The sequence below is a fragment of the Dipteris shenzhenensis genome, chromosome 33, assembly GCF_047967505.1.
Source record: "Dipteris shenzhenensis isolate YYH24624 ecotype China chromosome 33, Dip_SZ_1.0, whole genome shotgun sequence".
Taxonomy (NCBI): domain Eukaryota; kingdom Viridiplantae; phylum Streptophyta; class Polypodiopsida; order Gleicheniales; family Dipteridaceae; genus Dipteris; species Dipteris shenzhenensis.
The window spans coordinates 1460075-1532163 of NC_141628.1; the positions used below are offsets into that span (position 1 = coordinate 1460075).

General features: G+C 41.9%; 1 protein-coding gene across 1 annotated transcript; it reads right to left on the minus strand.

The window, feature by feature from the left end:
* Positions 1–30868: 30868 nt before the first annotated feature.
* On the minus strand, positions 30869–53585 carry LOC147879523 (uncharacterized). Its single transcript, XM_087371982.1, has 3 exons — positions 52379–53585; positions 43778–43911; positions 30869–32030 (listed from the first exon to the last, which is right to left on the minus strand). Exons 1-3 carry the CDS (start codon positions 53290–53292, stop codon positions 31090–31092), a joined length of 1989 nt encoding a protein of 662 aa, XP_087228108.1. The 5' UTR covers positions 53293–53585; the 3' UTR covers positions 30869–31089.
* Positions 53586–72089: the final 18504 nt, after the last annotated feature.

Consider the following 72089-nt stretch of genomic DNA (forward strand, 5'->3'; position numbering starts at 1 on the left):
GCGAGCCGGCCAACAATTAGGACTGTAGCCTAGACTGGCGCTGTGGCTCTGACGATTCCTCGTTGGCATTGATTGTAACGGGGCAGTGGAGACTCGAGAGGTCGCTTGGTTCAAAGGGAAGCGCGACGCGTCGCTGCGATGCTGCTGGTGGGTGGCAGAGACGAATCACCAAGAGAACGAAGGCTCTCAAGGGACCCGCGAGCCCAATTTTCTCAGCGCAGAAAAAGAGCACTATGGCACATCACACCCCCAACCGACCGTCCAAAAGCCTGCTGAAGAGCGGGTCAGTGGTCAGGCATCAAAGAGAGCGAGACGGTAGGACTCTTGGATGATGAACGAACTCCCGATGGCGATGGCCAGGGTGAACGCTGGAAGGCCAAAAGGCAGCAAGGGGATGACGATACTCCAGAGAGCTATGGCGGAAAGCGAGGGAGTGCGATTGTTGCAGTTCGGTTGAAATGTCCTTTGCAGCTTGAATGGGAAATGGCTATGGCGGAAGGGAAGGGAAGATATTGGCTATGGAGGAATTTGCAAGGAACTCATCATCTTCAAAGGCTGCAGCTCAGATCCTCTTCCCATGGCTTCTCTGCTTACTCTGTTCTCTGTTTTGTGACCATCATCTTCCTCTGATCATCTGAGGAAAATGATCTTTCGAAGCTCCTCTGCTCACTCTCTTCTCTGTTTAGTGACAGAGGAAGATGATCACAGACCTTGCTAATAATAGCAATACATGCATGAGGATGATCAGAGGAAGATGATCACATACATTGGTAGATGCATGAGGCAAATATGATCAGAGAAAGATGATCACATCCCTTGCTATATCAGCATGAGGAAGGTGATCAGAGGAAAAATAATCAACATAGAAATAAATGGGTACGCAATCAGCATGAGGAAGATGATCAGGGGAAATTCATTGCTATACCAGCAACAGATGCATGAGGAAGAGGATCAGAGGAAATTCATTGCTATACAAGCAACAGATGCATGAGGAAGATGACCAAAAGCAAATGATCTCTTGATTTTATTCCTCTGATCATGATGATCAAAAGACAGCAGGATCTCTTAACTGATAATTTGAGGAAGATGATAAAAAGATAACAAGGTCTATGAGAAGGTGATCAGAGGTAGATATCTTGATCACACACACCTTGCTATCTCCTACAAGCACTCTATTTATTCCATCTCTGGGGGAATCTATTGGCTCTGTTGAATGTTCTGCTGCAGCTCTTGCTCTTCCTACATTCTCACCTCTTCTCTTCTACTTCTCTTATCTTTTCCTGCTCTTCTTCTTCGTCTTCTTCCTGCTTAGCCTCCATTGGAACAAGAAATCTCTCCAGCAGATCACATCCAACTCTGCAACAAGAAATCTCTCCAGGAGATCACATCCATCTCTGCTACAAACACCCCTCTACATCTCACTAGCTATACCATATCTCAGCTACAACAATCATGGCTCCAGACTGGCTCCTGTAATCCTCTCCCTCCTTCCCCCAAACTTCTCTTTTCTTTTTCTTCGTAAACTTCTTTTCTCACAATCCAAACCCTCATCCTCTCGCTTCCTTCCCATCACCTCCTCCCTAGATTGGCCTCTTTCCTATAATCCAAACCAGCATTTTTCTTTCTCTGCAAGGCCCCCACCAACACCCGACAACACAGAAACAACTCCTTTTCCAACACCAACACACAAAGTACTCCGTCCTCATTATTTTATGGGTGCTCAACGGCCCTCTTTTATTCTTTTATTCGTATTCTTTACTAGCCTTTGAGCGATCTCCTCGCCAACCTCTGCCTCTCTCTCTCTCTTCACGATTAAGGGGATTGTATATGATTCTTGTGGATTTCCACTCTGCTATTTGCTTTTGGTTGACTCGTTCGTAAACACGCCTTGAACATCAATTTGTTTCCATCGAATACGATCATGATTGCAATTAACATGTCATCAATTATGTCACTTAGGGATCAAGAAAATCATTTGTTAAGGCAAATATTCCAAGTTGAGATCTGCCTAGGAGTGGATCTATGTATTTGTCATCATCTTCGTTTTGGAAGAAAACAAGGTCGTCCTTAATCTAAGAGGAGTTGAAAATGTGTTTTTCGCCTCTCAATAAACCTCTACAAAAGATGCTCTTACGTTGAAATTCCTTGTAGATAAATGTAGAATATATTTATTGAGTCATAATGACATAAAATAATAATTCCTGGTAACATGTAGAATATACATGTTTAGTCATAATGACATAAAATAACCAACCTTAAAAATGACTTTGCGTACAATGCATTAAAGTGATAGTTTCTAATCGCTCTACTCTAGCTTCTACAACTTTAAAAATTCTATCTCACAACTAAAGCTACAAAAATTTAAAAAATGTTCACATGCATCAAAATAAGAATTTGATTTCCTAAGAATCAATCAAATGTGAAAGACAAAGAGGTTCGTTGTACTTCAAGGTTTGAAAGAAAAATGTATATTATTAATTCTTAAGAACTCAAAACTTATGCTCTCTCTCTCTCTCTCTCTCTCTCTCTCTCTCTCTCTCTCTCTCTCTCTCTCTCTCTCTCTCTCTCTCTGTGTGCACGCATGCATCCATGCATGCGTGTGTAAATGAGAGATGATAAAGAAACGAGCTTTCAAACAATCAAAGGATTTTTCAAAAGAGGTGTGACTAAGACTAACTAGAATTATTCTGGATGTTACCAGTATTATTACATTCAACAATCCATGGCATCTGACCACTCCTCTAAGAAATAAGTCAATAACATTTTGAGCTTTAGTTATTTCCTTTCAAACAATTAAATGACACATTTCATTAAACATGTCAACACTACCATAATGTTGTCATTCCATTTCAAAGTTCTTGGCAATCCTAATAAAAAAAGTCCATGCTCACATCTTTCCATGGATTTGTGGCATTTGTATAGTTTGATATAGTCCTACATTGGACTTCTTTTCTTTACCTTCTTGGCATTATATACATCTCTCCACAAATTTAATGGATTGGGAAGTTATTGTGGGGCAAAGGTATTTGCTTTCTATAAATTGCAAGGTCGTTATCCCTTCGAAACTGACTTGTCGTTCTTTAATTTAGTGATGACTCTGAATAATCCATATCTTCATTCATCTATCTTGGAATGCACAGATCTTTCCCTTTGAACAAGAACCAGTCTTGAACTTGTAATACTTCTATGAGTATGAAGTGTAAAAGAAAAAAGGAAAACCTCTCCGTAGCATTCCATTCCTTCAACGTCTTTTAACATTCACAGGGCAAAGTCTGTGCCCACTCATATCATGACAAGCATCAAAATTAATGGTCTTTTTAACCTTTGAGAGGGAATCAAGAACCCCCTTTACCACCTTGGAAGATGGGGGAGTAGGTTGCAAGAAGGAAATAAACCTTCAAGGTCAATACCTAGACATAGCAGGCCATGCAATCTTTCCCCATCAGGTGAGGCTCCTAAATAAGATTGCTCCGGTACTTTCTCTGAATACAATACATAAGCCATCTTACATAAGCTCTACGGAGGAATCAACAGCAAAGAGGTGGCATTAAAATCATTCTCCACTTTCAAGAACCTAAACAACGCTTCCTCTTGAAGTTTTGGATAGCTAGTTTTGGCAAGCCTAGCAAAGAGGTGGCATTAAAAATCATTCTCCATGTCCGACTAGACAAATGCTTCCCCTTGAAGCACATGGTGGCCAAAAGAGGAACTTCCTTAGCTTTTGGAGTGCGAGGAGGAGGTGAAAGGATTGAAATCAAAAAAGAATTGCAACCAAGCAATGCCACCATCATGGTCCCAGTGATCAAGGAAAGGACATAAGGAGTAATCATGGAAGCATTAGAAAACAAGTTAACGCGCAAAGGACTTGTCCATAGTCATAATGCTTGAAAATCAACTCAACAATAAAAAGAAACTATGATTTGAAATAGGTCCAATTTAGATTGTTTGACTGAAAGATATTGCAGACAAATCGACATCAATTGGCTATAGCAAAAAAGAATGAAAGACTAGTTTAGATTGTAGTGAATAGTCTTGGAAAAGATTATGAGCAATTTGTAATAGCCATGGTCGTAAGAGATGCTCCATGGATCTTTGAAATCATGTTTGACACTCTTATGGACGAGAAGTTCCCACTAGAATGATTCATGAGTAGGTATTCTTTGCTAGAGGCATATGTTTCCAAAGAGAAAGAGGTAGAGGCAAAATCAACTACAAGCCACAATGACAGAATAAGTATTCTCATCTTCATCAAATCAATACCCTTCTAATAAGAGGGGAACATGGAATCCTAAAGGTAGAGGTAAATTCTATAGAGGAGGTTATCAATCTAACACTCCAAAAAGAACTGTAGGTACTATATTTATTTTGACATTCTAGGTCATTGAGAGCCGAATGTAGGAAAAAAACAAAGGGATATTGCTAATGGATATATAAATCAACAATAATACCATCACGAAGGTAAGAGAAAGTTTGCCAATGAAGAAAATCAAGTTTGACCTAAGACAACAAAGTTTAACATCAAGTTCTTATCCCCCAATATTCAAAGTGAGAAAGTCTATGATGAATGTATTTGGTGGTTTGACTCAGGTGCAAGCCATTGTATGTCTCATGAAGAAGAATGGTTTTCTAAAATTCATCAAAATAACAATACAAAGAAAATGTAAATGTCATCATGGGTGATAATACCCCACACATGATTGAAGAAATAAAAAATATCCCACTTCAAGCATTGCACAAACATTGGAAATGCTTTCTTTACTCCAATATGGTTCAAAATCTCTTATCCTAAAATTGGAAGAGATGTGGAGCTAGATTTCAGTAAGTCTAGTTACACAATCCAAGAACTATACAACCCTAACAAAATTATTGATTAGAAAAATGTCCAAAATGTCTTCATCCATGCCTGATCAAGTGCGCATTCAGAGAGTTTTGACAGCTTCTCGTTATAATCATGATCCTTACTTAAGTACACATGGATCAAGAGATTTGGACACCTTAATTTTAAACTGTTGGTTTACTCAATCTAGTAATCCTGGTTCAATGCCTTCCATAGATATACTTTAAAGAAGATATCTGTGAATCATTTTGCACACATTCAACCTCAATTTTATCACTGAGCAAAGCTTTATATTTCAACACCTTCACTAATGACTTTAATGTACTTTCTAGCTTGCTTTCCACCAAACCTTTGAGCTTCATAAATACATTGAGTGCATCTAGATTTTTCTTGAGAAAGTAGATCCATGTCGTTCTAAACTAGATCCTCCAATGTGACAATCGAAGCGACAAATAAAATGAGTTCAATTAATTCTATAGACATCATGGCACAGGTGTGTGGTTGACATATGGGCCAATGCATGATTGGGTGTAGTCGATTATGAAACTATTTTTGGGGCATTTTTGGGTTCTGCTATGATGCAATGGTGGACAAGATTTCAAATTTGGGGCAAGTTGGCACTCTCACCAATTTTTTTGGCTAATTGATTGCCACATTAACATAATGATCAGACACAACCTATCAAAATTTACTGGCATAATCATTCTGAACATTGTGCAAAGCTCAACACATAATGATCATCCATACAGCCATTTTGAACAAGGTGCAAAGTTGTCAGACACATGCCACTTCATGCCTTTAGTCGATGGGGGCCTTTACTCCACGGGCATATAGCCATTCTAAGTGTAGAGCTCAACATGCACAACTCCATCTTTACTAGATAGGAACACAAAAATACACGCCTTTACTGTGGACTAGTGGAGAAATAGTAGATGAGCAGTGGAGAAATAGAGTTATGTATGGCGGCTAGGGGAGCCAATGAGAAGTGGGAAATAGCCGATGGAGAAATAGCATTAGTGGAGAATTAGAGTTCAAGATGGCAAACAAGAGATCTATGAGCAGTGGAGAAATAGTGTTAGATGCATGAAGATGAGTGTGGTCTTTTATGCCTACATTTAAGTATTACTATCCAGTTGAACATGTGGCATTTGATTAATTGGCACATCCAAAAAATCATCAGTGTCCTTCAAACATCTAGTTGGCCTTCAACTAAATTGCATGCCATATCCCAGTGGCATGTCCAAGCAATCATGAGTTGCATTTAATCAATCAATCACATCATCCATGCACCCAATGCATGCTACCTAGGTGGATTCATTCACAATGCCAAAGTAAGTGTCGGTGACTGGTCTTACAATTCTATGGAGGCTCAAACACAAATGACGTGGCAAGACTTAAAGCAGTCGAACATGTTCTTCATTAGATGATGCCTCTTAAATAGGCAATTGTACGTAATCTTATTCATTCTTCTTAGATACATCCATCCAATCATTGTCTTTCACAATCATCTCAATCCAATCACATTATTCTTCTCATCTATCACTCTTCTACCCCTCTCATACTTTCTAGCATCATATGTTCCAACACCCTCCCCCTTGATGTTAGACCAGTGATTACCAAATACTTGTGTCATTAGAGGTGTAGGATGAACTTACAATGATAATTCCCCCCCTTAGTCCCCACCATTTGTACTTATTAAAGTGACTAGTGAAGTCTTCCCTTCAATGAAATTTGAGCTTATACAAACCATATTAACAAATTCACTGTTGAGTGCCATGCATCTGTCCTAAACAGCTTATTCAATTCTTCCCAAGCAAGCTTTGCATGTAGGATTCCATCAATATGGTGAATACATTCATCTCTAAGTGAAGCAATTATGTACCCAACTTCCTTTTCATTATCTCCCACTCATCTTTGAAGGATTCCTTTGTATCTCATCCCTTAATCAATCCCCATAGATTTTTTCTCATGAGTAGATACATGAATGTGGATTGCCATGTATGGAATTTGACACCCGTGAATTTATCAACTACGTCAGCCGAGGCCATGGAGATGTCTTACCAAGCTTATTGCTTCTTAGCATTGTCTAATTCCTTACAAAAAAAATCTTTGCAACCATAAAAGTGCATATTATTGCTTTAAAAAACGAGAAACCCCTATTGTTTTGCATAATGATAATACCATGTTCTTGGATTTACTTTTGTATCCTTGTGATTGACCTTGATTTTCTTGTAATTGGTTAATTCACAAGAATAGGGCATTATGGTGCTTTCTAAACACAATTTTTTTAAGTTTCAAGAGGGCACAAAAGTTGAAAACCAAGCTTCCACATGTCATAAAACTGGAAGGAAGGGAAGCCTTATGAAGAAACACCAAAGAAGCACACAAACTATTGACAGCAGTAGGTCACCTTCGCAAAATGTTGTTGCAAAGACTATTGACAGCATTAAGAACCCGTAAGATACCATGGATGATTGTCGTCCTTGCACACTCCCCCTTGCATCCACCAATGCATGCTAGCTACTTACTCTGTGAGCTTGTGGTTGTAGGCCCCAACATCCCCCTTGCACACTTCTTGTATGCAAGCCGTGGTGCATTTTACATTGTTAAATTGATGCCACCCTTGCACAATCCCTTGCACTCAGCCATCTTACTCCCTATCACACTCACTTGTTGTTATACTCCCTTGCACTCAGCCATCTTGCGATTTCCATCCCTTACTACAAATTTTATCCCCTCTCAGAATGGATCCGTTTGGGCACAACTAGTTTCTTCGGCTTGCCATCCATCCCCTCCAATCTTGAAATCATGAGACATAGTCCCATTCCAACTTTAGATTCCCAATCTAGGTTCTCTTGTCAACTTCACCAAGATGATGAAAGAAGTGAACGTGAAGGAGGGATATATTGTATGTCCATAATGACAAAAATTATATCAATGCAAGCCTAATTGAAAAGGCACTTAACATCCTTGGAGGCATTTTGCAAGCTTGTTACTTGGTGAAGGAATGGAAGAAAAAGGACCTCTTAGATTTATTCCCTAACTCTCAGATTACTAAGATGGTGGATTCAAGGCTTCAAGCCGTCAAATGTCCAACTGTTTTGAAGGAGACGAGGGATTCCCTTCCTAACACAAGAGAAACCATGAAGTTTTGGCATGTTCAAGCAGCAGTAGAGCAATTGAACGGACATCCACTCTCTTTCTCCAGGGTGGGCTCCAAGAGCATGCTAAACAACTTGAAGAATGTAAAGGATGGTAAATCCTTGAAATTAACATTCAAGACTACTAGAGTGGAGTGCATCTGATGGGCACTTGCCTCAAAATAGTATTTTACCAATCCAAGAAGGAGATGAGAAGTTACAGATGGAAGGCACCCATGCAACATCGACAGCACAATAGGAGAAGATCCTCAGGGATGATGCAGAGGCTAAGGTAGGCAAAAGCGAAGGCAGTGCAGGCACAACATCAAGCTCAGGCCGCTGAGGACCAAGCAAGAGAAGATAAAAAAATGACCGAGTTGGAAACTGAAAGAAGAGAATTTGTAGAGAGGAAGCTCAAGCACCTACATCAGCACCCCATTAGTAGCTTGAACACACTAGAACGGATGAGAACCAAGTAGAGGCCGATCCAACAAAAATGAAAGAATAGCTTTACCAATGGATCTGCAACATGTAAAAGGCATTGAACATTGAGAAATACTATCTTATAGCTCAGCTAAGAAGGGACAATTCACACATTGTGGCAATGATGTAGGGCCTGCAAGAGGGATTTAAAGCCAAGAAAGATGCAGCTCGAAAAGAGAGTAGGAAGGATGTAGATTAGGCAGAGAGCAGCCAAGCTGGAGCTCACATCAAGAATGAGAATGTGTAATATTGGAAAGAGAAGGCTCAATATTAGGTAAATAAGCACAATGCCCTACAATTAATTTACATTGAGCATACCGTGGCTCTTGAAATTTTTAAGAGGTAGTTCTCAAGCCTTTCTGATAGCCAAAGTACTGTGGTAGTTTTGAGAGAGGCCTATGATGAAGCTGCTAAAGAATATTAAGAGGTTTCAATTGTAGCTGGTATGATCAGATAGAGCTATTACCATTACAGAGAACCAAGTGGAGGACTTGAAGGAGAATGTCTATACTCTCAAGATGAGGCAAGAAGGAATTAAGAAACAACTTTCTCATGTACAACGTGAGACTTTGATATTGAAAGCTGCAATAGTTAAATCATAGGAATATCCTCTTCTGATGTGGCAGGGTTGTACGTGCACAATCTATCATGGGCACATTATAGATGAGTGCCAGATCCAATGGCCCCACTATGGCCAGCATATTCATGTGTTTTGCTTTGGGTTGTTTGTGCATGCAACCTTCGTATGCAAAGATTGTCGTATGCCAATCATGCTCAAGACATGGAGAGACCAACAGTGCTTACCTACTACAAATATCTATCTAGAGAAAGAAGAGGTGGCACGTGCATTGGTCACAAAAGGAAAGGCTCCCTTTGATGAAAGGAACATACAACCCCCTAATGAAAGGAAGAAGAAGCTCTTGTTTGATGCAGTGAAGATAGGTCCTTGATGAAAGGAAGCCAATGATGAAGGAAGGAACCCATTAGCGAACGACGAAGAAGAAACCCTTGTTTGATGAAGGGAAGATACATCCCCCCTGATGAAGGCAAGAAGATTCCCATGGAAGAGAGGGTTGGTCCTATGGAAGAGGCTCCATAGGTACAAAGGCTGGCTGAAGAATGGTGTGGACCTATTCTAGAGTAAATTCATTTGGTAGGTCCTAAGCTGGTCTTGGAGGCATTTTCAATGACCCAATGTGTGTGCTTATGGAGGGTTGTGTAGATGGGGATGAGGTGGTATGGTTTGGGAAATTTAGGTAGGTATTGAGTGGGTAAGAAGGTGGGCAGTTAATATTTGTGGAGAGGTGTGGCAAGTATAAGGTATCGAGATGGGCAATGGAGTTGAAAATGGCTATAGCTACATCATCTTCTTCATCGCTAAGGAGTTTGGGATATGCGACATGCTCGGTGTCAAAATGGCTAAAACCTTCATCGAGCATGTGCTACATGGCTTCCAATGTTCTATACTGTCAAGCTCAATTTCCTCTATCTGCTAAGTCTTAGCACTTTGAGTTGGTGGTACAACTGGATATATTTCTCCAACTATTCTTTGAGAGTGTGGTGGAGGGCTTTAATTTGTTCTCTAGGGTTGTCTGGGTCTTCTCTACATCTATTCAGTACTACTTCAGGGCCTACTTGGCTTCAGCACTTTGAATGGCAAGCATGTATGCTCGTGCCATTTTCGCTGATAGCTCTTTATCGAGAGCTTCGTTTCGCTCCATGAGGGATGTGGCCAACACCCAATCCTTTCATGCTCTCTCTTCTAGGGTTTCTCCCACTACTTAGAGGCTAAGTACCATGCCCCACTCTAGGTCAAATTCCTGTGTGAACTAATGAATCCTTTGTTTTCTTGGGCTTGTGCCGTGGCTTCCTTTGATAGGGTGTCTTGGTGGAGCTTGGAGATATTATGTGACATCTGAATGCCTTGGACAAAGAATTCCATAAAGTGTTCCTCCATCAGTGTGACTTGGGCTAGAGCGTGTTGCTTCCTACCTGTTTACATCCTATGGGTGAGCAGTGCAAGGGCTTCACATAGTGCCCCAGGGCCTCTTGAACTTTTATACAATTTGTGGAGGAGGAAATTGTTGATTTTGTCATTGGATTCTTGCCCTTGAAGGATGAAAACAAAAATTCTAGTTGCCTTGAGAGATTCGAAACCTGCGGGCTAAGTACTTGGTCCAGCAGGGTCATTAAAGATAACAAAGATGTCATTATATAGCTTATCTTTGAATGACTCGAACTGTCCTAGCTTGTGTTGTTGTTGCCATTGTTGCTCGTATGGGAGGATTACCAAAAAGCGAGCGGAGAAAAACAAGTGACCCCAATTAGTGAGCAAGATTAAATAAGATGTGAGCAAGCAAGCCCTTCATCTGCTATTTGAACAAAGACTACTCATATTGAAGATTCACATATCATGCCTCTCATGTAGGCAGAGGTACTTCTTCCATTCGTCTCATTAAATACATTGTTCAGATTGCACATCTCTTTCCTTCTCATATATTCACATTACAGTCATTTTGGATAAACAAGCACAAGATCTTTCCAAAATGAAGGAGCATACTATACATCCCCTTCCTCCCCTTATAGTCACATTAAAATCATTATGGAGAGTCAATGACAAAGAAAAAGATACAATATATGATTCAAAATATGTAAATATGCTCATAATTTTGACATACATATCATGTCTCCCCTACTTGCAGAAGAAGGTCTTCCATACATATGATCCAAAAACATGGAATAAAAAATACCTATGTCATAGAAATGAAGAGCAAAAAAGCACATTACATCCAGTGCATCCTCTAACCCATGCAATACTCATATTATAGGAGGCTCACATATCTTGTGTCCCATGTCTAAAAAGTATATCCATACATCCATTATAGAAACCTGCAAGTACTTCCATCTCTATACTCCGTGTAATGAGAAAAGCACAATAGAGTATCTCTCACAACTTCTACTAGATTGAAGATGGGTATCTTTTTCCACCAAGAGCTTGGAACAACTCAATCTGTAAGAGCCAACTGGTGCATAAATTTTGTGTGAAATCAAGACATCTATAATCTTGGAACTCTAAAATTGTGACAAAGTATGTCAGTCCCTTGGAAATTGAACCAATTGTATGAATGTGGAGCACATGTACCTCATATGGAACAATAATGCTCTCTCTTACAACCTCCCCATTCTCTTTAAGTGCCTTTTGTATCCTTTCTTTGAATTGTTACTCAATTTAATTCTCCATGGCACTACCTTTCCATCATGACCTGATGGCTGCACATGGCTTGGTGTATGGATTTGTTGCATACAAGATGGGCATCCCATGATACCAACATGATCATCGACCTCAAATACAAACCCTGCTCTTACTAGGCTCTCCCTCTCATCCACAGTGATTGATGTCTCACTTGCAACCTTCCAAACACCTGGCGAGTTTCCTGGAACACCTTGAATGGAATTATCCACCTTCCATGTATGAGTCATAGTACTATTGCAAAACCAAACAAACTGCTCTATCACTCCATTAGAATGTTGGCTTCTTCCCTTGAAGCATGGGGCTAGCACACCATAGCTTGCACTTCTACCAAGCACATTAATTAATGCCGGGTCAATGCCCCACATCGTCTGAGACTTTTTGTTAAGTAACCAAAGCATGTGACCACACTATGTGCTTAAGTTCTTCTGATTTCCCAATTGGCATCATGAATGTCTGTCTCTCTACAAACTACTTGGTCTACAAGATTTAAATTCAAGGTGTTGTCTTTTTCCCACCACTCTTCTTGTTGTGACTGTGATGTATTATGAGTGATGACTATCAAGCTCATGGACCACTGCTAAACATGTTGAGCTCCTCTTCTTTATCATACTTACTGCTTTTGACATTGATCTATTCATCTCTGGAGAGTGCATCCCAGCCTCTTCAATTACAATGTGTCAAATCAACAAGCTTATTTTTATCCCCTTACTAGATCCACCACCATCATATATCCTCTGGCGCAGCACTTCCAAATTTGGACCTACAAACCTAAGTGTTTTCCACACATAAACGCATTAGAGTGGGAACTTTGAAGCACACTCATTGCAAGATCCCCAACAAAATCTTCATACAATGTCTTGCATACCCATGTGCTACTCTCATACTTGAATGTTTTGTTTTCAAGAGATTTATAGTACTAGGAACAAATCCTGAATTTTCATGTTGTTGCAAAAACATTCCCCCCCACTAGTTGAATCTAACATCCCACCAAGTCAACCATGTGTGAAGTGTTGGCAACTCATCCTCTTTCACATGGATTTAAGACCAAAACGTATCAATCTTTGCTTGCATTAGTCTATAGAAGCAATTGTTTTTGCCTCCTTCCATTTTTTGCATAGAACTTTATGCTCCTCTTGAAATTGAGACTTAATGCATCTTTTGGTTTGTTCAATCATGCTCATCTCCCAATGAAAACCACAAGTCCTTTCTGTAACCTCCATTACATTTTGAGGTCCATCATTGTAAATGGTGTGGATAGCAAGCCAATTAGCTTCTGCTACATCATCAATGAATCCTTAAAATTCAAGTGGTGCAAATCCATTCTTCTTCATTTGAGTATTCAAAATCTTCCAAAATTGTACTTGTGCATGGGTATCTTCCACCTTGAAGTCATAAAGCTATTGTTAGGAGTTCCCTTATGTAAGGGTCATACACATGAGCACCCATTATTGACCATCCCTTTACTCGATGGACACAATCAAAATGCACCCATTGTGAACCTAAGCTCCCACCTGGCTACATGCAATTCACAAGATCAACCCTAATCCTAGACCCATGGTTCACATTTTGAAAATATGTGGTTGATGTTAATCTTGCAACTGTCTAGGAAATAAGACACTCTGCACATATGGAATCTGCATCTCCTTTTCAAATCTAGTATTGAATCCATTCCACCATCTCCTCCTCTTGCACCACATCTTGCACTCTGAACTATTTATTGAAGCCTTCTCCTTTGCGTCATTGGTGATTGTATCCAAAACTTCCTAAAATTGTTCATCATCCATTGTTTCCATGGCAACACCCTCGTTTGTAAGCAACATATCCATCATCAGATCGTGTGTCACTGTGACCTCTACATTTTTGGAAGATGCATTTGTATTTAGCCTAGCTCGCATTGAAACCATATCATTTGCTTGCAATTCCTTTGCATGACTATTCCCTTTCTCAAGATTCCCTTTCTCAACAGGATGATCATGGAACCAAGCATGTATTGCACACCTTGTCATCTTCACGTAGGCAATAATATATAATAGTGTTACACTGATAAATACACTCTAGCATCTCCGAACAATGCCTGCAAAAAATTGGTCTCAAGGTTGGGTCTATTGAACTAGGCACAGTAGGCCTCCTGAGATTTCCCTTCCATTGTGTCATTCAACACACCTGCTCATCGATTGAGATTAGGATAGTCCACATTACAACATCTTAAGTATCCTAAGCATCTACTCATCCTACCAACACCATTGAAAAAGTCCTAAGAACATGTAGAATATTTTATCCATACATGGCCATTTGCATTCTGCTCCATTCTTCACATTGGAGATCCATTCGGCAAGGGGGGGAGCTCAAAGGAAACATAACCATCATAAGTCTATGGAAGTTTACTAACCCTCTCAACTCAAACTGCAAAAGATAGTGCCACATGAAGAGAACTATTCAAAGGCATCTTCCCAATAAGTGAAATAACACTGTTCATTTCAGCATTCTGGAAGTCACTTTGATTAACTCTACTTCATTCAGCTAAGGAACCCAAGGGGTAAAGAGAGGAAAATCATTATTGTGGAAGGGTATTCGTTCTCTTCAAAGCTTACACTCTGAGATGCGGTTATAATGATATCATTGCATAAGCAACTCATCTTGATTCTGTTATGTGTCCTCTTTGGTATAAGCTTAGTAAAATGTATGAAAGTAGGTGCCAAATTATTCATTCAGGTGGAGGGTGCACCGTCCACTAGAGGGAAGGGAATGAGCATTTGGGACACCTTCGTGCAATTCTCAAGCTTGTTTGCCCTCGTGATATTGCCCTGTAGATACTCCCCGCATTCTACTAAAGATATTCTGGGAGCAATTCTGAAATCCAATCCTATTGCAAATAAGCCTTTCAGAATTGCTTCATCTGGTGCAGCAACAATAGCTGTGTAGAGCACCCACACATCGACACATCCTGCATCAACTAAAAGATTGCCTTGTAGATGCTTCCTGCATTCTTGCATTAGATCTCTCCCTACCTTCGCCCTCCCTTCGCCGTGGTGCATGTCGTGCCAGAGAACGTGAATTGATCGTACTTCATGGGGTGTAACAAATTTCAAGTGCTAAAAAACACCAGTTTTGGAATATTTCTTGCATTGGAAGGGATCAAAAAAGTAGGACAGGGTAAGAAGAAATGTATTTGTTGTGAATTTTGGGTACTAACACTGATCTTGCAAAAATTCTGCATAGAAAAGACAGCTCCTCTTTCTATCTTGAGATCCACCTGGCGTCCATCTTTGGTAGTACATTTGCAAGCCCGAAATCCATCCCTACGTCCAGATCCTTGGAATTTATGTTTGACATTGAAATTGAGACCTGTCTCCCTTGATGTAAATACAATGAGAACTGCTCAAATAGTCTAAGAGCTCTTCTATCTCCTTTTAGTCGTTGTTCATGCATATTTTCACGAGTTAATGTGTATTGATTACCTTGTATAGAGTTTAATAATGGATTTCTCTAATAGCAATGATGATCATTAACACAATTGTGAAAATTCAAAGAAAAGAAACTGTGCACTGACGTCCATCTTGGGTGAATAGATAACATGAGGGACACATTATTGAAAAAGCCAATCAAAAGTGTTCAAAGCATTGCCAAAGGACTCTAAGGTAGCATTGATGTTCCAAATCGTATAAGAAAGATGAATGGGAGGTACTTGTAGAAGTAAGATCGAGTGATTAAAACAAATTTAAAACACGAATTGAAGGATTTGGGACTTGAAGTAATGTCATGTCTAACAAAATTCAAAATCTGTAATTTCTTGCTCTATAAATGGAAAGCCACCGTGTAGAGAAAGGATGGGTTAGCTAATTAGCTTGTAAAGATGAAGAATGGCGCTCCCTTAAGATACATCTTGATGCAATTGTAGTGAACATGGGCAATCAAGTGGAGGTAAGAATTTAATCTGATTCAAACGTCATCTCTTTTGTTAATTTATCCGTAAGGGTGGATGGTTGTTGTCACAAGGTCTTGCAGGGTCCTCTATTCTAAGTATTAATAAACACTCGGTCTCCGTAGTTACTTAGTTCCTCAACTTTTTGTTTGATTCTCATTCTCATAAATGGGGAGGGGTAGAGAATTGTGAGTATGCATGCATAACAACGTGAAAATGGTGGAATTGAGTCTCACATGAGGATTGACCTCAGGTCTTGCACTTTAATCTATATTTATTGATTACATGCACTCAACCATCGCTTGCCATGTGCTTCCCACTAGTCTTTTTCTCTCTTAAGGAGAGGTTGGGGGAGGATGATTGGAGCAATTTCAATCGTTGGATTTGATTAAGAATTTTGAGCCATTGGATGATTTTTTCAACCGTTTTTTATCATCTCGCACCCGATCATTTCTCCCTTCTTCCTGCACATGCCCATGAACATACGCTAATTAGAAGGCATGGTAAAATGTCCATCCTAGCATGGGCCATTTTTCTCAATCCACTGGTTCAAGGACCTCTCTGTTGCTATGGCTTTATGGTTGTTGAATACTCTTGTGAATCTCTTTGTTCCGCTTACTAGACAATAGGATGACCAACCCAAAACCGCTCTTCGGAGGCCGTGACTGCCTCCTTTCTCCCCAACTCCACAACCATAAACCACCTTTAACAAGTCATTCCTCCTTTCTTTGCGGGTGTTGTGGGAGCGGTTTATTTAGGTTTATTCGGGCTTCATGTTTGTGGCTTCAGAGGGTAATGGTTTTGGAGAGAGTTTTAATGAGGCAATGAGGGGTTGAGGACATTCTCTGGATCAGTGTGGGCCTAGTGATGAATAACACATATAAGGCTAACTTTTTTGGTCGTATAAGCGTACACGCAGTGCTTAAATTTGCTGTGCAGATTGAGCTTCATTAGACTTTTGGGCTTCATATGACTCCCAAGAATTTCAGCAGCACAGCATTCATGAAGCTCAAGTGTATCTCCAAGACTTTAACATATGATATACATACATATAGTTAGTAGTTAGAATTTATCTACTATACTAGTAATATGTATCCCAAATAATGTGTCTCCCTGCTCTAGAATCTCGAGGGCCTGGCATCAGTCTCGGAGTCCATGCAAAAGTCATCTTCAGCTTAAAATGGGATTTATACTTAGTGTCATCTTCATTTTGAAGCTTACATTTTTTTCAAAGACTTCACGGAATTTTTCATGAAGCCTAGAGGTGTGCAGCAAATTTAAGCATTGCATACAAGCGTGTTTGAACTTTGACCATGGACTTCATGGATTCCAACGTGATTAATTTTGTGATTAATTTTATTCAGAAAACAAGCTTTATTCTTAAAGGCTACCTTGACGATGGAGACGAGTCTCAATGACTACAAAATGTCTTTCGGTTACGATCGCTGGGTCACCTCCAACATTTTCTTTTCGGATGTTTTCTACCTCTTCGACTTTGCCACTACTGTTGCGACGGCTAAAAGCTATCACACTTATGTGGCGTTTTACAAAGGATGGGGAACATTTTTTGCCATTCTATTGATAATGATTACGAGTCATATTTTGAACGCCGTTATCTTCTAGTTCACACTTCCACCAGAGGAGCAGCCGCTCCTCCAAGCATACTTCTTTCCTTTGATACAGCTCTGTAGACTCGCCAAGTTCAGGAAGTATATCCATATCCTTCTACTGTAGTCGTCGATTAGTGTCATGAAGTAGTAGGAACCACCCAAAGCTTCCGTCAAATGAGATCATTTGCAAATAAGACTGTTGCAGAAGGTGAAGTATTGGGATTTGAACAAGTGGAGCAATGGTCATTTGCATAGATGAGGATTCTAAAAGTCACTGATGATGGTATGGTTGATAACATAACATCCTTGTGTGATCCCTACTATGAGGTAGGCAAGAATATGAGATGGAGCATGCAATTTTTAAACATGAGAAAGAGGCACGTGGTTTTCAATGATAAAGACAAGGTATACTAGAAGAGGGGAAAAGAAGAGAAGGAAGAGGGGAAAAAGAAGAGGGAAAAAGAGCATAAGCTTAAGAGAAGGAAGAGGGGAAAAGAGCATAAGCATAAGAGAAAAAGAAAGAAAGCATATGCTTATGCTTATGCACGAGCATATGAGCATAAGAGAAAAAGAGAGAAAGCATACGCTTGTGCTTATGCATAAGCATGCAAATTCTTATTAGTTTTGTAGTTCTAGAGTCACATAGGAGTTTCATTACAGCCATGTATATATGTACCCTGACCCCAATACGTTGTTCTGCGTTACGTGAACTTGCCACGGGTAAATTGCAATCAAATTTTGCAGTTCTCACAAAGGAGTTTCATTGAAATTAGAGTCGAATCCGATCTTCTATGTTTACAGGATCGCCTCATTGGAGTCGAGCACAAAACCCACTTATAATATTGTGGCTACTGCCTTGGAAGTCGGGCCTCAACTCATGCTCCAAACTTTTATTCTGTTTAGTCCATAGGCTTCAACCGCCTAGTCGTTTATACATCAATATTGGCATCCCTCCTTAGTGCTGCATACAATGAAGCCACGGCGGTGACATTAGTGAGTAAGAAGAAAGCATTGTTGTTGGCAAGAATTGGATTCTCTCTCCCAGGAGGTACGACCATATAACTTTTTTGGATCGAATATCGTAACGAACGTATCTATACGAGAGGAGGGCACGTCACAGAACGAGACGGAGAGTGATCAAGAACTCGAAAGGAAGAGGAAAATGACCCAAAACAACCTCGCCCCAAACGTCATATTGATCGGCTATTTAGCCAGTGAATTACAACGAGAATGTTAGTTAGGATGAACCAAGAACAGAGGTACGTCAGCTGGTGGCGACTTGTACCAGACACGTGGCAAACATGTGGCCACCTATGTGGCAGCTAGGATCGTCACGTCATCCCGGGAATGAAAGGGCTTTATTCGAGAAATGTGGGCTGTCGTCTTTGTCCGGCGATGGTCCTGTGAGCACCGAAGCAGCCCATAAATTATACTACCAACAGATCTGAGGACCTGTCCATTTTGCTAGTAATTTCTCTGACAATCCCTTCTTTCTGGTTGGGTAATTTACCATTACCAGATCTCCAATAATGAAAGAGGTTGGTCGATGTCGACGATCATACAAGCGTTTTTGTTTCCCTTGAGCTCTGCAAAGGTACTCGGCCGTGTTTTGACGGAGGAAGGATAGTGATTCTTGCATATATTCGGCCCACTAACGTACTTCAGCATGTTTGATGTTTTCTGCTTGAATGAATCCGATTTCCGACGGAAATTTAGGTGGTCGACAATAAAGTGCTTCGAATGGACTATTGCGCGTAGATTCCTGAATTGCTGTGTTGTATGCTGCGACAATGTAGGGGAGAGAAACATCCCAATTACTGTGGCATGGATCAACGTGCATATACCTAGATGAATCCAGGAACATTCCCAAACTCATCCTCTAAAAACACAACAAAGTGCAGTTTCAATCTCATGATAGTCACTCACAAGGTTGAAAACCATAAACTCTATCATGCATAGTAGGGACTAGCTACTATGACATCTCCACTTGACGTCATCAGCGCCCAACAGTGGGTGTAGACCATAGTATAAAAATATGCTCTCACGCATACAAATCCACACACCCACACATACTTGAGCATCCATTTATACAAAGTCTTCGTACTGAGTTTCTGGCACTCATGAGGTGAAGGGCAGACTCAGCCATGATGAAGGTAGCACTAAAGGAGAAGGCTAATCAAAAGCTAATTAAAACGTACATGGCCATCATGAGTTTAATTGTGCGGTTGAGTCGTTCTATGAGTCCATTGCAGTCGGGATGGTATGAGCTTGCAAATTGTTGTAGGACATTTAACCAATCAGCCAAAATGCGCACAACTTCGGATTTAAAATTCTTGCCTTGATCAGAGAGAATTTGTCATGGGCATCCATGAGGTAGAATCAAGTGTTGTAGTAGAAACTCTGCAACTTCTCCTGCAGACGCGGTCTTCAAAGGTTGCGCAATTGCCCATCGTGTCAAATAATCTGTCAGGACTATCACATATTTGTTGCCACTGGTTGATGTAGGAAACGGGCCCATCAAGTCGTATGCAACCAATTCAAAAGGGCGAGACACTGAAATAGATTTCATGTTCCCTGAGGGCTTCAAAGTAGGCGATTTGAAGGACTGGCAAACATTACATGATTGCAAGTAATGATGGAGACTATTGCGCAATCTTGGCCAGAAGAATTTTGTCTGAATTTTGCTTAACACATTGAGGAATCCGAGATGTCCTCCAAAGATCCCATCATGAAATGCATGCAAATACAGATGGCGGCATTGCCTGGGAACAAAAATTCGTGGTTGGAACGGGGCCTTGTTATAATAGAGCAGACCGTCGATTAGTTGGAAATGCAATGGGGGCCTGGTAGTCTGAAGTTTTTGAATTATTTCGACTACTTCGGGATCCTATGCCTGAATAAGTTTCAATTCTTCTATTGTTGGCAATTGAACTGACTGTTGCTGAAAGGGGAGTGGAGTGCGAGAAGCTACGGGAAAACATGTGTTTGCTGGCGTTGAACTGTCGATTGCGGAACAAATATGTGACCTGGAAAGGGCATCCGCCACCTGACTGAGTTTTCCTGGCCTGTACGCAATTGTGAATTGGTAGTCTTGCAACAATAGAACCCACCGCGCCATCTTGCCTTGCAATTGTCGTCGTTTTTTCATTAGACCTGTCAAAGCTGCATGATCGGTTTGCACGTGGAATTCTGCTCCATGAACATACGGATGTAATTTATGAATGGCCCAAACTACCGCAAGGCATTCGAGCTCTGTTGCTGCATAATTTCTTTCCTGGGGTATTACTGATCTGCTCGAGTAGATGATGGGTCGTAAATTTCCTTGGTCATCGTGTTGTAATAGAACAGCTCCTAACCCATCTGAAGATGCATCCGTGCGGATGACAAAAGTCTTTGCAAGATCTGGATGCCGTAGCAGCGCGTCCTCTTTCCAAACATCTTTGATTTTGAGAAAAGAATCCTGACAAGTACTATCCCAATTAAACTGAACATTTTTTTGCATAAGATTTCTTAATGGCGTAGATAAATAAGACAGCTCTGGCATGAATCTAGAGCTTAAACCCAGCCATCCCGAGAAACCGTTGAAGTTGCTTCACACTTGTTGGAGCCGGGAATTTTTGCAATGCTTTCACTTTGGCTGGATTTAGGCGGATGCCATTGTTTGCAATGATAAAACCAAGGTATTTCAGTTTTGTTTGTGCCCACTTGCATTTGCTTGGGTTTAATTTGAGATTGAACTATTGGAACTGTCGCAAGACCTGCATTATCAAATCCTTGTGCTCTTCCCAAGTAGATGAGTGTATTAAGACATCATCCAGATAAACAAGGATTTTACCTTGTACTATTAAATCATGCAAAACAAAATTCATAATGCGTTGAAATGTTCCGGGAGCATTATTTAGACCAAACGGCATGACATTGAATTGAAAAAGCCCGAACGGTGTCCGAAATGCAGTCTTAGGACGGTCCTCAGGTTTGACCGGAATTTGCCAATATCCTACTTTCAAATCCAGTGTAGTAAAGAATTTTGAATGTGCCAGGGAATCTAATCTAGGGAGTGGATATTCACCGCGTGTAGTGACTTTGTTAAGGGGTCGATAGTCAATGCAGAATCGGTATGTGCCATCCACTTTCTTCACCAAATGTGGCTCGCAAACCCAAGGACTCTTTGAGTGTCGAATAACATTATTGCGTAGCAACTCTTCTACATGTTGCCGGAGCATTTGTGTCTCTTTGAGTGATCGTCGGCGCTGAGGAGTAGATATAGGACGACTATTCCCTGTAGGAATTTCATGGAATATTTTTGTTGATGTAGTCGTCGGTTGAGGACCTGCAAATGCATTTGTAAATTCAGCTAGGATTTTCTTTACTTCCGCATGTCGATAAATGTCTTCATGAACAGTGGATGAAATCAAATGAGACGACTGTATTTGAGAATGTAACCAAGGAACTCGGATACCTCCTTTTAATCTCAAACATTGATTTTTGAAATCGATTATTGCTTCTTGGCTTAGGAGCCAATCACAACCAAGCGTAAGTGGAAATTTTTGATTCGGCAGACTGGTAGTTGGAATAAGAAAATAAGATTTTTCGATTTGAATTTCAAGAGTGGCGCCTGTGGACGAGGGAAGTGGTCAGGGAACTTCCTGAGTCGACTAGCAGCATGAGTGGCGTCTGATGGAACACGGCTTCTATGACAAATGCAATCGGAGGTGTACGTGGAACCCCTGAAGATGATCCCCCGATCACGGCTTCAGATCGTCTTTTCCTGACACGTAAGAATTGCTTGATGAGTAGTTGACATTTTGAGCATTCTGCATGGGTTGAACCAACCGGCAATACTTGCGTACGTACCAAAATTTGTTATAATTAAAACACCTAGGTCTACCATTCGAATCACGATCGAGGAGTCGAGCCTTATCTGTAGGCGGTTGAAATTTGTACTGTCGAAACTGATTTCGTTGGAAGTGCTGAGCGTTTTGAACATGATCTATATCCATCGGTGTTGGCAGCGACGGAACTGGCAGTAACGACGGAACTGGCAGTAACGGTGGAAGTGGTGGTACCTTTGTGTCAATCTTTGCTTTAGAGAATTCGATGCGTTGAGCGAGATCAAAAGAGCTTCATTGAGGGTTTTTGGACCTTGATCTTGTGTGCGTTGAGCAAGACAGAATCAAGTCGTGGCCACAGGAAAAATAGTTTTAGATCATCGATCATATTGGGATCAATTCGCATCAACAAATGAGTTAATTTAACTCCAAACTGTGAGACACTCTCTGTGGGCGATTGTTTCAAAGTCTGCAATTGTGTAAGAGCATCCTTGACCATATCAGAGTTTCCAAAGGCCGTCATTAATGCATGCAACACATATGGCCATGAATGCTTGATTCCATCATCTAATTGATGATACCACGACGCTGCAAGACCTTGGAATGAAGGTTTAATCTCCTCTATCCTATTCGTGTCTGACCAATGATGGTATTCTGCCAAATTAGAAAAATGGTCGAGCCACAAGTAAACATCTTCATCCGCAGCACCCGAAAATGGTTTGGGTTGAACCTTCCTATCATGGCCTGGCTGTGTCGCTTATCTTGCAGAAAGGTGCGCTGTCAAATTCGCGACTTGCATATTGGACTGTACTAACTCAGACAATAATGTAGCGAGAACTTCAGGTGTCACCGTGACATTGCGTGAGGGAGAAGCATGTTCTGCTTCCTCGAATTCCATGGCTGAAAGCCCGACGTCTCCACCAGAAGACGTAACGATCGTATCTATACGAGAGGAGGGCACGTCAGAGAACGAGACGGAGGTTATAAGCATGGTATTAAGGTGCCAAGGAATTATGAGCATGGCTGTCCTTCCGTCGGGTCAAACAATCGCATAGCTGTGTTCAGGAGTTGCCAGCAACTTTGCTCATTTTATGTTCATGACCCGCCAAGCGCATGAGGCGCAACTGCTATGGCGAAGGCTTCTAGATCTGAGTTGCATGAGTTATACGGACGGGCTGTTGTACGCCATGCTGAAGCTGGATGCCAAGTCGAAGGAGCTTGAAAGGGTGCTCAACGGGAGGCGGGGAGTGTTGTATGTGGAGCTCTCTTGGGCTTGCAGTACGCATTTGCTTCTAAACGTAGTAATTTCCTGCCTCTTCTTGTATCACACGAGGATTATTTGTTCCAGTATACGTGTGATCACTCAAACATATTGTAGAGATGTGATAATATTTTCAGTCTATACTTCAACGTTGTTATCATCTCAGTAATGATGTACTTCACCGTTGTGATCATCTCAGTTATGATGTATATTCTCATAGACACGTGCGCAGAAGATGAACGATCCTGAGGAGTGGAGGCGTAGCTTGGACACAAGGGGAACCTAAAGGTAACCAGTGTTGGTGAAACTCAACCAAACATCAAGTCCAATGCGTCACTTTTCATCGTTTTGTTTTCATTAAGTAATACATAATATAGCACGAGAGTTCAAGGAATTCAGTCTTGAGAGTTCAATAGAATGCGTTTAAGGTATCCACTTGTTCTCTAAGTGTCGAGAAAATTCTTCTATTGAAAGCGGACAACCTTTAGCATTCTCCCGTACATATTGCTAATGAGTTGGGGCATCGGTGATATTTTTCGTGTTGTTTTGGATGCAACACCACAAGTTTGTTGTGTAATGAGTTTCTGATTCCTCCTCTTTCTATGGTGAGCTCTGTTGCTCACATGTATACATACACAAAAGCATTTTTATATCAATGATATAGACATGTTTAATAAACTGTAGGCCATCCTCTGGTGGTGCTAGTGATGCCCTATAGGCCATGGTATGAGCCTTGTAGGCATCAATAAAGACACTTATAGTGTTAGTGTCTTTTAGGCCACATAGGACACTTAGTCCTATGTGACACCTAGGACACTTAGTCCTAGGTCTAGGTACTTGTACCTTCTACTCCTTCATTGTTGATTATCCAACTTTGACGTGACGGCTAAGGCGTTTATCATCGACTCTTTTGCTACCTCCACTCTCTCTCTCCTAAGCGATCCTTCAGTGGTATCAGAGTAGTGTTTTTAGATTTATCTCTTGCACCCAGACTCGTATTAGCTCCCTTCAACTTCACTGACCCTTTAGCTCTGTACAGTCGTACGATATAGCTCTATACCTATTTCGTGTGTTTTCGTACTATCGGCGTACAGCTGTACTATGTGGTATGTGCACCAACGTACAGCTTGCACACAGGACGTACGTCGCCGTAGATCTCTCTACCTGTGCCGCTTTGTACATCTTTGTACTTGTGCCATCATACATCACTGTACTTGCTTTCCGTACACTGCACCTATGCACTTCCGTCATACCTGATCCATAAATCGTGCTTATGCCGTACGCTTCATACCAGGCTATCGTACAGGTATCGTACTCAATTCTGTACAGCTATCGTACACTATTCCGTACAAGCAATGTACTGCTCCCGTACAGGCATAGTACATGTTACCGTACTGGCATCCCTACAGTTGTGTTTACTCCGGGATTTGGGCTTTTGACAATCTGGACCTTTAACCTGTCAATACCATACCTTTGACAAGGTTCACAACCGAAATCCTTCCAAAAATTGAAGTTTTCAGTTAATTTCAGGTCCATGACTATCATATTGTGCCATGTCATCATTCAGGTCAACAAAAATATGGGGCTTTTTGTGTTGGGAGCTCAATTTCAACTGGTGTTTGGGACACCAACTCATATTTTTGCATTTTCAAGCCTTGAGGCTATACATTTGGGTCAATATTACAGGACATTGAGTCACTTTTGCAGGACATTAAGTCAAATCTTCATACATTGGGTCACATTTGCAAAAATTCCAGCAAAATTTTGGGGCTTTTCTGTATTTGCCCTCTTTTTAGCCTATTTGCCCTCAATAAATTTGGGGCTTTTGCCAGATTTGTTGTTTTTGCAGTGAACATTACCTGCCACAGTCACATTTGGGTCAGATCTGCATTTGCCCTTTGATTTAGGTCAGAAATTTGCAGTGATAGCCTTGAGGCTTTTGGGTTTTCAAGTCTTTTTCAGGGTATCACATTTCTATGGTTGGGAACAACAATCAAGATTTATTTAGAGTTCTTCGTGAAGATGATAAGTTAGATGGCACCAACTATCCGATGTGGTCTTATCTCATGAAACATATTCTTGTTGCAAAGCATTTATGGAATATTGTTTTTGGGGCTGATCTGAGGCCAGCCAATGCTACAGTGGTTGCCTCTACTGCTGGTCCTTTTGCAGGGGTACTCCTCTTGATGCCTCTTCCTCTAGCACTCCTGCTATCACTCTTCCAACTCAAGAACAGTCAAGATGGGATGCAAGAGATGCAAATGCACATTCATGTATTGCTTTATCATGCAAGAGAATCATTATTCCACCAATCCAGTCTTATAGGACAGCAAAGGATGCTTGGGATAAATTGGCTTCTCTCTATCAGATTCGCAATGAAGCTCGTGGAGAGCTCGTGTTGCATATTTGAGAAGGCAATTACAGGAAGTCAATATGAATGAAGGTGACTCTATGGATGCATACCTGACAAAGGTCAAGGACCTCATGGAACAGCTTGCCAACATTGATGAGGTGGTGCCAAATTCACAGCTTGTCAGTACCACATTGAATGGTCTACCAGATACATATCAAGGATTTGCCACAACCCTTCGATTAGTGGCCATGGGTAATCCAGACCACTATTCTTTTGATCAGCTAGTTACTTTGCTTTTGCAGGAAGAGCAAAGTAGAGCTAATAGACAACTTAGCCATTATTCCTGATCATGCATTTGCTTCACAGTAGATAGGAAGAGGCAAGGCTTCCAAGCCTATGGGCAAGCCAAAATCTGTGCATAGCAGCTGCAATTCCTCCCATGCATCTAAACATATAGCAGATAAGTCAAAGAAGAAAAGATGCAACTATTGTTGCAAGCCTCGACATGACATTTCAAAATGCAGGAAGCCTTCTGACACAAAATGATCCCACTATTCATGATGCAGTCATTAAAGAAAGATCTATCAATAGACAGCAAAGGCAAGTTCCCAGATGGCTTCTTGATACATTGAGGGACAGCAAACAAGATCAGCCTTTTGCTGCTCGAACAAGATCAGGGAATAGACAACATGATCACTTTCTTGAGTTTGCACTCCTTGCTATAGCTTGCAATGAAGAGCCTCTGTGCCATAAAGATGCTTTTGATAGCAAAGAGTGGATGGATGCAATGAGAGCTGAGTTACATTCCATTGCTAAAAATGACACATGGGAATTAGTAGATCTCCCTCTAGGCAAGCATGCCATTGGAACCAAGTGGGTCTACAAATTAAAAAGGAAATCTGATGGCAGCATAGATCGATACAAAGCCCATCTTGTTGCAAGAGGGTATGACCAACAAGGCATTGACTTTGAGGAGACATTTGCTCCCACATCCAAGATTACTACCATTAGATGTGCCATTGCCATTGCAGCCCATCATCATTGGCAAGTGCACCAACTTGACATCAAGACTGCTTTTCTTCATGGGGATCTGCAGGAAGAAGTCTATGTCACAATTGAGGTGGTTAATTCTGAAAATAAGGTATGCCAGCTTAGAAAAGCCCTTTATGGTTTAAAGCAGGCACCCAGGGCATGATATGCCAAAATTCATGCACACTGGTTTTCAGAATAGTCCCTTAGAACCCACTCTTTATGTCTGCGGGAGTGGATCTGATTTTTTAGTTGGATGATATGCTTATCACGGGCCCAGATACTCAACAAATTGCAGCTTTCAAGGCTGATTTGCAGCAGATTTTGACATGTTAGACATGGGACAACTCCATTATTATTTGGGCATTCAGTTTGCTCATGTTGAGGGGGGTATCATGATGTCTCAGTCCAAGTATATTGGACAGCTCCTTGATCATTTTCAGTTTGAGGATTGCAAGCCAATCTCTACTCCAGTGGACCCTGGCTTCAAATTCTCAGCTCATGATGGGAGCCCACCATGTGATATAACTCTTTATCAGCAGGCTGTTGGATGCCTTATTTATTTATGTCACACCAGACCTGACTTACAGTATGCAGATTTTGAGCCACACCACCTGTATACAAATATGAGAGCGAGAGAGGGAGGGGGCTATGATATGCTATTTGTGAGTGTCTCTTGGAGAGCCAACAGGATGTATGGGACAGGCAGAGTAGCTATGTTTAGAACCCTAGCGTCTGTAGACAAACATGAGATTGAGAGAGGGAGGGGCTATGATATGCTTTTCGTTAGTGTCCCTTGGAGACCCAACAGAATCGGCATGCCAAGTAGGTATGTTTACATCTCCCAACTTATGTTTATAACTCCACGACAGATGTAATTGTTTGGGTGTCTCCCGCTTGTACTCAGTACTTGTATAGTGAGGTCTGTGTACTATGCCATTTGCGAGTGATAATGTAGGAGTAGAGTATAACCACTCCTCTCTCTCTCTCTCTCTCTCTCTCTCTTTGTGTTGGGCATCTAGGTTTGCAAGCAATGGTAGATTTCTAAAGAGTATTAAGTGTCTCTCTCTCTCTCTCTCTCTCTCTCTCTCTCTCTCTCTCTCTTGGCCATCTTGATTTGCAAGCAATGGTAGATTCCTAAGAGTATTAAGTGTCTTCCCGGCTGAGATTGCAAAAACATAACTTGACGTTAATATCGTATGTGACGTGCACCATCATAGTTTTGTGCAAGTTGGTCGAATGATACCAGCATAGCGTGTCCTCTGAAATCTCTTATAATGTAAACTTGTATGAGAGGCTAATACAAGTAGATGATACTAGCATAGAGTCTTCTCTTAAATCTCTTATAATGTAAAATTGTATGACAGACTACAATATTGGGAACTTTCTGGAGTTTTTCAAGACAGAATAGAACGCACATGGTTGGGAAAGAAATTGACACATTTTCTTATTGCTTGAAAGGGATATCAATTAGTAAGGGAATACTGTCAAAAATGATTAGGGTAGGTTCAAGGACTCGGGATTTTACAAATATCCAAACTATGGGCAACCACTTCCTGAGAGCACTTTTGTATGCATACATTGAAAAGGTAGGATACAACATAAATGACAACTCTTTGTGCTATAGTTACCTCTTCATATGTACATGCTATACAAACATATACAAGTACGTGTTAGATTTCACACATTGGAACTTAAGGATGCAGTTTATGAAGGATCTCTTAGAGGAGAGAGAGTACAGCAGCAAAAGAGTCAATGATAAACATCTTAGCCGTCACGTCAAAGTTGGATAATCAACAACAAAGGAGTACAAGGTACAAGTACCTAGACCTAGGCCTAAGTGTCCTAGGTGTCACATAGGACTAAGTGTCCTATGTGGCCTAAAAGACACTAATACTATAAGTGTCTTTATTTATGCCTACAAGCCTCATACCATGGCCTATAGGGCATCATTAGAACCACCAGAGGATGGCCTACAAACCCCTCTCCATGGGATGGGTTGAAGTACTCTGGAAACGTCTCAGAATACTTGGTATGGAAGGTCATGGTGGCACATGTTCATCCAAAAGGATATAGCCACCTATGAATGTACAAGGGATGTCAGTTCATGTAACAAAAGGAACCAAGTGTAAAGCCTGTTGAAAGACTTCGAACTTGGGACGAGGAAGTGCCTTTGTAAACATATCTGCTATGTTGTCCTCTGTGGGAAGATAGGACAACTCTATGTCTCCTGCTGACAACCGCTTTCGAACATAATGATAGTGAACTTCAATATGCTTGGTACGCGCATGAAACACTGGGTTACGCGCAATGGCTAAAGCACTCTGGCTGTCAGTGTAGACAATAGTGGAGGATGTCTGGCGAATACCAAGATCTGTAAGTAATTGTCGAAGCCAAACACACTCTACTGTAGCAGTGAAACCTGCCCTGTACTCAGCCTCACAGCTAGATGTGGCAACTGTTGGTTGCTTCTTGCTGAGCCAAGAGATACATGAATTGCTAAACAAAAAACAATTGCCAGTATGTGACACTCTGGTGTCGGAACATCCTGCCTAGTCACTATCCGTGTAAGCATGCATGGTAAATGAACCTTGATCACCATAGAAGAGGGCTAAATTCTGAGTGCCTCTGAGATATCTGAAGACTCTCTTCATTGCCTGCCAATCTTGTGAACTGGGCATGTGCATGAATCTGCTGAGCTGAGATACAATAAACCCGAGTCCTCATCTGCCGCCATCCCCAACCTCCTCTCAGATCCATGTTTATGTCACATACACCTTGGTGCATGGGTTAGAGAGATGCCGACATGCATATATATATCAGTAATGTCCAGAGTCGCTTTACTGTTTCTAACAAGATGTTGAATGTGCAAGTTTAGGGCAGGCAAAGATGGAGAGAGAGAGAGAGAGAGAGAGAGAGAGAGAGAGAGAGAGTTTTACTTCGTAGGAACAATCCCAAGGAGCCAATTCTGACTCATCCGAAGTCGACCACGAAGGATCGGACACAACACACAACACAAACCAGAGCCTCAACCACCAAGACCCACGCGGGTTTTACAAAACTTGATGGGGAAGGATGGCTTATACACAAGGGAGGAGAGAGAGAGAGAGAGAGAGAGAGAGAGAGAGAGAGAGAGAGAGAGAGAGAAGGCAATTAGGGGGGTGGGGGGGGGGGGGATGGAATGTTCATTTTGAAAAGTGGCCATTGCTATATACCTAGATGAATCTAGGAACATTCCCAAACTCATCCTCTAAAAACACAACATACTGCAGTTTCAATCTCATGATAGTCACAAGGTTGAGAACCATTAACTCCATCATGCATAGCAAGGACTAGCTACTATGACATCCCCACTGACGTCATCCGCGCCCAACAGTGGGTGTAGACCATAGTATAAAAATATGCTCTCACACATACAAATCCACACCCCCACACATACTTGAGCATACATTTATACAGTCTTCATACTGAGTTTCTGTCAACACTCCGGAGGTGAAGGGCAGACTCAGCCATGATGAAGGCTAGCACTAAAGGAGAAGGCTAATCAAAAGGTAGTCCAAAATCTCTTCATTCAAGCTACAACTAACTGCTTGTGAAGTCTAAACATTTTCATTTTAGTCTCTCCCCAACGAGCATCTAAATCTAAATCTAGCTGATAGGGCAACGCACCATTTAAGATAGAAAGAATTATCACAATACCAGCAGGCCGCAACTTGGACGAAAACTTCACAAGATGAAATTTGCATACGGCAGAAGCATATACCTAGATGAATCCAGGAACATTCCCAAACTCATCCACTAAAAACACAACATAGTGCGGTTTCAATCTCATGATAGTCACAAGATTGAAAACCATAAACTCCATCATGCATAGCAGGGACTAGCTACTATGACATCCCCACTGATGCCATCAGCACCCAACAGTGGGTGTAGACCATAGTATAAAAATATGCTCACACATACAAATCCACACACCCACATACAAATCCAAACAGTGGCCATTGCTATATCCCGCATCAATTTCAAATGCAGAGGGGCATCTCCGCAACCTTCTACATCAATTGTTTGGCATTCAGCAAGCACTGAAAAAACCATCCACACAGACCTTCCATCCAAAACCTGATTGAAACCATATATTACAAAACGGAGTCAAATATTTGCCAACGGAGTCACTTGTCCACATTCAGGTGTCAAGAGAAGAGGTAATGAGCACAAAATCACGTAGCAAGCTCAGCAGAGCATAAGTACTTCCAAAAAAATAAAATTCTTCTGCACGTCTTCCAAAAAAATAAAATTCTTCTGCAGACATGTCACACAGGATCTCAGATACATATTTTATATAACATAACAAGGTAGCAGTACAATCACATCACTACATCCTCTGCTGTGGATCAAAAAAAGAGGATTCATATGAATATTGCAACTCCCCAAAAGGACTGCCTCCAAGCTGGAAAGCCACCGATGATTCTGGAGGTGTACTTAGCGATGGAGATGATATTCGCATCAGATCAATAGTAGGCCTAACATCTTCTGGGCCCCTTGATTCATGTCCCTGTAATGTCGATAAGAACGGGTTATTTTCAAAGCTTCCAGCCCCATTCAACCCATGCATAAGTGAGCCTGCGTAATGATCCTTTTCCGTGGAACTGATACCACCTGCAGAAATGAGACTTGCAGATGTGTGGATTCGTGCATTAGAAGCCATGGGAAGCATCTTCTCTGTCGTGTAATCAAAATGATGCTGATGCCCTACGTGTAATAAGTGTTGGGGAATGGCTGTTTGATCCTCATTCATGAACTGATCAATTGTTATAGTTGTCTGAGTGGACAAATCCAATGTTACCGCGTCTGGAGCTCGAGCGCCCCGTGTCTGTACTGACAGAAGAGAGAGAGCACAACCAGAGTCTGCGACTCTTGTTACGTCCTGAGCAGCTGGTGTAGCCTCGAGGCCTGAGAGCACTCCTGCACCTGATGAAGATGACAAAGTCAAACCATTACCCTGTGGGCCAACAGACCCTGGAAAGTATTGATGGAGCCTTTGACAGGACATGTCATTTGGTATGGAGACCATTCCCTTTGAGCACTGAAGGTGAAAAGCTGATAGCTTATCATTGGTAAGTGGGGACAGGCCTGTAAAAAACAACTGCCTCTCCATCCCTGGAGCCTGCAGTGCGCCATCGTAAGTTGCCTGATCTTCTAATTTCATCATCCTTGGCCAAACCCCTTTCAATCCAATTGATCTGAAGTCGAAGGGATCTTCCCATAATGAGGATATCCCAGTGAAGCGTGGGTGATGCAGGAAAGAAGGCCATTCTGTAAAGCAAAATCAAAAAGACCACCCTTGCTATCTTTTGTCATGAAAATTAAGTGGCATAACAATGTAAACTTATTTTGTATTCAGATGCATTGCAAATTCTCTCTAATGATCCATTTTTGCATTTGAAAAGATATTCTGAAGTATCCAAAGAAGGCACAGGTACTATTGCAAAGAGACCTTCACGCCCAAACAAATTCACCAAAACGGTGGAAGGCAAGAATCACTTTAAATGGAGGAGAATGACAATTTAACACTGACAAGAAAACATTGAAAGATGGTGAAAGATGGGGCAGACTCTAAGAGGAAAATGAAGACATCATCACCATGGGAAACCACTCGCTCAACCTTTGCAGAAACTTTAGCCTGCAAATGTGCAATGAAGCTAGCCTTTCCAAGAACAAAGAACATTAGTATACACATAACTTTAAATAGGTCTAGTCTGGTTCACATACAGCACATGACATCAGAGCGTTCATAAAATTACTAACAAAGCCTGGAATCCGACCACAAGTTAAACCCCCTGTTAACAGATGGAGAACCATGGGGCACAATCAGTTAAAACAAAGAATCCCCTCGAACGAAGTGTATTACAAAAAATCTCGAGTATAAAGAAAAGTTTGATTAACACTTGACAGAGATATTAGCAGAAACAGCACTTGCTTGGAGGGAGCCCACAATGATGGCCAGGGCCTCCCCCCAAGAGGTGTATTCCTGCCCCCCCTTCCTCTCCACCTTCCTCCATTACCATATACAACTCACATCCTCCCTTGCCTTCCAAGGCCCCAACTCACTCAGACAGTATAGAGGAGGTGCCGTCTCCTACACAGATCGCATAGGACGGCGGCCTCGGCTGAAAGCAGCAGCCTGGTCCCCCTCGAGAGAGCAACATTGGCTTAAGCAAGAGGCCCCCCTAGAGGTTCTTTCCCATTTTTGAACATCTTTGGACCAGCCAGACCCCAGAAGATATCATACTTCTTCTGGTTGGTGCACATGGAGGCTTGCCCATTGGCGCGTGGCTAGAGCAGATGCGCGTAGATGGTAGACACCACCATTGCGTAGATAGCGTTTTGAAGAAAATTCCACATTGTCTCTAGGACTGCCTAGCCCTGTAGGATCTGGATGGCAGCCATCCAGATTGTTGCGAGCACACCGAGTATGCAAAGAAACTTCACTTCGGGGACGGCAGCATGTCATACGAAAGAGTTCATGCTTTCTCTAATGATCCTGTCTCTTCAGCCTGTAGGATTCAGGGACAACAGGTACTCAGGATCACGTCACCAAACCCCAGCCTCCACCTCTCCATCCTACCATGCTCCCTCTGCATCCACTTTTCATCCTTTGATCATCCCCATCGGGAGATATGGGTAAACAATTATGATTTACTGAATACAAGCTATTGCATTCCTAACACATGGCAAGTGGGATTTAAACCTTCAGAATAATTCTATCTTTCAAGGGAGCAGGTTTATTTTTGTTAGCTTTACTTAAATATTTGTGTGGTAAACCTCCAAGGGGTGGTGAAGGGCACTAAGGTTGATGGAAGGTGGAAAAGACTGGTACCATGTGGCACCATCCCATGCAATCTTCTACGTGGTGGTTCTCAGCTTGAATGATGGACATTGTGGCGGTTGTCAACTCGACTCTCCCACAAGTGTCAAAGCTCTAGGCACCTGTGAGCAGGCGGCATCATCATCACGACAAATTTGATTGGTTCTATAAGCTGGCACGTCTTGTCAGCCCTTCACGACTGTGTGGATCTCCCGCAACCCCTTTATACTCAGACTGCGGGATAATGTGTGGATCTGCTCTGCCTGTTTGGAGACTTGAATTTTCTCTTGTACTCAGCCTTTGTGGCCAGAGTGTTAGGAAATCTTGTGAGCAGATGCAGCAAGCCCCGTAAGGATAAGCATCTGCTAGTGTGTGAGGTGAGAGCTTGGTGTGTAAAAGCTTTTCCTATTAAGACACTTCGACTTGTGTCTATCATCTCAAATTTCTTTTCTCTAACAGACTAGTGATTCAAATAAGTGCATGCAATTGTATTTCAGTGTGCCAACAATTTTATTCCATTTTATGCTTGAAAATGCACCACATGTGGCAGGGTATGGGCAACATCTACTCGAGTTCGGTACAATTCATGATCTGGTCATATATAACGGTCTTCGGAGATAGCCATTTGGATGGGCTTACTTGTTTCCCACGTGACAAGGGCACGAGGACAATGAACTACCTGCTGGGTCCCTTAGCCTTTGTTTCACAGATATACGACTTTATTGTGCCCCCTCCCCCACGCGATGCTGATCATTTATACCTAGCTTTTTGCATCTCTACTGCCATGCCAGTCATGGGGAGAGCCCCTCCCATGCCCGCTCGTGTCCAGATCCACTTTAATTGTGCCCTTGATCCACACATAGCCCAAGAGCTTGCAGCCCTACTTGGAGATGATGCAGACCTTGCCCACGCCTCTGACACTCGTCTCAGTGGAGCAAGACGTTGCCATCAGATCCTTTCCCATGACTCGACTTATACATGCCAGAGTCAAGAACATTCCTCAAAACCCTTGGTTCAACGATGTGCGCAAAGAGATGAGAGCTCACGTCACGCTTGAGCGAACCTTAGGCCATCAACATTAGTGGAGGCACAACAGATCTCATGACGACTGACACATTGTAAGAGGCAGGTTTTTCTCACTCACAAGATGGATGAGGTGATTAGATCATTCCGAGAGGGAGATCCTATCATTGGATGGGGACTTCTATCAAAGGATAAGCGACCTATCTCCATCATAGACCCAGATATTTGGCACACATAGGCAAGCTCTCTCTATGACGTCGTGATGGAAGCACCGCCCGATGTCCTCTATGCCCAAGCCAATTACTTGTCATTTCTAGATTGCATAGAATGTACATGTCACACTTCGTCGTCTCCATATCCAGAGGACACAGGACCATGAGGGTCTACAAATGGAACACTGTCTTTTATACGAAGACACATCAGAGTCCAAAGCGCCCACTACTAGTAGTCAACGGGTATACATGGGAGTCTACTTACAGAGATGAGACGAGGAACAAAGGGGGAGTACGAGGATCGAGAGGAGTAGCAGTACTTTACAGTTCCACTCTTTTGGGGACCATCTCAGTACACGAGAGATAAACACTCTAGATTTCTCTGGATCCGGATCCGACACACAGACAGCCGAGATTTATTCGTTGCAATATGCTATTTTCCTCCCGAGACCTCACACTTTGCTAAGATGTCCAAGAGGAAACAGAGACATCACCATACGCAGCTCTCTACTAGGACACTGTCGACCTCTCGAGCCACGAGGTAGTCCTCCTAGTTGGGGACTTAAACGCGAGCACAAGGGCTCATAAGGTACCACTTCTCGACGTCAGAGACGATTTCATTTTACTGCCAGAGGTTAATCTTGAGGATGCAAATATGATGCGAGTTTCAACTGATAGAAGAGCTCCGATCACATAGATATTCAGCTCGCCTTTACACACTTCTTGCCAATATATTCAGCTCGTCTTTACATACTTCACATACATTGATTTTATACCCTTAATAGAGGATTGTGCTGCTCTGGACACCCGCTCACTGCACGAGGCTGCAGTTCACGTTTTTACTCACTCTACTCGCTTTGGTCCTTCACCACCACTTGGGACCGTCCCTTCTAATAGCTGCTACAATGATGAGAGCAAGGCTTTATGCTGTCAACTTAGATTTGAAACCAAAAACCACATCCCGAACGAATCAGAGACGCTACGTGAGTATCGTTGATTGGCACGTAGGAAGAAGCTGGATTTCTTCTGCTATGTCTCAAACTTCCTTTTTTTTTGGGAGGGAGGGAGGGGGATGGTAGGGAGGGGGATAGGAATCCCCCACTAAGATCCAATTCTATCGCGATCAATTTTTGAAAGTATTCGAGGATGGAGTAATTATCAAAATCCGGTATCTCGAGAAAAGAGGAGCCTCACACAAATTAAGGATCGCCATTGGGCTGATGCAAGTCCCGGCACATCAAGTGAGAACTGAGGCAAGAAGAGTGACAAGGATACCCAAAATGCAATGGATTTGCAAACTATGAATGTCGAGGGAGATCGAGATAGAGGAGCTTTTTCTATGCAACTGTCCAGCCAACTATGAGATCCGAGGGCGATACTAGTGCCTCTTCTAAGAGGGGCACGACTTTGGTCCACTCTTACGACTAATGCACTTCCATGACCAAGTCTCCATTGCATTCTATCTGATTGAGATGCGACGACACAAAGAGCCTATTGCGACAGAGATACCAATCCCATAGGCTTATGAGACGAACCGAGCACAAACGCATGTTACGGATTTCTATGCATTTGAGTCAGCTCCAAGACACAACGGAGTAATCTCTCTCTCTCTCTCTCTCTCTCTCTCTCTCTCTCTCTCCATGCGCGCGTGTGTGGCCCCCATCGAACATCTACCCCTCCTCCCACATAAGGAGGCGGAGTCTATGAGACTCAACATATCGAGACCCTGTCCTGTACCATTTGGAAATGTAATGGCACCTTATGGTCAGAACCAGGGAACTTCTCGAAATCTTATATAGGTTGTGACAATCTTTTATACGAAGACACATCAGAGTCCAAAGCGCCCACTACTAGTAGTCAACGGGTATACATGGGAGTCTGCTTACACAGATGAGACGAGGGACAAAGGGGGAGTACGAGGATTGGAGTAGCAATTCTTTACAGATCCGCTCTTTTCGAAACCATCTCAATAGAGAAGAGAGATAAACACTCCAAATTTCTCTAGATCCGGATCCGACACACAAACAGCCGAGATTTATTCGTTGCAATATGTTATTTTCCTCCCGAGATCTCACACTTTGCTAAGATGTCCGAGAGGAGATAGACATCACCATACACAGCTCTCTACCAGGATACTGTCGACCTCTCAAGCCGCGAGGTAGTCCTCCTAGTTGGGGACTTCAACACGAGCACAAGGGCTCGTAAGGTACCACTTCTCGATGTCAGAGACGATTTCATTTTACTGCCAGAGGTTAATCTTGAGGATGTAGATATGATGCGAGTTTCAACTGATAGAAGAGCTCCGATCACATAGATATTCAGCTCGCCTTTATACACACTTCTCGCCAATATATTCAGCTCGTCTTTACATACTTCACATACATTGATTTTATACCCTTAATAGAGGATTGTGCTGCTCTAGACACCCGCTCACTGCACGAGGCTACGGTTCACGCTTTCCCTCACTCTACTCGCTTTGGTCCTTCACCACCACCTGGGACCGTCCCTTCTAATAGCTGATACAATGATGAGTGCAAGGCTTTATGCTGTCAACTTAGATTTGAAACCAAAAACCACATCCCGAACAAATCAAAGACGCTACATGAGTATCATCGATTGGCACGTAGGAAGAAGTTGGATTTTGTCTGCCGAAACAAGAAAGAACTACTGAATATTCTGTTGAGTAATAATGACTTTTGGAGAAGATTTGTAGAGGGGCGGTCCCCTTCATCACTCACTGACACTCAAGTCTAACATCATAATTATGCACGCACACTTTGTGATATCCCAAATGAGCCAGCTCCTGATCTCTCACATAACTCGCCCCACACCCTGCAGACTCTTCACTAAGAAGCATGTGAAGAATGCTATGATAAAACTTCATAATGGCTGAGCGAAAGGTCATGACAACCTATGCACTAAATTCAATGCATATGGGATCAATCTCCTAGCCCCGATCTTAACAAAGCTCTTTAATGAAGCTGTTTGTTTGGAGTTTCCACACACCTGGACCGTCAACACTATCTCACCCATCCACAAGACAGGGATCCCATGAGCCCAAAGAACTACAGGACCATTAAGATCAGCCATGTCATGTCCAAGATTTATGCATTAGTACTTGATTTTGAGGTCAGTCGATTCGCAGTGTTCCAGGGACTTAGAGCAACCGAACAGGCTGGATTACGACACGATCATCAAACCATGGATCACATTCTCACACTCAGATAAATCATCGAGGAGACGAGGACACGGCAACAGAGGCAAACCCTTGGCACAATTCCGAGAGTCCCCCTCCTCCGACGCCTACAAGATTTGAGGTATGACCAGGAGATCATCTGGGCTGTCATGGCACTTTACTAGAGTGTCTAGGGCAGAGTCCAAACAGGGTCGGGATGCACAGAGGAGATCATGAGACCTATTGGAGTCAAACAAAAGGGTGTCCTTTATCACCCACCTTGTTTGGCCTCTACATAGCTTGAGACAATTGTACACACTTTTGGCCTCTACATTGACGAGCTTGAGACAATTATGCAGACACTGGAGGGGATGTATGCTATCTAGCTAGCATGCATATGCAGATGACGAGGCACTTTTGTCTTCAACAGCAGAGGGCCTCCAGTGACACCTTAATGCACTACAGTCCTTTTGTGAGTCCCATGATTTGAAGGTCAACCTTGGTAAAACCAAGGTCATGATCCTCAATACATCTCGAGACATTATGCGTCGGGAGTAGTTCACGTTTGACAAGTCCCGTGTTTCGTCCTATACATACCTTGGGGTTATCTTCTCTAGACCTACCTTCGCCATGAGACCCACGATGCAAGCCCGCCTAAGCAAGGGATATGCTTCATTGGGAAGATTAGAGAGGCAATGCTTTCCCTCATGCTTTCAGGAACCACGAACCAAGAGATTGTTGTTTAACTCCTTGGTCCATCCAACGAGGATGTACAACAACCCTTGTTGGAGGCCGGATCTATCAGACATAGAGTGGGCTCGTTTGGAGCGGCTACAGGTTCTCATGCTATCACGGATGATCCGCGATAAGCCGTTCATCCCTCATCAGATTATTCAAGCTGAGTTTGGGTCATCCCCACTACAGTTGGATGCTGTATTTCAAGTTATCACCTACCTATACCGGGTCAGAGGGTATGGGGGATTGCACTTCTAGGCGTAGCACATTACCATGGCTAGCACTGTCCTCTTCGATGGCACTATCAACAACAGCACGTGACCAGAGAAGCTAGTATGCACGCACAAAGAGATGGTTTGAGCGGTTAGGACTCCACATGGACAGACTCCCTCCCTTTTAATATAGCATTGACGTGCTGGTCTCTCCTCTCTTGTCACACAAGATCAACCAAATCATCTGAGGAGACAGAAGCGGACCTCCTCCTTGGTAGACCCTTCTCAAAAAGCTCGATCACAAAGTTCTTCTAGCCAAAGCAGGTGGACCCCCATACCACGAGGCCCCGACATGATTGGATCCAGAGCCAGTGACACGACAGCTCAAACAAAGGATTGATGCACAGATTACACTTGGGAATATTCCCTCTTTGTTTCGAGTCAGAGCTCGATCGACAAGGATCACTATAGCCCTTGTCAGGTACAGAGCTATGACCAAGAGATGACATATGACCAGGCCCGTGAGCAACCAACAGCACTCTATCGCAAACTTCATGCTCCCACCGTCTCATCCACCCTTCATCCAAGAGAAGAATGGTGATGATGATGATGATGATGATGATGGCCTTCATCTCTCATATCACTGACTTTATTGTTGCACCGCCTCCTCCCGGTGCCGACCTCACATACCTCTTCATTCATATCTCCACTGGACTTGAGTTATGACTAGAAGATCATTTGGGCTGTCATGGCAATTTATGAGAGTCTCGGATAGAATTCAAATAGGAGCTTGATGGACTAAGGAGATTATGAGCAACTATTGGGGTCAAACAAGTGCCTCCTCTTTCACCAACCTTGTCCATCCTCTCCACTTGATGAGATTGAGAGATTATGCAAACATTGGGGGGACTGGATGCTCTCTCGTTGGCGCTCTGATTCTGATTTTATTGTACGCAAATGATGCGGTTCTCTTATCCTCATTTGCAAAGAGTCTCTAGAGACACTTAGATGCACTATAGCCCTTTTGTGTGTCGCATGATTTGAAGGTCAATCTTGGTAAAACCAAGGTCATGATCTTCAATACATCATGAGCAGCCATAAAAAGAGAGGAGTTCACCTTCGATGTATCACCGGTTGAGATTATCTCACCTTACACACACTTGGAGGTTCTTTTTTCTAGCCCTATCTTTACAATGCGACGGACATTGCAAGCTCGTCTGAGCAGAGGATATGCCTCACTAGGCAAGCTAGAGAGGCAATGCTTCCACTCACACTTCCAAGACCCTCAAACAAACACCCTCCGATTTGACTCCTTGGCCCCACCGGCGGGGATGTATGGCAGCCCTTGTCAGGGGCCAGATCTCATGTGGAGCACCTACAAGTTCTCATGCTATCCCAGCTGATTTGCAATAAGCTATCAGATCCTCACCAGATCATCCATGCTGAGTTTGGGTCATCTCCACTGCAGCTTGATGCATCATTTCAAGTCATCACTTATCTATATTGGGTCAAGGGATACAAGGGACGGCACTTTTGGATGTTGTAGACTATTGTGGCTAGCATTATCCTCCTATATGGACCTAGTAGCTGCAGGTGACCAAAGATGCTGGTATGCACACACAAGCAGGTGGTTTGAGTGACTATGGCTCCACATGGATAGACTTCCTCCCTTCCAATATAGCATTGATGTGCCATTTCTCCCACTCATGTATCACGAGGTTAACCAAGTCATACATGAAGATCTTCTACAGCTACACATTCCGTACTTGGTTGGAACCAAGTGAGCTCCTAGTGAAGCTCAACTTCTACAAAGACTATTGCCTCCACATTTCAAAGGAGGGCTTTATTAACCCTTCAAGATATACGCGGATTCACCTACCCCATTCACTAAGGATCTTTATTGGGCAATTCTGGGTTTCTTCACATAGACTGTGCATTGAGAGTGGTAGGACAAAGGGATTACCCAAGGAGAGGCACATATGCACCTTGTGTGACCTACAAGAGATTGAGTAACATGGGCATTTTATTTTGAGATGCCCAATGTACTATAAGATTCAAGGACGCTTCTATTGTCTCTTCAAAGATAGCTCCAAGATATTGTCTCGCTTCCTCTCTTTTTCAAACCAGAGATGCTTGGCCGCCTTCATTCATGAGACAGTCAAACACCAAGAGCACCTCCTTAGATCACACAGATGGAAGCAAAGCACTCTGGTAGACTCTTCTCAAAGCATGATCACTAAATTTCAAACCATACCAACTCTCACCCCACTGATCTACGACACAATCGTGACCCAAAGCCAACAACGCGACAGATCCGACAAAGGACAGATGTACAAATTGCACTTAAGGTTCCCCTCCTTATTCAGAGTTGGAGCGCGACTAGCAAGGGTCAACGTAGCCCTCGTCAGATGGAGAGCCATGGCTAAGAGACTGCACATGACCACGTCCCACACAAGCGGCAACATTCTATTTCTAACTTCATGCTACCACTCCCACATCGTCCTGACGGGAGGGAAGGATAGGCTATAGCAACGATACTAGATCAAATTTCACTTTCGACACTGCTAACATATGATATGATATGCGAATAGTGATGATGTGCACGATCATCTCGATATTGATGTTTATGATGGTATCACTAATATTATTATGCCTACATAAGCATTTAGCACGTGTGTTGATGCTCCTTTAGTTCCTTTAGTTGGTATCATTGATGTTATTATGCCTACATAAGCATTTACCACGAGTGTTGATGCTCCTTTAGTAGCTCCACCCTTCAGCTTGTTTGTATTAGCTTTCTCATAATCTCATAGAACCATCAATCTTTCGAGGAAGAAGACTTTAATAAACTTTCTTTGTTTCACATATGACTTTTCATGATGTAATTCAGACTTGGTTCCTCCCTTCCTCGTCTCACATATGACTTTTCATGACTTTTCATGATGTAATTCAGACCAGGCCAGTCCCTCCCTCCCCCCCCCCTTTTCATGACTTCTTGAGTGTATCAAAGGATGGAGCGATTAAGAGGAACCAGTATCTAGAGGATAGATAGGTCTCACAATTGCCATTGCCAGATGCACGTCTGAAGATCAAGGAAGGGAGAGCCATAGTGGCGCACCTAGAGAGCAACAGATTTGCAAGTTATGCTCACTGACAGAGTTGGAGATACACAAGCACTTCCTATGTACTTGCCCAACCTACTATGCGATATGAGGGTATTACCATTGTCTCTTTTAAGATGGACACAAGTTCTAGTGACTCTCCTAGCTGATCCACTTCTATGACCAGCCCTACGTTGGCCTCTATTTGAGGGAGAGTGTCAACATAGAGAGACCTTACTACAGCAAATCAAACAAAAGTAAGTGACAGTGCCACAAGAGATAGATCGAGCACAATGACACATCACCGACTTCTATGCCTTCGAGTCACCCCCAAGACACAATGGGGTAGAGGAGGAGGAGATAGCCAACATGAAGGCAACATGGATCAGGGGAAATATTTCATGGAGAAACGGAACCACCACACACAATGCAATGATTGATCAGACCATGCACGAGAGGTCCAACCCATGACTACTCTACTCGAAGGAGCCGTTTGAGTCGACATGTGACTCTTGATATGGTCCACCGGATAGACAGATCACAAACTACATGCCCCCACCACAACAAGAGACGGCTCGATAGATGCAAATATTTGCTGAATATTTCTCATGATCTCCACGTCCCATCAGAGAGCCATCATGGCGCACGAATATGTATTTACAAATATTCTTAAACATCCTAAATCCCCCCCCTCCCTCCATTATACAGATTTGGGTCAATGTCGATCAATAGTCCATAAGATTAGGGGGTCAGTTTGTGTCAATGGCTGTGTGAAATAGAATTGTGGTTAGAGCTAGGAAATCTCCTCAACTTCATCGCAAATACAAAAAGTCGCTAGAGCCATGAGCAAGAATGCTTGTTATGCCTACCAAAGACATTCTCGTAAAAAAAGAAACTCAAGAAGTGTCTCAAAGATCTAGCAGGGAGAAAAAGACACGCACAGAACATCAATGGTTCAAGAAAAAGAAGATACGACTACATTTAGCAAAGAGGCATTCTCACAATTAGTTATTTTTTAGCTAGCAAATCTAATTATCATGGAAACGCAATACACGTCTCCCTTAGGAGACATGTATGCATGGTTAACACAAATAGTATTCCTAAGGGATTTTAGCGTAAGGTAGGTTGATACATATATCTAGAAGAATCCAAGAAAATGCCCAAACTCATCATTTAACTTCCAAGGGAAAAATACTCCCCGACGATCGAGAATGCAACAAATCCAATATTTAGAGAGAGTGGCTTTTGAATCAATGGCTATGTGAAATGGAAGTCAAAACCAAGGAATTTCCTCGACTTTCTCACAATATGATTCTCTTTGAGATAGAAAGCTGTAAGAAGTCAACAAGATACATAGCGGCATGCTTTCGTTACAAGCATTGACTAAAGATCCTAAGGACTACAATTTAACATTAAAAGACAGCTTAGGTTCCTTTTTGCCCAAATTCAAACCAAGCCCATAAGTAAAGCTAGTGCATCACACCTGCTACATCATCCATACAATGTACTATTGAAATATTCTAGACACTTTGCAGATATTCTTTCCCCTCCATCATACAAGACTTCCAATGAAAGAAGGATGTTCTTGTTTAAGAGATCGGCATCCGTGCAACAGACACACAAAGAACAAAAACCAAATAACCAAAAATGTCAATACGTACGATTTGATAGGTATGCAACCAAAGTAGATCAGCATGAGATGATAGCAATCCTATAGATTAGGCACCTATGGATTACCTTGAAAAGGAGTAGGAAGTCTTCCATTCAATGCCAAGGTATTCGGATGCGGCTTTCGACGGCGCTCATTGTGACATGCAAGGCGCCTCCTACAACTTCGTTTCACCTCATCAAACTCAGCTAAAACATGAAATCTGTGAAATTGCATGAAACAGGAGTCTTGTAATCGCTGTACATGAAACAAAGAGTCTTGTAATAGCAACATGCAACAAAGAACAATGCTACGACAGAAAACGTAGACATACTAAAGCTTTGTTGTCAACTCATCAAACTCAACTTAGACAATGGTATACCAAGAACATAACAATGCTATTCAAAAAACATAAAAGTATTACAACTTTGCTTTCATCTCTTCAATTTCAGCTAAGACATAGAATATGAGAAAGTAAATCAAAGATGAGTCGAGTTATAGTAACATGCAACAAAGAAAAGGGTAGTTCATGAAGCCCAAACTTCATGTACCCAAAATAATTACAAACATGTATCTTGAGAATTCACAGTTTTACTCTTTTACTTAGAATATCTAAAATGCATGAAACACTAATCCTTAACCGCATAAAGTTCCGCGCCGTCCATTTTAAGACACGACAAAGATCTTGTAGAATACCTCAATTTAGATATGGAAATGCCCCAAATGGACGTTTCAAAGGGAAGAATGTAAAAATACGATACTCTAAATTGACGATACTTAGGTCTCCCTCAGCCTTGCAAAATAAAACTAACTTAGGTATTCAAGCCTGCCAACAAAAAACTATCCCCCGAAAGCACCAATAAGAGGCCATGAACCACGATAGAGGAGCTTGCGGTGAACATACTATAACACTACAACAATATGGTACTCTCAACTCTGTTGGAATACCCAGTCCCAAATTAATCTCACTATTTGTCCCTAGGAATCAACGGAATCTAAGGTCAACACCCCATAACTGGAGCTCTTTGAGCTTGTGCTAAAAAACGAACCGACTTATTCCAATTGATGTTGCCGCTTGAAGCAAACAATACACCTACACAGGGAAACAAACCTCTCAGTCTCTCAAGTGAACCCTCCCCGATCAAGACCATATCATATGTAGACTAAGAGTCTAACAACTCCTCTTATCAGATCAAGAGCAAAATGCCTCAGCTACGAGAAGGAAGAGGAAGGGAGCTAGGAGGCATCCCTACCTTATATGGCCCCCATGGGAGCTTGGCTGAAGCTGTCTACGTAAAGGACAAAATTTTCCCGCATCTACTAATCTGAAAAGCCTAATCTTGACATGGTGCCCTCCAAGAAAGCCTCACACCCTACCATATGCCTTCTCGAAATCCAACGGGAGGATAGTAAGAGATTGAGCCTCCTCTTGAGCCCAATCCACTGTCTCCTCAAAAAGTGTTCAAGATACCCCTCTCTTGAGGTATCCTCTCTTGAACAAAACATGTCTGGGCGTCACAAATGATGTGAGGTGCCAACGAAGGCTCCAACGCCAGACCTTACCTTAGATCTTGTAGGCTATGTCCAATAGTGTGATCGAATGCCACGAGCGAATGCCATCTCCATCCTCCCCATTCAAAATCAAGCCTTAGGCTAGCGAGCAACACAGAGATGAAAATCTCCCACAAACTAAGCACATGAGTGCTAATGTGCTCCCAAATGCAACAAAAGAACATCAAAAACAAACCATCCTTCTTGACACTGCACAAAGACAGCCTTGAGGGCTTCAAATAACTTCTCATCCATGAAGGGGACCTACCTCTGAATGTGCAATAATGCCTAAGTGACCACAAAGGAAATGTAGACCCAAATCTCCTCTAAGTAGCCAACACCTTTGAGGTCTCCTCCGTATGAAAGTGCTCGAGATAAAAGGAGGTAATAATCCCCAGCCCGAGTGCATCAAGCCTTCCTCATCTCTCAACTGCTCGAGCTGGGATCCTTCCAACTTGAGGCCTATGTTTGAAATAACTACTTCGCTCTGGGGAAGCGATGGGAGAGTATAATACGCGCCAAATCTCCAGCATCTATAGGTCCAATCTGACACTCTTGTAGAGGGAAACCTCCACTTGCCAAATCTAAGTGAGGGCCTGCTCAACCCCCCGTGGAACAACGCATTTGAAACCCTTGACTTGACTAAGGGAGCTCATGTTCTTGTTCCAGGTTTAATACAATGGGAGAGTAATCGTGCCAAACAAAATACAAACTGAACTCCCCTATGCATGCCCAACCACCTAGGTAAATCTTTCATATCTCTCCTAGGTCCTATATTCCTTGATTACTCGTAAACTAGAGGCACAAGAAGGATTGGGCGTTATCGACTTTTAGATGTCGAGCAGAGCCCATTGAAAGCAGTTGGTCATGTGATTGGAATCATTTATTCCCTAACAGGGTTACTCTTTTGCTCCACCTAAAGATGAGTTGATTCATCTCATTGGCCACTTGTGAGAGAGCACCTTGGAACGTCCTTAAACAATTGAAATGGCATGCAAGTAAAATAACAACTTTGACTTCAAAGATCCTCCTTGATGATAGGCTTTAACTCACTTCTCCTAGTATGAACTAGTCGAAAAGTAACGTTGATGTGGCACTATCTTGAATTGCCCATCTAGAGCTAGTGTGGAAAGAATGAGTCCCGATTGAATACATATTCTTACATGGATGTAGTGACATGACATCTCTCCATTTGTACTCTAGTACATACATTTTGAATAGCACATTATGTGAGCCTCTTTGTTTGTGTAAAGTTGAACAACAGCTAAATCTTAGCATACCTATAGTTCATATATTAATCTATGTCAAAATGGTTTATCTTGAGAATCTTGCGATGACAAGCTCCTATACTCATAGAGTATTTGCCTCTAGTTAAAGCCACCAATGAAATGGCCTTTTTGCAAGGATTAAAGATCCTTTTTGCCTCATGGAGGAGTAGAATCGTAGGAAGTGATGTATTTTGAATCAAGTTGTAGATGGCAATGATAGTTTGCATGCGTTGGAGATGTTTGTGACCTAAAGAGTTAGAGGAGTCCACATATGGATGGCAAGTATGAAAATTTTGTGAAGGATCTAAATACATTAAGTAAGATATTTGGAGACAATCACCCAAGATGCTTTAAAAAGGGCATTAGGTGATAGACCCTCATACGAAGAAAGCAAAGCAAAGGGCTAGGGAAGAATACATTGGCCCTCTAGCGGCCAATCCAACTATCCTTTTAAACGAGGCCATGTTGAAACAGACTGGAAGGGTTAAGTAGCCATGTAGGGGTATTTGCAATGTTGTTGGCCAAAACTTGATTGTCATCGCTTGGAGCTCAGTTAGATTTAAGTTGTCAATCCGACTATCCTTTTAAACAAGATGTTGAAACAACCTTGAAGGGTGACATAGCCATGTAGGGGTATTTGCGTGTTTGCAATGTTGGTGGCCAAATCTCCATCGTCATCTTGGAGGTCATGATGTTTTGCATTAATTGTTTAGATAATACAACAAATACCCTAATCATTTGGGACCAACGTAACTGAGCATTGTTTTGTCCATTATGCTCTCCCCGGCCCTTCCTCTCTTCCCTTGATCTTACTTCTTACTAGCTTTAGAAAGCCTTCCCTTGTTTCGAAGCACTTGCTTGGGACAACGTGAACAAGTAATAATGTATAGTTTGGGAAGCCTCACTTCATCTTCATAGCTTGGAGTCTCAAGTGAATATCAAGTGCACCCATACTTGGATTATGCGGTATAATAGGTTCTAGTGCTGCCATGGGATAGCCAGCCATGGAGGAGCAAAGAAGCAAGGCTGCCATATTGCAGCTAGAGACAACAGGATTGCATAGCCAAGTAACCAACATGAGCTGTGTCATGTGTCTCCTAGACAGCCTATTCAACTCTAGGAAAAAATTCCATTATCTAGAAGTAGCTGAATTGGACATGTATCAAGAGCAATATCTAGCTTTTTGAGGTCTATGCTCCGATCTTCAGTCAATGTCATGCCGTCCGTGCTTGAATTATGTGGGGCTGCTATTAGAACGCTTAGTCGTTGATGATCTAAGAAGTTGCCAAGAGCTACTATAAGCCAACCGATAAGAGGGCTACACAGTAAGGTAACCAATCATTATTGGCTGTCCTTGGACTGGGAGACCGCCCCAAACAACTCCTGCAAGAGACCGTTGGCAAGCAGCCCCGAATTGCTGCCTAGATCTGGTGCATTAGAACCGCACGAGACAACTCCTAGCCGCTAGGGAGTAACACTACAAATCGCCTTCAAAGACTGCGCCAATCACACCTCATAAACCCTGCTGTCCCAAATAGCCATGAACTTTCCAAGCCGCTTGCAAGAGTCGTAGCCGACCTTGTGGGCTAAGCAATGGATGTGCAAAGTGCATACTAGCTATCTCTTAGGAAAGCCTCAGATGGCCTCTAGGTAGCAACTCCAAAGCGCACAGCAACAAAGGATAAGCAACCCCCTGAACGTGTCCATGCCTTATTAAATTGTGCCTAAAATTTGCCTTCCCTTGGTCCCTAGCTGACCAACGCACTGATACAATGTGAGTGGTGCAACGTGGAAGCATGTGCGTGTGTGTGTGAGAGAGAGTGTGTGTATGTGTGTGTGTGTGTGTGTGTGTGTGTGTGTGTGAGAGAGAGAGAGAATCAACTCTTGTATAAGGCAATGGCAACTATATATACAACAAAGGAGTCACACAACTGACTATGTGTATGTGTGTGTGTGTGTGAGAGAGAGAGAGAGAGAGAGAATCGACTCTTGTACAAGGCAACGACAACTCTGAGTGTGTGTGTGTGTGTGTGTTTTGTAGCACCTTTTTTTGAGGTTGCTACTCATAATATAATCAATCAAAGATTTCACCCCAAAAAAAAAGTGTGTGTGTGTGTGTGTGTGTGTGTGTGTGTGTGTGTGTGAGAGAGAGAGAGAGAGAGAGAGGACTCTTGTAGAAGGCAATGGCAACTATATATACAAGGAAGTCACGCAAATGAGGAGGAGAGAAATCCTCTAAAAGATGTTGAACAAAGGAGAAAGGCAAGATCTTATATAGGACTGCCAAGTGGCGACCACAAGTTAGCAAAGTGGCCGACCCAAAGTCAATCAACCGACCCAAGTCTGGTCGGTTGACCTGAGTTGTAGGTCGGTTTGACCCGATCAAGGCTTGGCCCTAAACTAGCCCGATTAGCAAAGCCTTAGCGGTTGAGCCATACAACAAGGGAGTCACCCAAATAAGGTAGAGAGAAAGATGTTGAACAAAGGGAAAGGGCAAGGCAAGACAAGGCCTTATGTAGGCCTGCCAAGTGGCCGACCAAGAACCAGCCAAGTGGCTAGCCCAAGGTTAATCAACCGACCCAGGTCTCATTGGTTGACCCAATCGACAAGTCGATTTGACCCAATCATGGTTGGACCCTAAACTAGCTTGGTTACCTAGGCCTAGAGACTGAGCCATACAAACCTCCCAACCATCTTGGAATAGGCTTCTACTCAGAGGAATAAGTGGCTTGAAACGTGGGTAGACCCACAAATCAGTCCTAACTCACGATGAGATGCACATAACTCCATAAGTCAGCTCAGTCTCAATCCTATAGTTATAACCCTATTGTGGGATTCCATTCTGTAGCTTTGAGGATCAAGAGTTAAAAAAGGATACCTAGTGTTTGTGAGGCCGAAAGCATGAAGAAGAAACATATTAGCTTAGCTTAAACTAAGAGTTCATGTATATTTTGATATGCTTCAGTTGATCTCTCTTTCTCTTTCAGTTAGCATTTCCACACTTCCGCACTTAGTAGCTATGATGGCTTAGCTTAGTGAGAGAGACTCTTAGCCCTCACTGCCCGTTGCATTAGTATTCGAAAGTTGAGACTAGAAGTAGTAGCAACGGGCAAGGGGGTGGCATCCCCCTTGCTCGCTGCTACTACTTAGTGAGAGAGACTCTTAGCCCTCACTGCCCGTTGCATTAGTATTAGAGAGTTGAGACTAGAAGCAATAGCAAGGGCAAGGGGGTGGCATCCCCCTTGCTCGCTGCTACTACTATGACAAGATTTGGTACGACTAGTAAGTATATGGTAACAACTTTCTCCAAGAAGGGCACCATGAGCTCATCAAGACTAGCACAATCTGACATGAGGAAGCTATAGGATCCACCACGGGTGGAGATTTGCCACCAAGTTCTCCGCCTATAGTAGCAATGGATGCACTTTTGGACCTACGGTCATGATGAACACGCTATAGGTATTCATGCAATTACAATAGCAACTAATCAAGAATACTTTTTCTCATATTTAGGAGATAAAGGAAGAACACGAAAAAGAACGTGAATGAGATCGGGACACGGGAAGCAAAAGGATGGGATTAGGATCTACTCCAAGCACTGACAAGATTTTAGACATCAGTAGTATTTACGTTATAGCAAAAGCCCAACAAATCTTTCTTTCCCAAGAAAATTTATTTCTAGAGGTATGATGAAAAAATTGAGCCTTAAGTCATATCTCTGATGAAGTAATTTCAATGCTACTTTTCAATTGTCGAGACAAGCAACAATGAGAAGTTCACCCTCAAGAGTATCTGTCAATAGAGGTTGTATCTACTTAATGTCACAAGTCGCACGCTGTTCTAGAAAATGAAATCCCAACAAAGGGTATCTCACAATGGAAGACTGATATAGATGGGTTCAAGAATTACACGCAAAATTGTTTCACTATGAAATCAAGCTTCATCAACATGTGTGTACTTCACAACCATTCGTGTGTGTAGCTAGCAAATAAACTGTGCTCAAAGACAAATATAGAAGCAACGGTTATATATTTCCATCCGTCCCCAAACTAGACAAGATACAATACCAAAAGGTGCTCCTACTATATGCATGGCACCTCTAGATCTCTAAACCCGTGTGCTCCACTGAGCATATGTAGACTCTCTGTCCAAAGGATCTCTTCCACCTTACTGTTTGGACACCAACCTATGTGGGCAGCACCTTGAGCTAAGTTTGCAACCCTTGTAGGTCTCCTTCTCATGAAAGTAGGCCCAAGGATGGTCCTTCTATTGCTCCTTCCTGCTCTTGGATTGCTGCTCCAAGTGATGCCAAAGGAGGCCCTAATGGCCCACTCGTACATGGGGAAACCCCTGCTCCAAAATTGGCTTACTTTGATCAGACAAGGCCCCTATAAATGGTCACAGGACAACCTCGAATTGCATAGCAATGATCAAGCCTTACAACACTTACATATTTCCGTCCGCCAGCCCTTGAATGTAGGCCCAAGGATGGTCCTCCTACTACTCCTTCCTACTCTTGGATTACTACTACAAGTGATGCCAAAGGAGGCCCTAATGGCCCACTTGTATAGGGGGAAGCCTCTACTTCAAAATTGGCTTACTTTGATCAAACACGGTCCCTATAAATGGTAAAAGGACAACCTCAAATGGCATAGCAATGATCGAGCCTTACAACACTTACATATTTCTGTCCGTCAACCCTTGTAGGTCTCCTTTTTCACATGAATGTAGACCTAAGGATGGTCCTCCTACTGCTCCTTCCTGCTCTTGGATTGCTGCTCCAAGTGATGCCAAAGGAGGCCCTAATGGCCCACTTGTACATGGGGAAAGCCCTAATGGCCCACTTGTACATGGGGAGACCCCTGCTCCAAAACTGGCCGACTTTTCAATCCAAGAATCAAACAAGATCCCTATAAATGGTCAAAGGACAACATCGAATATCATAGCATTGATCGAGATTTACAACACATATATTTCAGTCCATCCTCTGTCCAAAAGGAAGATCAGCCTAGGTGGACAGCACCTTGTAGGTCTCCCTTTTATCTTGAATGTAGGCCCAAGGATGGTCCTCCTACTGCTCCTTCCTGCTCTTGGATTGCTGCACCAAGTGATGCCAAAGAAGGCCCTAATGGCCCACTTGTATAGGGGGGAACCCCTACTCCAAAACTGGCCGACTTATCAGCCCAAGGATCAAACAAGACCCCTGTAATTGGTTAAAGGACAACCTCGAATGGCATAGCATTGATCAAGGCTTGGCTACTTCACGATAAATACATTCTATTTTGCTTTACAAGTTGCTTTCAATCTTACGAGAGAAGCATTTAGACTCAACTTCCATATTTTGTTTAATAGCCCCAAAAATGTCAACAAGTATCTTCGCTACTTTGAGCTTAATCTTCAAGGAGCTTGAGATCAAAAATGAACACAACAGGCTGCCCAACAGAAAACCACATCCTTCAAAACTAGGAGTACATAGAGTATCTCATCAGACGACACGGTCTACCAACAAATGGCAAATCGTGGATTTGCAGGCGTGGTGCTGGTGTGCAGGTGGGAAGTAAGGAGAGAGAGAGAGAGAGAGAGAGAGAAAGAGAGAGAGAGAGTACAAAGCTAGTGAAACCACAACATTTTGTAGCAAGCATCATGCAAAATTTTAGGCATGGAAACTAAACCCTACAACAACCACGAATAGCTCCAAGTAGGATTGGTGAGTCTTGAAGTAAATAAAACATCCTCGTTCCCTCCGTCATAAATAAATGCGAAAAGAAATGCTCCTCCTCACAATCTCCCTTGGCTTTTAGAAAAGAACAATAATTAATAAACTAATGAGCACGAAAGCGTGCCATTTGAAAATGCCATGCCATGCAGTACCTGCTGCACTGTTGGCAAAAACGTTGCTCCTGATGTGCAACCATGACTTTTCCGGCTTTAGAATGCACTTCACATACTTTGTGCCTGCGATGGTAGTCTTTAGCAGACGTAAGATCAGTCTTGCAGCCGTCTACTTGGCAGCGAGGCGTCTGCAATCCGCCCGAAGCTGCTCGTGGCTTCTTGGGAGGAGGAGGAGGATTATTGACAGAAGGCTTTTGGGTTGCTCTATGCCCAATGCCACCTGCACCATCTTCAAAGTACGCCCGTTTTCCCAGATGCAAGCCGATCAAAGAATCACCCGAGCCTGATGAGCCTGTGGCCGTGCTACTGTGCTGCTCCTCTCTCGATTGTGCCCGGGTTCCTTCCTTGGTGTCGTGACCACTACCTCCTGCAGACAAGAAAATCCTCCCCTCCATTGGTTTCTTTTCATGGTGCTGTTCTGCCATGATGAGGTTGTCCTTTCCTTCAGTACTTGTTCTTGCGGTATTCTTTTGCCCAGTGCAAGCGGAGCTCGGGTGGCTTCTCAGCTCCAGAAATCCTGCCGCGCTTTTCCAGTCCTCGCAACCTGTTCCGCGCGCTGGATCCTCGGCTCCTTTGCCATCGACAGCGAAAGAGTCCTTCCTCGCCATTGGTGGCCTCCTGTGATCCATGGGAGCAGAATTTCTCTGTCCAGCAGCCATGGAGCCGTTTGTGGTCGAGGACGCAGAACTGAAGGAAGCGACGCTGGTGCCCAAGCGAGGGGCATTGGCGCTTGCCTCTCCATTCTCAAGGCCTTCGTGCCCTGCTAAAGAAGCTTCCGCTTCGGTGATCCAACCACTCTCGGGAGTCCGCTTGCGAAAATCGTCGCCATGGCGTTGAAAAAGGACTGCCCCAGTGTCCCAATCCCAAGGGGATGTCTTAGAGTCCCAGGCCATGCATAATCTCTTCCCAAACACAAAAATACAGGCTCGTGCTTGAGTACGCCTATCTGCATAACAAAGCACCCGAGCTAGTGCCACGACTCAACGGTACGCAAAGAGCTCGAGTGCGAGCAAGCTGGGAACGTAAAGAGCGGTCAACCGACGGCGATTCCGAAGCAGATGAAGCCGCAGAGGAAATGGAGGCAGGTGAATCCCATGCGGAAGCGAGGATGGGAGGACATGGCGGAGCTGGAGAGGGAGCTCTAGAGCAGAAAAGCAGAGGAGGAAGAGTGGGAGGGGAGAAGAAGGTACAGGACGCGGAGAGCATCTCTTCTGTAGAGTCTAGACTCTACTTGTCCTTCTTTGAACAGACTGAGTAGTACTTACTGCCGCAAGTCTCGCTCTTCTTCACTAGTGCCTTTTCAGTCTGCCCTCCGTCCCAGCAAATACACTTCCGACAGTAAAGCCTGCTGCTGCTGACGTTCATCGTTTGGCGGTTTCTCAAAACCGCCTTCCCACGTGGATACCACCTTTGAATTTAGAAATCCTCCACATTTTCTCTCTCTTTCATCGCTTTCAATTCATCATCTCCGCCCTTTGGATCTCGGGCAGGCCTTAGAGCTGGTCCTCATGGACCGGTAGAACTAGCTTTTTGGAAGATCGTAAAATCTTCCCTCCGTTTCTCCAGGACCCATGGCTGAGCAAGATATGTTGATCAACCCCCAGGAGCATCACATTTCACGCAAGCTCCGTTTGGCACTGGCTACCACAGACTCGATACTGAGACGCATCATTTGCGAGTTCAAAAAGGACCTAAAATGCGGAGTGGGCATCTCCGAGGGGTGCTTTGAGGCACCCTCTGGACTAGCTCTATATTTCCTGTTGCCTCACTCCGTGAAAATCGCGGCAGGTCCAAAAATAGGGAGACTAAATCAGCTCCTTCGAATACTCTGGTCCATGGGGACATGCTCTTATGAATGAATTAGGCACTATTTTAATGTTTGCATATTTCAATGTAAACACACCTATGACTCACAAAGCCTTACTACAAGCTCCTAAATCCAAGGTTGCTCAACACTCTCAATAAGGGTCAGTGAACATGGGGAAGTTTGAGCACAACTGGTGCATAGATCAATTGCGCATTGGACAAAATAGTATTCACGCCATGAAGCTACTACCGGTTGAGAGTGTACAGCCCCTCTCTACCCCCCCTTTGCAAGCCATTTTCACATGTCATTTGTGAATGCAAATTGGCTGCTCTTGGTGGAATGGAAATGGCGCACTGGTGCAAGTATTGGCACCTTCATTTTTGAAGGTGCGTATTTGAGCACTTGTTTGCTACAAAGCTAATTTTGCATGTGGCCTAAACGATGTGCAACCAATGGCGAATTTGGAGCTACGTGTGCACTGGCCCTATAAGATTGCCCCCATATCCCGCAGGCTTACAAAGATGCACCCCCTCATGGCTTGGGCGCTCTCAAACAAACCTCTATTCCTAGTCACCGTCCCCAATGCGAAACTTTAAAACCAGTCCACAACCACCACTTCTGCAATTGACAGTGTGGTAGCGAGTGCTCAATGTTGGCCATGATGATGTCACATGTCAATCCAGAGATTGGCACGTCACTACCCAAAACTCTGATGGTTAAAGGGATAGGGCCCTTTCCTGAGAGGGAGCCTCAAGAAGGGTGGCAAGCTGCCTTTCTGGTAGCTTCCTGACCAGTAAAGGGCGACCAAAGCTATTTTCCAACTGTCAAGGGCCGGCGATAGGGGGTGGCGATGCCTTTTTACCCACATTTATTGCACTAAATGGCAAGTAGGTGTGGGTGACGTGATTTTTGCACAACACGTGGTGATTGGAGCATGTCTGGTCCATGCTCATCATGTCGCACGTTGGGTGCTAGCTCAGTGGTGTGCTGCAGACCACTGGTCAGTTGGCGCTGTCTGTTATGGTGTTGCGACACGTGGCAGCCAATGTTAGCAGAAAACCTGTAAACTATATATACAATGAACTTGCCACAATCTCATTTTCACATGTAAAAAATATTTTTGCAATTTTGTAAAATCTCAAAATTGTAGATAGTTTATTTATATTTTAGCGAAAAAACCTGCATATTCTGAAGAAAAACTTTCAAATTTTTGAAGCCCAAGTTTTGTGATTCGTTGAGAAAAATGTTTTCTGTGAACACTGGTGGCAGCGTGGCGTGGACAACGTGGAGATGTCCATCACTATTGGGGTTAGTCTGCAGCACGAGCTGCTTGGTAATCGAGTCCCAAGTCTCTTTTTGCCTGTGAGAATGGTGGTGTGGTGCTATTTAAAGCACTCACACTACAGTCTAGATGTTAGATTAGATGGAGATGAGCTGTGGGGTAAAAGCCCAAAACTATTGCATGCCCATTCAATGCTAACCCACGTTGAAAGCAACTACCGATCGGCGCCCATGGAGAGAGCTCGAAGAGCCTAAGAAGGCCTCCCCGCGTCATGGCTGAGGCTAGGAGGCTGCTGGTTCAACATTCGAGGACTTCCCATCCCTGCATGTCTCCTGTAGGAGGAGATTTCTGCTTATGCAATGAGTGTTACATCCTGCAGACTGTCTCAGCAAATGGCATGGAGGATGGAAGGAGATGGGCCAATCAGAGTCTTTGGGCATTGGACTGCTGAACCAACATCCCTGCAAACACCCTTGCTAATGCCAGAAAAACTGATCTCCTGCAAACACCCTTGCTAATGCCAGAAAAACTGATCTCCAGCATTGCTAGCAGCCATGGGGACGTGGAATCTTGCTCCTAGTGGGGCTGGCATAGCCCTGCCAGCCTGCGTGGGGAAGCCCTCTAAATTCTAATAAAGCTAGCTAGCCCTCAAATACCAAGGACCTTGATGGCCATGGCGAAAGGCTAGCCGCCATCATGCCGAAGCGAGGTGGACATGGGCACAGAGATCAGCGACGTCCCTTCACATGCCCTTTCCCGTACTTTTGCTCCGCTAGATCTCCTCCTCAGTCCTGATTATAATACCTCAGGCTCAGGGATCGGTCTGGACTGTGGACTCTCGGTTTTGCTTACGTTCCTATAGAGAAGACGAAGAGTCGCCAATGACCAGCCTCAATTTTCGTGAATCTTTCGCATTATTAATAGCGCACCAAACTGCCCATCGCTTCGTCTCCTGGACAGTCCACACAACAAACAACAGCTGCTTCCAGCAGGCTCTTCCACCCACGCACCACCAGCCTTTCCTCTCTGCTTTTTCCTATCGCACTCCCACAGATCGGATCCGCATGCCTCCTGTATGGGTCCCCAGACAATGCAATTCGAACAGCCACAGTCGCTCAAATTGGCTTCCCAGCTCAGAGCGGCCAGCAGGACCTCAAGCTCTGAAACGATTCCTGGTGCGACCTTTTGTTGATGAGAGCGTCCCATCACCGCGAAAAGGTTCGCCTTGCTTAAGTACGCCACTCGATGGGACTTCTTGTCGAATTGATCATCACAAAGGATGCGGATTGCTTACCTTGTCCAGTTGATCATCATCACAAAGTGCTCAATATGATGACCGATTCACATCCTAATAAACCTTCCTCCAAAATAATGAATTGAAATCATACCTTAAACGACTCTCTCCCAATATCTACAAGAGAATCCAATGTGTGCAAGTGAAGCAATCTTTGAGGGGACATACTTGAATTTTTTGAATCTCTTCAATCAATTTAACGTCCAAATGAACTATATAATTGAGAGGGGGCCTATGATCTATCTACCAAGATATTTAAATACAAGATCTCTACGAATTACTAAGGTATGAAGACGCTTTCTCACATTAAGCTTTTAGTGATATGTAGAAGGAATCCCAAATCAGAATGTTGTTGATCCAATATGAAATATGGGTAAATTACCATAGGTTTACCATACAAAAATTATAATTTACCCGTAGGGCTTACCATACAACATTTCAAACATCGGTAACCTCGCAAGAATGGGAGAACGAACAATGCTAAATCTAGCTACCAAGGAATGCTACCATACATTATATATCCTACAAAAGAGGATGAATAAGAACTCTTTGTATGAGAAGGTCACCACACAAATAATCTCCATCCACATGCATTTCGATTTATTTTTCTTCAAAAAGAAAACCAGAGTTTAGTTTTGTGAGGGGTATTTGCATGCTCCAATTGATCCTCCATTGGCGACACAAGGCACACTCAAAGCTTTCTTTAGTATGTCATTCATCATAGTAACCATAATGAGCATGACTTAATTCATTGTTGCTTTTTTTTAAATAAAAACTATCAAATATATTAATTTAGTTGTCAAAAGACCTAAGTACAAAATTCAGTTTGCTTTGCAAATAGTCGTGCTTATCCTATGATGAGAGTACTTTCCACATCCAACATTGGATCTTCTTTGAACAACAACCTACCAAAATCTCTCAGGGAGGATTTACACAAGGCAATGATGACCGAAACTCTGAAACCAAACTGGACCTGATGTTGAAACACCTGCCTATTTCTTATTTCCCATATGCTGAGAAGAGTCATAGCACTTAGGAATGGCCAAGAAGCACCGAGTGGTGACGATGGGAGTTTCCACCAGTCACCGAGCAGCGGCATCACCTAGTGAGACCCCAACATGAACTTTGCCATCAGTTTGGCACTCCGAATGGCCTGCTCGAGTGTCCTAAGAATAAGTGTTGCTTTCTTACTTCAGTGATAAGAAAGCTGGAAACATGTCATCAAAATCACTGTCAGAAAAATGTCTCAAATCATTAGTGTACAATTTATGGAAATTCAAAAATTAGCTCACTCAATGTTCAAATTTCACCCACATCATCATGAGACCGTGTATTGAATTGGGGTTACACAATTACTTCCTCAACTTCTCAAGCTCTAACTCAAACATTGCCTAAAGAAATTTCATGCACTCATGCTTCTTTCTTTTTTAACTTTTTGAAACATAAGTAATGATATCATTCAAATAGGCCTTGTTCAACTCTAGAGGTATCATTCAAATTAGGGTGTCACGATAGTGTCCTTGCTAGTTGTCCCACATGGCATAATGGCCCTTACTTTTTGAATGCATGATGCAAAAAATCTAGCCTCATGATAATACACAACGTGTCAACCACTAAGAAAAGAAACACTAGCCCATCTTCATGTCATGGACCTATTACCCTTGCCACGCAGAGCTTGATAAATGATTTCATTGGGTGAAATCATGCTACGGTGTATGTACTATTGGCAAGAATGTGGTAGTACTAAGTAGTGTGCTATATGGAGAGATTTCTCGAATCGATGCGCAGTAATATATTTATTGATTACAGATTCTCATGCACAAGATATTCTCACGTACACATTCTCATGCTCATACATAGATTTTCATGCACTGCGTCTCCTCTCAGGTGTTTCACTTTCGAACCTGCACTCTATCACTTCCACTTTGAATTTCTGAACTTTTGATTTCCAGCTTCCATTTTTGAACTTTTGAACTTCTAATTTCCACCTCGAATTTTCTCGTAGGACGTTGACACAGGTCGCTCTCTCGTGAGTACTCTCTCTCTCTCTCTCTCTCTCTCTCTCTCTCTCTCTCTCTCTCTCTTCGTTCTTAGCTTGGACAGTACGTGTATCAAGCATGAACGTGATGTAGGCATGCTTACAGCAAAAGGGAAGCTTGTAAGTTTACGAGATCAACGGAAGTTCAGTGTGGAGCAAGAAGGTGTACTCCATGAGTGAAAGGGTACAGTGTCAAAGGAGAATGTAAGATTCCATGCAGATTTTGAGGCTACTACGGCAACTGAGGGCGAAGCCCTTACAAAAGTTGAATCAATTGTACATACACTTAGCTGGGTGCATAGTAAAGTAGACAATTTATTACATGGTAGTATATTGCAGGACACATTCTTGAAGGATGTAGCAAAACTTGAGGTAGAACTGGATGCAACAAAAGTAATATTTGAATTAGCAAAAAGGTAGCGAATCAGCGTTGGAGAGCACTACCAAGCAAGCTCAAGTTTTTTGAGCAACATGTAGCATCTGATTGAGAAGCTCCAAGTCAGGGTCCCAAAGTTCTAAATCTAGTACCAACTCACCATCCCAGAGGCTCTGCAGCAACGACTATGAATGTGAATATTGAATGGTGAGATTCTTAACTTCCATGTACAAATTGATGTTTTAGTTTTTAGAGTTGGGTCCTCTTACAAGTAGTGTGTACTTACCCTTTCAATAAATGTGCAAGTGTGTTTTCTGTGGGCTTGGATTTTCTCAAGAAACTATTGATGTGCTTTTTGCACCATGCTTGCACACATACCACATCATGTGTGCACCATTCCATTTTTATGAGAACTTGCAATGTATTCATCTATCATGCAATGTATTGGTGTCAAATGCATGGTTGGCTGCCATTGGCTTTAACAAAGCAGGTATATTTTCTTCACTCTTTTTTTCTTATTACTTATTCCTCAATAGAGTAATATAATATTATACATGCTGAACATTTGAAGTCAGTTATTTAGTACTAAATAGTATTCTTTATGTGATTTAGGGATATTTAGGATTTAGAAGTATTTGGCATTTAGCAATGTTTAACATTTTGCACTATCTAGACTTTAGTACTATTTAGCATTTAGTAGTATTCAGCACTATTTAGCATTGAGTAGTACTATTTAGCTTTTAGTACTATTTAACACTATCTAGCATTGCTAGTACTGTGTGTTTCAGCACTATTTAGCATTTCACACTATTTGGCATTTAGTAGTATTTGTCATTTAGTACTATTCAGCTAGCATTTAGGACTATTCAGCATTTAGTAATATTAGCACTACCTAGCATTTAGTACTAAAAGCATAAGCATTTAGTACTATTTGGCACTATTTAGCACTACTAGTATTGTGTATTTAGTACTAAAAGTGTAGTTAAAAAGGCTAAATACTACTAAGCATTTAGTACTATTTAGCACTATCTCGCACTGCTAGTACTGTGTCTTTCATTACTATTTAACATTTAACACTATTTGGCATTTAGTAGTATTTGGCATGTAGTACTATTCAGTACTATTTAGCATTTAGTACTATTTAGCATTTAGGGCTATTCAACATTTAGTAATATTAGCACCACCTAGCATGTAGTACTATATATCATTTAGTACTAAAAGGATAGTCTAAAAGGCTCAATACTACTAAGCATTTAGTACCATTAGCACTATCTAGCATTTAGTACTATTTAGTTTTTAGAACTATATTTTAGTATTTAGTACTATTCATTATTTAGTACTATTCAGCATTTAGTACTATTTAGCATTTAATACTATTTATCATCTACTATTCGACACTCTAAGTTAGCAGTTAGTACTATTTAATATGTAGCATTTAGTACTATTTAGTAGTATCAGAGTAGTACTATTTAGTATCAGTAGTATTTAGTACTATTTAGTATCAGTAGTATTTAGCACTAGTTAGCACTTAGTACCATTTAGTATTAGTAGTATTTAGTACCTTAGCACTTAGTATTATCTAGTAGTATTAGGATTAGCATTAGTACTGTTTAGTACTTAGCAGTATTAGTAGTATTTAGTACTATGTAGCAATGAAGGAACTTGACAATGGGTTTCTAGATTGTCACTCTTTGTATTTTGATTATGTCTTATGTGATTTTGTTGGCTCTTTCCCATGGCTTCCACAGGAAGAGCTTTTTACTTTGTCCAACATTTCATCCTCATCATATTCCTAATCCCCAAGGTCCTCTTGCCAAAAATCAATAACCAAAGCCGTGAATGAATAGGGACAATAGTATCCATGTTAGATAAGAACTGGCTACTATCCACACGTAGACCAACCACATTAACAAACAGGCAGTAATATATTATGTTAGTCGATCATTGATAAGTCAAGACCATTCTACATGAAAAAATCCTGCATTTAATAAGCCAAGTATCAAATCGCTTGAGAGAAGGCATTTCAAAACATTCAAATGAACTAACAATATGCAACCACTGCTTATCCAATTGTAAAACAAGAGTGCAGGGCTTCAAAGCTCATAGTGACTCATGAAAAATCCATAATACTAGGGAAGACTCCCACCAAAGGGGAGAGAGATGAATAGCCACCATCCATAAAATTCTAGAATCTTAAAAAGTTAGTTTCACTAGTTAGTGAGGAAGGAGCATTCAACTAATGATTATCCTCTCTAGTCCACTAGTCGCCAATCCCTAGTTCTCTGAAGTAGGCATGAAAAGTCCTTTCCACAAAGCCTTATTCTGTACTCATAATTGCATCATAGTAGTACAAAACTGCAAAGTACAGTTCCAAGATATACAAAAGGAGTAGCTACTATTCCGAATAAAATATGCAGGTAAATAGAACAACCAAGAACAACCCAACACAATAAAAAGTCCCATTGAGCAAATCGGGTAACCAAAAGCTAAAGAATGATTATGCAATCCCTTAAGCAAGCTCACTGATCATGGATGTTGGAATGAGAAGAGCTAGTTAACAACTATAAGTGGGATGTAATGCATCATAAGCATCATAAGCATAGTCAAAGGAAAGGGCATCGATCAAGCAGAAGTAACCCTTTAACCTTCCTACATCTCAAACTTGCTCATAAATCTTGGTTAGCTCGGGAAACCCACAACAAAGTCCCATCATACCATAGCAAAAAGGAAACTAGAGTGGTGCAAAATGAGCTGGGCATAATAGAATTTAGAAGTGATCACAATACAAACTAGAGGCTCTCTAGGGAAGTCATTCATCCCTCATCATTCCATTCATAGCAGTACAATATATGAAAACGATAAACAATATTACAAGCGCAATAATCTTGCATCCAACATTTCCTGCAGTATCTATGTTCAGGCAATAATCCCATGCCTAGGCCTTTGCTAGAGTCTGTCCAACCGTTAGTAAGGGACTAGATCATTTATAGAGATGTACCACGCAGTACCTTATGGATGCTGGGCATACAAATGCGGGATTCGTCCCTAATCCCGGGTAGAAAACAAACAATTATAGAAGCATCACTGTCATATACAAGCTGAAGTGTCTAACAATGAAACTTAGCCCTTCACTAGTAGTAAACATAACAAGAAAATGGTCTACCTTCCTTCGTCTTGACGTTCTAAGTATAGTTACCAATGCCATAATGCAACTGTCATGAAAAATGATGAAACCAACTCATTATACAAAAGCTAGACTTCAACATCTCTAAGAAAAGCTATAGGGACTCCACAATGAACCTTACATATCCCTCAGCATCCAAGCATGATTATCAGCAGCACAAACCCTGTCGGGATGAACAATAAAAGTGAAGAACTTGAGAAGAATACAATATTATGAACCTCCATGGAGTCATGCTCATAGGAAAGGTAAGACCAACTGCTATAGCCAAGCATCTCACGCCGCCTCCTCCTAGTAGTAGGTCATAGGGAGGGAGAGAGAGAGAGAGAGAGAGAGAGAGAGAACCGTGTGAATCATGTGTGTGTGTGTGTGTGTGTGTGTGTGTGTGTGTGAGAGAGAGAGAGAGAGAGAGAGAGAGAGAGACGAAAGACACCTCGAAACTGAGGGAAGAATTTCCCAAAGTAAGGAGCATGGTTGATCCAATCGGCTACGAGTGAATCAAACTTTCCCAAGGTTGCAGAGCATGGTCGATTCAATTGATTCTCCCAAAGTTGCTGTAGATTTCCAAGGATGCAAAGCGTGGCGCCGTGGTCGATTCCCAAGGTTGTAGAGTTATTGTAGATGACTGTGGAGCATGATGGCCATGAAGGTGAAGCCTGAAGCAGGCAACCATGAAGCAGACGACCGTGAAGCATGAAGCCCCTATTTGCTGTGGAAGATGAGCAAATGTGGATCTGTAGCTACATTGTCAAGTACTGGGCACATGAAATCGTCCTCCTTTAGGCCTCTCCCTCGCTTGCGCTGCTACAAAATAAGCAAAAGAAACTCAAATCAATGAAAGAGCTCGACCATGGATTTGTAGGTTCGAACCAATGAAGAGCAGAGTCCATGGAAAAGAGATTGTGGAAGAGCAGTGGTTTGAACAGAGGCCGTGTAGCAGGAGGTCGCATAAAGGCAGAGGTCGTGTAGTAGGAGGCCATGCAACAAGAGGCAATCCAAGAAGACATGCAGGTCACAATCCAAGAAGACCATGCAGGTTGCAATTCAAGAAGACCAGGTAGGGTTTCAATTCAATAACCTTACAACATTACATTAAAATTTGTTTTTTGCTTTAATTAAAAATTAGAGTTTTAAGCTTTACCTTTTGCTTTTAATTAAACCTTAAAATCACACACACACACACACATGTATGTGTGTATATATATAAGTTAATCAACTACTATATATGTAATTATTGAACTAATTAACCAATTAGTTAACAAATTACCTAATTAATTAACTAGATACTCTCTCTCTCTCTCTCTCTCTCTCTCTCTCTCTCTCTCTCTCTCTCTCTCTCTCTTTCTCTCTCTCTCTCTCTCACTCTCTCTCTCTCTCTCTCACACACACACACCCCCCCCACACATGCATGCACGCATGCATGCACACACACATGATATATATATGTATTTAAACTTGAGATTGAGCCTCAACATTTAAAATGTCAAACAAAATGATCCACACCTTCTTTCTACTCTTTTCTCATAGCATCTCTTTGAATCCAGCTAAGAGTGTGTTCTATGTTTGAGTTGGTATTCTACTCGTCCATGTTATTTCTAAGGATCGAATCAAAAGCAAGTAAATGCCATACAATAGATGCCTGAACCTCAGAACTTAACTCAATTATGTTCTTTTTTAGGGTTGATCACTTTCTATCACAGGTTCATCAATAACTTTGCCAATATTATAGCACCCTTGTATGAATTGACAAAAAAGGATAGTAATTTTAAATGGAATGCTAAAGTTTTCTTTGAAAAACCAAGCAATGGCTACTCCAATTCTCTAAAAACCAAGATGGGACATTTTTTATTTTCATGTGCATGTGGATGCTTCTGGTTATGCTTTGGAGACTAGGATGTGGGAAACCTTTCGCGCTCTACTTCATAGTATTGGAATCTTCTTGTCTATGGTTTTTTTGGTCAATGAACTAAGGTTGAGATATTGTACTATGTAATTACTATGGGAGCGTGCATTGTTCCATGTTCTAAAGGATAACCGTTGACTTTCATAGTAATATATGCCTTTTGAACATGTCTCATGGCTTTTGTGAATGTTTTTCCACTTCACTTTGTATGTGATAGATGGATATTGGCTGGACCTTTAACGCAAGTTTTTGGAGAAGTTTTTCTCAAATAACCTTTGGTATTAAATCTATGGTCGTGTGATGACAGCATGTACAGTCCCTTAGGTTGTGGGATTACTCCTCAGGGATTGGTCAATTTGATAACGATTAGCTATTTGCAATTCTTTCATATGTATTCTAGAACGTTTCTCATGAAAGTGAACTTAGCTACTATTAATGGGGCCCTTAGCAAATTCTATTTACCCATGATCATATGGTGGTTCTTGTAGGTAGGAAATGGGCCTCCTTGATGTTCATCCTATGGTGTGCATTTATGCTTGTCCATTAGTAAGGATGGCCTGCCTTTCCCCATGATCCAAGGCACTATGTTTAGGCTCTGGGCTATTATGGTTACCTAGGTTTGTGACCCCCTGAAGCTTTGCGTGAAATTTATACCTTATTTATGAGAAGTGATAGGTTTTAGACAGACTTGTCGTGTATGTCCTGGAGTTGTAACTTTCAATTGATGTTGGTGTACATGATCCTTAATTCTAAAAAGTGATTCCACGATAGCAAATATTATTTATTTTATCATGATAACAAATACTATATACCTTACCATCATGCCATGGGCCAAAAGTGTTGGAGACAAGATAGTCCAGCTTGCTTTGCCATATGTCTTCTGGGTGTTTACCATTAGAAAAACCTTCAAGCAACTGCTTCCTTATATTTTTAACTTAAAAATGCATCTAGGATAATCATATTTATAAACAATAAAACAAGGAAAGCTTCAGACATGAACTAGCCTTGATGATTCTTGTTGTTGCACCTTCAAACATTTGTGCGATTGTGAACATAGTATGGATGAAGTAATGGTTGCCGAGGGCCTTCCAAAGCTTTGACTAAGAATGTGCAATGATGGACACACACACACCCTCCCCATTGGGGACCTTTGATCTCTAGGGGTGTATCTCATCTTGGTAAATGTTTTGATACAACAGAGTTTATACCTATCCCAGATATTGGCAGATATTGGGAATCTTATCTCTAATTTTTTAAAAAGCTACTTTAGATTTGTAGGAATCAAAGCGACAGTTAATGAGATGGATGACCACACCTATATTGCTTGGACAATATATGGATGACCACAGCTATACAACAATTGTCCTCATGGGTCGGACAATATTTATTTTTCCACAATGGAATGAATTAATTGGGAGGGAATCCTATATGCAAAGATCACGTGTGGATATTTATTTAATTTTTATGGAAGTACATATTATACTCAAGGGCCACTCCAAGTTATAATCCACTTGAAACACCCCATGTGACAATAGACAATAGGGGATCTTTATAGTATTTCACTCGTATGGGGACTATGTGTGAGACCTAATTGGTCTTTCTCTTACCTCCTCTTTGGTATCGACCTCGAAAGTAGAAATATCCCCTCGGGGATCCTTGTGTACTACAAGTGTATCAACATATTAATGGCCCATGGAAATAGGTGGCCACATTGAAGTCTTTCTTATTACTCTAGCTCAATAGGAGACTTATTGAATGCAAGGAGTATTATATCTCTTGGCTCTAACTGAGAGACTTTACCAAGACATTATTCCAGAGGGATACTATCACCCACTGAACCACCATGGGAAAGTGTGAAAACCCATTGGACAAGGGAGTGACTTTCGGGTAATTAGACCCTATTAGTAGATAATTAATCCCACAAGTGCTACATGCCATATAGGGGCATATGAATACTGGAGCACCATGATACCCATGATCGATAAGGCCACAATGATTAGAAAAGCCACACATGGCTTATATAGATTTATTATTGTTGTCAGTGGTACCACATAGCTATTACCAATACCATATACCTGCTTCATAAATGAATGAGATATTGAATGAGATAATGGAGTTAGACCTTCTCTATTCCTTTTGATTATTGCATATGGAGCACATAAGTATGGATGGATATACATGCACTATATTCTCAAATGTGACATTTGGCAAGGTGGCATTGTTAGGACTACTACATTAAAAGTGGTGAGCAGGAGCAATGAAGAAGGAGTACGAGGACCAAGGACATCTTCTCTCTTTCATCTCGAGAAGAATTCACACTATAGGGTAAGAGGGAGAATCCAAAGATCCGCATTAATGGCAGTGACAAAGAGAATGGACACCGGTACATTCTCTCACCCATTCAAGCCTTGGTGGTGAACTATTACAAGGGCTCCTAAACTAAAAACTACAGTAAGCTCTATCCCCCCACTAACGCTCATCTTCCTCACCCCTTAGCCCTCACATGCTACTGAGTTGGGATCAACAGGACAAAGGCAAAGGGATGCTTCACTCTACTCTACAATGATGACTAGTACTAGGTGCTCAACATGCATCCACTTAGTAATTTTCAGGTATCAGCCAAGTTTTTTATGAATGGTAGAAAGAACTGAGCTTCACGCTCTATCAGTTAGAAGAAATTGTGTTTCAGTGGCATCAGTTAGAAGAAACCGTGCTTGTATGCAGATTTCATGAACGATCGTGGTCTAAAGATAGTTAGAGAAAGATTACTCAAAAGATTAGCCTAATAACTTGGACCAGTAGAGCTAGATTCATCAAGTTATATAGTCGCGCTCAAAAACTCTTGTGCAATCATCAGTTTCATGAAGAGTAGCCAATTTTCATGAGTCAGCGTCTCCATTTCACATCTACGACTACGATATAAAAAACAAGGATTTCATGTCTCCATGAGGCTTCCTAATGCCTGGTCACGATCTCTTTCCTTTTCTTTTTCTTGATATGCGGTGGTTCATGTAGCTCCCGTTGGAGTTGAGACAATGCCGCAATAAGTGTAGATATAATTTTTGGAGCTTCCCCCCACCTACACGAATTCACTGTAGGTATTCTTCTATTAAAGCTTGGTAGCCTCATGCAGCATGATGATTCTTAGGACCGACTAAAGGCCTGGCATTTGCTTGTTTGCTAGACACACTGGGCAACCGCTAGTCCTACTGTAATCGAACTGTTATAGGTAGTTCACGGACATGGGAAGGCAAAAAATTGATAATCATCAACTCGTAGTCCCTAACCTTTCTTGCCATAGCTACTTCAACCTCAGGCTTTAGATATTCTCCCATCGTTATCAGGTGTGTAGAGCCTTTAGCTTTCCTTAATGTTTACTCAAAGCCTCCCCCAGTGGCTCTGTTTCCACCACTTCTATGTCTTAGTTTCTTTCACGTTGGCTTAGCTAGTCGTAGCATTGTGTATGAGTATGATAGTTTTGTTGCAGGGTTGTCACTCCCCTCATACTCTACATTCTAGTCTACGGGGAGCTCATAGCCACAGTTTGGCGGGATTTACTTATCTTGACTAGCTCAGAGCATCCCACTTCCTCCCTTAATAGCTCCCTCTCCATTGCTTTCAGCTTGTATGCCATGGAAGACGGGAAGACCAAGATCACCCTCAGTGATTCTCTAATAATAAGAGTTCCTAAACTCGCTATCTTGTATGCCCAAACTGTCCAGACTACTGATATGTACTAGGCCTGAGTTGACGCAATACTGTTGATATGAAAAAACTCTACTACATGAATGATCTACTACAAAAATTGTTGCTATTGTTTGGTAATCATTCGAGCTTCAATGGAGCTAAACGGACACGGCCTCAAATTTTTCATTATCTACTTTGCACTACGTCTGCTTATCACTATATTACTACAATAGTAGAGCTATTCTAGAAGAATACTCGGTGTGATCAACATAGGCCCTCGGTAGCATACAATGCTATCTCTGAATGAGAGTATTTCCTTTACATGATCATTTAAATAAGGCTATTCAAATGAGGTTATTTAGATTTTTTAAAAGGTTTGTTTTGTTTACTATTTGTGAGCTAATAATGGATTTCCATTGAATGCTTTATGGGATCTATTTGAAAAATTTCCATTGAATGCTTTATGGGCTACTTGGAAAAAAATTTCCATTTTTAATAGTCTCAAATTTGGAAATACTCATAGGATTACTTTGGATGACCATTCATATAGATGGACTCTAACCATTGATATAGACATTCTTTAGAAAAATGGTAAAATTAAGAACATATTGCCATTGTAGTTTTACTACAATATTTTACTTGTATGATGATCTTGAGTCTCTTCCAGACGGGGGATTGTTCTAGATCCCCTTATCATATGGAGAGCACTTTGAAAATTGGATATGCGACGTGGGATTTCCTTAAATTTGGATCTGGAATTTTTTACACTTTAGAGCTTTTATATGGCCTAACTAAGAATTAGGGGAATGCATAATTAAGAGCCTTCATGGCAGTAATCTTTGGTATCCCCTACCATTAGAAGAAAAAGCAAGGGAGTTTATGTCTTTTTTATATGCCATTGGGTATTGAGCAACCCTTGTTAGTGTTGGAGGAATGATCAAGTATTTCTTAAGGATTGTTAAAGTCCCAAGGTTAAGGACACTTTAATCCTAAATTGTGGTACTTATAATGCAGGGATCAGGCAAGACAGATTTTCATTGATTTTGAATTCATTCTAACACCCCATATATGGTTAAAAGTTGTACTTAAGAATAGAATGACCCCGATTATGCATGAATTTGAGACCCTTCAAAGATTTTATCTTGTAGGTTTGAGACTTTTTAAAGATTTTACTATTAGGATGGTATTGGATTACACTTTACACTTTATACTTTGATATTTTACACTTTACACTTTATACTTTGGTAAATGGAAAAGACCATCATTTGTCATGAGTCGGTAACTTGCCACCAGTGTTTTTTACATCGTGTTGCATTTCTTGAGAACTTCTCTTAAGGTGGATGGGGAGAGAATTACCACCGGAGTCTCCTTTTATCTTATTAGTTATATTATGGAGAGATTTCCTATATTCTGAATTAAGAAACATTCATAGTGTAATTGTTAATAGAAGTCAAGAGTATAGCATGATTTTAAGTGTGAAAAGCTAAAAAGGCCATGTAGCATGGAGGCAGCCCTTCAATTTTGGCATTATCAAGGACCTTATCGCACTTTGATGTGTGCATAAATTTAATTGTGATACTGATAATTGGGAAGTGTGAATAGGAGATCAAAGAAAGGTATAAGTATATTGAGGTTATATTTGGATTTTTTGGCCTTGGGAATTCCCTTGGACTTGGTTGGAATACCAAAATTTATGGTTTACTTGAGATTCCCACTTATTACTTGGATTTCACTAACATTTTATATGCATTTATTCATATCTTTAATGGCCCACCTCTGATTACTATTGAATAGTAAAATGCCAGGATTTGATTATGCTAATCTAGATCGAATGACACGGATAACAACTGTGTGTTGGCATTAAGGCCTACAGTCCCACAATTCATAGCGTGCATGTTCTAAAGTGCTATGTTTGTAGATGGATGCAAGTGAGTTGGCATACCTCTCCATCAGGTTTGCATTAGAAAATCTAAGGCATGAAGACACAGTGTTGGCAAATTCGAGAAGCACTCTACAATGGATTTTCTCCAAGTATTGTTAAATATAATTGAACTCTCTATTGGAGACCAATCATCAGTATCATTGTACTTTTTGCAATGTACTGATATAAATGTGAGTATAATATTTGACTCCCACTTTGACACCTTATTAAGAGGAATGGTATGATATGGATTATTCACACTTATGAGGTATTGAGAGGTTGGTTATTAAAAGATTGTTCTCACTAGTTGTTTGAAAAGGGCAATAGTAGATGCTTGTAATTGATTTACTTTAACATTGAAAACTGGTCTAGTAGTATAATAGGATAGATGTTTGATAGGTTGAACACACACACACACATGTATATATGATGTTAGAACTATTAGTATGCACCTTCAATTTGTATCAAAGCATAAAAGATAGGTTGTTGAGTTCAAGTGAAAGACATAGAGAACCCTTACTTTGCAAAGAACTTTTAGGTGAAAGAACATAGAAAACTTAGATTATTTTTTCTTTTTGTTCAAGTGTGTCATACTACTTAAAAAAATTGGTTAAGGATGAGTCTACATTGAGATTACTACTACGAACTCCTATTTTTAGTGGATGATTCCTTAATTACATCTTCTGAAGATAGAGCTTATTGATGGCATCATTTCTTTTAGGTATAATTGATGCTCTTTGTTCATGTCTTGATGATTGACAAACCTCTTCTATTGTTGAAGAGTCGATGAAGGAAATGAATCTATAAAAATAACTACTTGCTTGGAGGGGGATTGTTAGCTTGATCATGCTGCCAATCATACCAACCTTGTTAGGTAGCTAAAGTGAGACTTTACATTAATTTTACAAATAAGTAGTTGTCAGTGGTTGGAATTATTACTATGTAGCTTGATAATGGGCATGTTAGGAATTCTTAGAGTTAGATGGTGAAGAACATAGGATTCACAAATGTCTCTACTATATATATATATAAAATTTCACAAATGCCATGTGTCATGTCCGGCCACCTAAGCTTTGTTTATTTTGTCATCCCTATTTTATAAATTCTATCCTCGATTTCAAGGGTGATGATTCATGACTCAATAATAACTGTAGTCGAACTCTTTCATCGTGTTAAGATAATTTCCAATCCCTATCCAATTAACCTACAACAACAAACTCCCTCTCTTGTATCCTTGTTTGTTATTGCTTTTGCAAATGTTGGTGAAAATTTTGACAGAAAGCCCCAAAGGCTGGCCAAATGCCTTCTTCATCTCCATCACCATAGCTTATCAAGCCCATCACCATAATTACCTTCCATCCCTGTCACTACTCCTCGTGAATCTTCCTCTGCTTTCCAACCTTTATAATATCGATATATATGCCCATAATCCACGCTCACTTGAAACTGCATTGTCTAGTTGGTTTGAATACTTCACTCTTGTATATACCCCATGCGAGAGAACAATGTAAAATTTTCTTCCAAATTTATTAGGCTCTCCACTATGTGCCACCGCTAAGGTAACCACCAATGCTTGTTGATTGAGCAGAGGCCAAGCTATAGAAAAAGCCCTCAAGTGTTGTGTGTGAGCAAGCATGTGCTATGAGTTCTCATGTCCATATTAAAAATTAGTGGTGACACAAATCAGTCAAAACCACTCACTTATGAAGTGGGCAGCTATAAATGTCTATAAGCCAATGCCTTATATTTTTGTAGCTATATCCACAATGGAAAGATATGGTCATAGATGGTTCCAATTTAGGAGCGGGAGTCAAGTTTGAATGGCTTCCATATCTTTTTTCCTTTGTGAGATGATTATAGGCGTGCCCATTGTCCACTAATGCTGCTATGTTTGCCACCTCTACCTCTACCTCTACCTTTGTGCCAATCTCACTAGTGTTAGATGCATGGAGAATGATACCAGTTCCATTATAGTTTAGATTCTAGAGAATGGCATTGGTGCCAATATCCATGTGAGTTTGTGGAGAATGGCACTGATGCCAATCTCACTTGTGTCAATTTCATTGGTGTCAGTCACATGGAGAATGACACTAGTGCCATTTTAATTTAGATTCAAGAGAATGGCACTGGTGCCAATCTCCATGTGACTGACACTAGTGAGATTGCCATCAATTCCATCATCTACAAACTCACATGGATTT

What these genes read in the sequence shown, in the direction of transcription:
- LOC147879523 (XM_087371982.1), bottom strand. Translation starts at nt 53,292, where the DNA reads ATGGCCTGGGACTCTAAGACATCCCCTTGGGATTGGGACACTGGGGCA. An exon ending in TTTTGCCAACAGTGCAGCAG is followed by an intron (nt 43,912 to 52,378) that starts GTACTGCATGGC and finishes GCAATTTCACAG; the next exon opens with ATTTCATGTTTTAGCTGAGT. An exon ending in ACTTCCTACTCCTTTTCAAG is followed by an intron (nt 32,031 to 43,777) that starts GTAATCCATAGG and finishes TTTGCTTTACAG; the next exon opens with AATGGCCTTCTTTCCTGCAT.